The 67,459-nt window shown below is 50.3% G+C and overlaps 9 protein-coding genes and 1 pseudogene across 9 annotated transcripts in view; 3 read left to right on the top strand and 7 right to left on the bottom strand.

Annotated features, from left to right (window-relative positions):
• Positions 1-6,943, bottom strand: part of LOC34622921 (DNA repair and recombination protein RAD26) — a 9,750-nt gene extending 2,807 nt beyond the window's left edge. Inside the window, exons 1-11 of the mRNA XM_026336884.1 lie at positions 6,584-6,943; positions 5,686-6,522; positions 5,035-5,253; positions 4,821-4,910; positions 4,551-4,646; positions 3,713-3,859; positions 3,309-3,455; positions 2,511-2,896; positions 2,015-2,375; positions 1,285-1,398; positions 446-606 (exon numbers count right to left, since the gene is read on the bottom strand). Of these exons, the coding sequence (XP_026192669.1) occupies positions 446-606; positions 1,285-1,398; positions 2,015-2,375; positions 2,511-2,896; positions 3,309-3,455; positions 3,713-3,859; positions 4,551-4,646; positions 4,821-4,910; positions 5,035-5,253; positions 5,686-6,522; positions 6,584-6,943 (2,918 nt within the window). The remainder of the gene's footprint in view (positions 1-445; positions 607-1,284; positions 1,399-2,014; positions 2,376-2,510; positions 2,897-3,308; positions 3,456-3,712; positions 3,860-4,550; positions 4,647-4,820; positions 4,911-5,034; positions 5,254-5,685; positions 6,523-6,583) is intronic.
• A 7,614-nt stretch (positions 6,944-14,557) lies between these two features.
• Positions 14,558-17,030, top strand: LOC34622922 (transcription factor SPT20 homolog). The gene is made up of 4 exons (XM_026336883.1): positions 14,558-14,644; positions 15,018-16,049; positions 16,185-16,340; positions 16,614-17,030. Exons 2-4 carry the CDS (start codon positions 15,042-15,044, stop codon positions 17,028-17,030), a joined length of 1,581 nt encoding a protein of 526 aa, XP_026192668.1. The 5' UTR covers positions 14,558-14,644; positions 15,018-15,041.
• A 751-nt stretch (positions 17,031-17,781) lies between these two features.
• Positions 17,782-19,646, bottom strand: LOC34622923 (superoxide dismutase [Fe]). Its single transcript, XM_026336881.1, has 5 exons — positions 19,632-19,646; positions 19,246-19,360; positions 18,925-19,043; positions 18,616-18,784; positions 17,782-18,026 (listed from the first exon to the last, which is right to left on the bottom strand). The coding sequence occupies exons 1-5, from the start codon at positions 19,644-19,646 to the stop codon at positions 17,782-17,784; spliced, it is 663 nt and encodes a 220-aa protein (XP_026192666.1).
• A 3,084-nt stretch (positions 19,647-22,730) lies between these two features.
• LOC34622924 (serine/threonine-protein phosphatase Pgam5, mitochondrial) lies at positions 22,731-26,654 on the bottom strand. Its single transcript, XM_026336880.1, has 7 exons — positions 26,469-26,654; positions 25,454-25,791; positions 24,982-25,157; positions 24,686-24,792; positions 23,716-23,909; positions 23,228-23,485; positions 22,731-22,881 (listed from the first exon to the last, which is right to left on the bottom strand). Exons 1-7 carry the CDS (start codon positions 26,652-26,654, stop codon positions 22,731-22,733), a joined length of 1,410 nt encoding a protein of 469 aa, XP_026192665.1.
• Positions 26,655-26,892: 238 nt separating this feature from the next.
• LOC34622925 lies at positions 26,893-31,643 on the top strand. The gene is made up of 6 exons (XM_026336879.1): positions 26,893-27,311; positions 27,941-28,298; positions 29,264-29,351; positions 30,112-30,222; positions 30,394-30,475; positions 31,400-31,643. The coding sequence occupies exons 1-6, from the start codon at positions 26,893-26,895 to the stop codon at positions 31,641-31,643; spliced, it is 1,302 nt and encodes a 433-aa protein (XP_026192664.1).
• Positions 31,644-34,280: 2,637 nt separating this feature from the next.
• On the bottom strand, positions 34,281-37,220 carry LOC113147187 (spidroin-1-like). The gene is made up of 3 exons (XM_026336878.1): positions 37,158-37,220; positions 36,672-36,812; positions 34,281-36,359 (listed from the first exon to the last, which is right to left on the bottom strand). The coding sequence occupies exons 1-3, from the start codon at positions 37,218-37,220 to the stop codon at positions 34,281-34,283; spliced, it is 2,283 nt and encodes a 760-aa protein (XP_026192663.1).
• Positions 37,221-38,561: 1,341 nt separating this feature from the next.
• On the bottom strand, positions 38,562-43,286 carry LOC34620698. Its single transcript, XM_026336877.1, has 4 exons — positions 42,852-43,286; positions 40,776-42,751; positions 39,721-40,632; positions 38,562-39,342 (listed from the first exon to the last, which is right to left on the bottom strand). The coding sequence occupies exons 1-4, from the start codon at positions 43,284-43,286 to the stop codon at positions 38,562-38,564; spliced, it is 4,104 nt and encodes a 1,367-aa protein (XP_026192662.1).
• Positions 43,287-51,916: 8,630 nt separating this feature from the next.
• LOC34620697 lies at positions 51,917-52,419 on the bottom strand (annotated as a pseudogene).
• A 682-nt stretch (positions 52,420-53,101) lies between these two features.
• On the top strand, positions 53,102-54,742 carry LOC34620696 (casein kinase I). The gene is made up of 6 exons (XM_026336876.1): positions 53,102-53,177; positions 53,302-53,561; positions 53,677-53,863; positions 53,972-54,184; positions 54,334-54,473; positions 54,521-54,742. Exons 1-6 carry the CDS (start codon positions 53,102-53,104, stop codon positions 54,740-54,742), a joined length of 1,098 nt encoding a protein of 365 aa, XP_026192661.1.
• Positions 54,743-61,102: 6,360 nt separating this feature from the next.
• LOC34620695 lies at positions 61,103-62,574 on the bottom strand. The gene is made up of 5 exons (XM_026336875.1): positions 62,378-62,574; positions 61,932-62,024; positions 61,619-61,742; positions 61,424-61,512; positions 61,103-61,337 (listed from the first exon to the last, which is right to left on the bottom strand). The coding sequence occupies exons 1-5, from the start codon at positions 62,572-62,574 to the stop codon at positions 61,103-61,105; spliced, it is 738 nt and encodes a 245-aa protein (XP_026192660.1).
• Positions 62,575-67,459: the final 4,885 nt, after the last annotated feature.

Below are 67,459 nucleotides of genomic sequence, written 5' to 3'. Positions count from 1 at the left end.
CATATACACATGCATATATACATACATTCATACACACATACATATATATATACATACATATATACATACATATATACATATATACATACATACATACATACATATATACATACATACACACATACATACATACATACATATATACATACACATACATACAGAGATCTCTCTTGGGTACTTTAACATGAGAAATAAGCAACGAGTCCCCTTCCTCCCTCCCTCTCCTTCCTCCCTCTTCCCTTCCTCTCCCCCCTTTCTCGTGCAAGTCGGTAATCGGCTTCTCAGGTTCGCCCGCAGCAGATCAACGCTTCTGCTTTGTTTTTCTGACCCTTCTTTCGTGGCAGGGAACCTCAAACTAGCGTTTGTCTTTTCTCAAACATCAGGCTAAGGCTCCCAACAGCAGCCCTCAACATGAGCATCTCCGATTACATGGATGTCCTTCCACTTGAAGGTGCTTCTGCGCTTGTTGCTGTCGAGAACTCTCGAGGAAAGAAACATCTTGAAGAGCTGACGCTGGTATATCTTCGCCTCTAGAGTGCCCGCAGTGAGCAAGCGATACACAAACACTGGCCGCGACTGCCCCCAGCGCCACGATCGCTCACGAGCCTGAGACAAACCAACAGAACGTCACAGTAGGGAAGATCAGACACGCAAGAAGGCAGATCATCTGACACACATACCTACACACGTATATACACCTATACACATATATACCTGTACACGTTTACACGGGGTGGACCAAAATACAAATATACCTGTACACTTTAACACATATACGTGTGCACACACGTATCTATACACTTTTACACATATACGTGTACACATACATATCTATGCACTTTTACACATATACGTGTACACATACATATCTATGCACTTTTACACATATACGTATACACGTACATATCTATGCACTTTTACACATATACGTATACACATACATACCTATACACCTCTACAGGCCGTGGCAAGATATTACGGAGGGAAGACGGAAGGGACACATGGAACCGCGAAAAAGTGTGCAGGAGCAAGAGGCGCAACAGCGTACACACACGCGTGCAAGAGGCCATGACAGCCAGCACCAGAAAAAAACGAATGCAGATGTTGATCGCAGAAAAGACAGCGGGAAGACTACGAAAGCGCACAATACAGACAAAAACACCTTGGGAGCAAGGCCGCAAAGAGCCGCTGCCCTCTGAAACGCAGTGCTAACAGATTTAAAATGACTAGAGAGATCTGCATTGCCAAAGCAGGAGAGGAAGAAGAGGGCATATGTGAGCAGACCTGGGCATCAGTCATTGGATTCCAATCCGGTTCAAAGAGAACTACACGATCGGCAGAAGTCAAATTCAGACCAACACCCCCGACGCGTGTTGTCGCAAGCAAAACAGATATTCTCTGCAGAGGGAAACCGCAGACAGAGGGACGGAGACACATGCGTGGCAGACTGGAGGGAGGCAGACAGACAGACAGGCAGTTGTAGAGAAGAAAGGCAGGCACAGAGAGAGGCAGACAGACAGACAGATAACCAGAGAAACAGAGCAACGCGTCTGAAAGGAGGCTTTCCGCAGAGACGCAACGGGAGTCATAAAAACACATACACACAGAGATATATATATCAGATACATTACATCATGACAGAAGCGTACTGATCATGTTTTCAACATGAGCGTGGGTGCAATGCAAAGACTTTGACAGAGAAGCAGGTAGGTGAAGAAGGAAACCAAGAAACATACAAACATTCATCCATGTATACCTCCCTACATACGTAGATACAAACATACAAACATTCATGCATGCATTCCGACCTGCCTAGGCACATATCTACATACATACACACATTCGAACCTGCATACCTTCCTGCATGTATAGAAACATATATACATTCATACATGTATAGCTTCCTATATATCTAGAGCCATACATACATATACATATATATAGATATATATAAATTTAATACCTACATACATAGATAGAAGCATACATAATCAGACATACAGAGCCGCTTTACCGGGTTTGTTTGGAAAAGATTAATGATTCGATGGCGCTTCGCAATGGGAGTGCTGCCATCAAGTCTTAGGAACTGTAGGCGTTCTTTGCGTTGCTTCTCAAGAGGCCTCTTTGATCCTTCTGCAAACTTGCCCCCACCCCCTTTCCCTACGTTGCTTGTGTCGGTTGAAGCCGGAGCAGAAGAGGAGACGTTTCCTCCTTCGCTAGAAGCTGCTGCGCTGTCTGCACGGTCTAGGGCGATGCGTGAGAGAGCAGCAGCAATTAAATCAAGCGTCTGCAGCGTCTGTGCGAAAACAAGAGCCTTATGGCCTTCCACTGCCCATGTCTTCACCATTGCCAGCAGTACTCGCAGCTTCCCCGATCTGCATTTCCCACACCCCACACCACGCCATCGAGCCGCGGATGCCACACTCCTCCTTCATACTGCAGACAGATCCCAATGCGTGCATGCAGCAGATGCTAGAGAGAGAGCAGCCTGCATGTTTCTTCTTCCATACCTGCTTGGGGAGCCTAGATCACTGGGTAACGCATTCGGTGCCCACAAGGGGGGCACTGTGCCTTCTTCCTGCTGCTCGTGCTGCTTTTCTTGCTGCTGCTGCAGCAGCTCTTGCATGCGTTTCCGCTTTCGCGGCAGGCCAGTAGGACGTAGCAGCTGCTGCTGCTCTCGATGCTGCTGCTTCTCCTGTAGCAGCACCAAGTCGGGGTGATTGCACACCTTCCGCAACACCGCAAGGGCAGCAAACGCCTTGTGCCGCCTCTGCATGCGTCGCGAATGACGCCCCTCATGAGAATGATGATGCTGCTGCTGTGAAAAACCCCCCAACGAATCCAAAATATCTTTGTAGATCCGATATTGCACGGGAGTCAGCGCGCAAAAGAGAACCTAAACCGCCAAACGCATATAGATATACATGCATATACAATACATATATGTATACATATATATATATATACAATATATATATATGTACATATACAATGTGCATGTACATATATAGAATACATATATATGCAATATATATAGATATACACATACAATATGCGTATGCATATATATACAATACATATACACATATATACGCCCATATATGTATATAAAAGAGGTAACCCTCATTTGAGATCGCACGTCCCTTGAAGTGGACGTCTCGGTACAGAAATGCATAGCTGTATCAAGCGCGTTCCTGCAACCCACTCAACTATCCCCGTGAATTCCACCAGTTTGTGAAATCGGATCGAAGTTGTGCAGACAGCGAGGATTCTGTCCCCCCCTCCCCCTCCCTCAGAGCGCTCTGTACCTCTTCGCGTTTAGCCGGGAGGTTGAGGGTGTGGAGGCAGTCCGCTTTTTTCCTGCGAAGAAGGAGAGACGCGACGAGATGCTGCAGCAGCCGTGAGCACTGAGCTGCGCGTGTAGAAGCTGCAGTCTCGACACCGTAAAGAGATCCCTGCGTTCGCAGAGGCAAGCAAGCGTGGCAGAAGCTGTCAGCAGAGCTGCCGAGGATGAGAATAAGCACGGAGTGACACGCAAGACACGCCTCAGACAGCCGGGAAGAAAGGGAGGTGGGGAATAAAGAGAGATAGGGAAGAAAGGGAAGGAAAAGGCAGAAAAAAGGATGAAGTTCAAGAGGAGAGCCACGCCTGTGCGGCTGGACTGTATGTATGCATGTGTGTGTGTGTGTGCGTGTGTGTGTGTTTGTCTTGCCGCTCGAATAGGATCTGCCAGCTCCTTCTGAAAGACGGGGAGAGTGGCGAGCCTGCCTGGAGCTATGAAATCTACAAGGGACCAAAATTCGTCCAAATTGTTTTGAACGGGAGTTGCGGAGAGCAAGTAGCGGTGTGGTGTCTGGAACTGTTTTCGCAAGCAGAGTCGCAAGGGAGAGGAGGCTCAAGGGTGAACGTCCTTCCTCTCAGGTGCATGGCACGCGGCAAGTAGCATGCAGAATGAAAAATACAAGAGGCGAGAGCACCAGTAAAAAAGGCAGTAGCAGGGGAGGCGACAGGAGACGGGCAAATCATGGATGGATGCAAGGATGCATAACTGTTGCAAAAACGCACGCCTTCATTCAATAGTAGTCAAAAACCCAAAACAAATACGGGTGCAGGGGTGCAGTGTATGTGCACTGCATGTTCACTATGTGTCAATACGAGTAAATATATAGATATATATATGTGTGGGTGGACTTATATGTATATATATATATAAATATATGTATGGGTGGATTTATATGTATATATATAAATATATGTAGAATGCGTGTCGATGTATATGTGCGTGGATGTATATATGTATATATACATATATGTACTATGTGTTGATGATGTCTGTGTGCGGATGTATATTATGTGTCGGTGTCTGTATGTATGTATATATTTATGTGTAAATAAATGTGTGTATACATATATATACATATTTATGTGTAGATGTGTGTGTGGATGACTATGTGTATGTACATGCATGTATGTGTACGTATTTCCATATCTATAGAGATAGGTGCATGGGAGTTGAGACTAGAACGAGACGACAGGGCGTGTTGACGAACCCTTTTAACTGCAAGGGTGATTTCGGCATGCGGATTTTTGATTTTTTGGCCTTCGTCTAGAACCAGCATCTTCCACGTGAAGCTCTGCAACAAGCTCTGCGGGAGAAAGAAGAAGGCGCAGAGGCACAGCAGGAGAGTAAAAAGTGAAGACAGCACCATGTGCAATGCGGAAAACGGCAGCAGCAGCAGAAAAGGTAGTATGAGCAGAAAAGGTAGTATGAGCAGAGAAGGTAGTATGAGCAGCAGCAGCAAAAAGTGTGCGAGGAGTACATGGTGACGTCGGAGGGTTTCGTAAGTTGTCAGCAAAACGCCGTTGGAGTGGCTGGCTGCAGTTGCTGCAGCCTTAAGGCTTTTTAGTTCCTGACTCATACGCATGCAATACAGACACACGTAAGCGACCTCATCTCTGAGCAGCACACGCGCTCCACAACCAGCTCAAAAAGAAGCTGTGGCACGCTCGCGGGTGTCTCCTGCCAGAATTTACCTTATCGTGGAAAACACAGACCCTTACAGGGGGGCACCAGACATGAAGCTCTCGAAGCCACTGCCGCAACACAGTTGCAGGGCTAACCAAGAGAACTCCTCCTTCCCCCGCAGCATCCGTGCAGCTGGGATCGGTGGAAGGAGGGGTGTTGCCGCTGCTAGCACGGCTGCTGTCGCTGTTGAGGAGCTGTTGACGTCGCTCTTGGAAGGGCCAGACGGACTGCACAAACAACACGGCGGAGCGCCTGGCACTGCCAGCAGCTGCGCTTTACTTCTGCCCTCCAAAGCGGCTGCACAGACACAAGACTAAACCCCCGCGAAAAAGCGCAGCAGCGGCTTGCTCGCTTGCTCGCGTTTCCGCAGGAGGAGTAAATTCACCTCACACATCCACGCGAGAAGAGCAGCAGCAGCAGCAGTCGAGCTAGCCGCGTCATGTCACTCGCGTGGACGTGTTGTGCCTTTTCAGCTACACAGCGAACTTCCCCAGCCACCCCCCAAGCCTCCCCCCACCAGGCAACTAACAAAGGAGAAAAAGACACACACGAGCCTCTCGCTGCCTCAGAGCGAAGCACTCTTCTCGCTTCAGTGCAAGTTGAGAACTTGCTCGCTTCTATGCAGTGCACATATGCAGTGCAAACGACAAACAGCGCACCTGCAGAATGCCAGAACAATGCAGTGTGGCAATAAATGCCGCCATTTGCACTGTCTTGCCCAAACCCATATCATCCCCAAGTAGACCTCCACGTTGCTTTTCAAAAAGCTGCAACAGCCACAAGAGACCTTCCTGTTGGTGCGCTAACAGATTCTCGTGAACAGCCTTCGGCACTCTGAAGCCTCCAGGAAGAGAAACGCAAGCTCCCCCTTCCTGCGTTTGCTGCATCGTCGTTTCCTGTGCTTGCTCCCGCAAGCGGCGAGCAAACTGCTGGGTGTCTGTGTCGTCCGATTCGCCACAGTCCGCTAAGTGCTGCCCTTTCCGCTGCTGCTCCGAGGCAACGCCATCTCCCTCGCTCCATTTCTCGCTATCTGTTTCGCTATCTCCCTCGCAATCTTCCTCGCTGTCTTTCTCGCTGTCTTTCTCGCTGCTGCCTTCAACGTGATCCCTCCTCTCTGACGTCGCTGCTAATTCTGAGTGCTCTCTCGAAGCAGTGCCTCTTGGCCGCCTGCTTCTCGCCACAGTCCCCCAAGAGCTGTCGCTACAGCTGAGGCATTCTTCTTCCGCAGAAGCAACCGGGTAAGAAGCGTCTTCCGCTGCTCCTCCATCTGCACCCTTGTCTCGTCCAAGAGTCGCGTTCGACAGCCCGTCTGAATCTTCTGGCTGCCGTTTCGCTGCTGATCCCCCCTCGCCACGTGGCACTAGCTGCTCTCCTGCACTCCCTGCTGCCGCTTTCGTCCGAAGGCACTTCTCGACGGCCTCGAGAACACTCTGCAGCAACAGCATGCACACGAAAGGGCAGACGCGCGCCACGGCAGTCGTAGAGCAGTGATATCGCTTGCGCAGCCAGCGTGCGAGGCACACCGTGTCGCCAAGACGCAAGCAGCGTGCAGGATACCTTTTCAAAAGCGGACGCCGAGACGGCTGTCGCGCCGAGGGCCTCCCAGGCAGCAGCCGCTGAGTCTGCTGCGTCTTCGTCGCGAGGCTCGTCAGGAAAGGAGCAAGCTCCAAAGTCTAAGGGGTTCAGGGGGGGCCCCCCTTCCTCAAGCGGGGGGCACTCTGAGAGTCTCTCCCCTGGAGAGGCCCCTATGAAACTCAGGCCGTTCAGCCCAGCGAGGGCCCCTCCGTGAAACTTCCCCTCAGACTTCTCGAGAAGGTCAGTCGCTTCTGCAGATGCAGCCTCGGCCGAAGAACCAGTCCCTCCCTGCTGGTGCTGGTGCTGCAAGCCTCCCCGCCCTTCTGTCGCCTCCAGTGACATACTGAGACGGATGAAAAGTGCTTTTTGCTCGGCTGGTGAGGCTTGCAGGCTTCTGATGAGGAGCTACAGCGCGCGAGGCGAAGGGGCCCCCCTCCCCCCTCCCTCGCCGGGAAGGACAGAGCAGCACGCTGCTTCTGCAGGCCTGCCAGCGATTTCGTGAATATTTCCCAAGATTCTAGTTCGGCTGTGTTAATTAAAAGCGCATTTTGAGCATCGGTACGCGCATTTACTCAGAAAAGGCACTACGGGGGTACCTCGCCAGGGTTCTGCTGTGCTCGCTGGCCTTCCGAGGAGAGGGGCCCCTCCGCAGGCTCTTCCATTGCCATCCCGCATCTCGCCATGAACAAAATACCTCCCGCTTCGCCATGTGTGTACAGTGTGCGCTTTAATTTTGCATAAACTGCTCATTTTCATACCCAGACTCCAATTCCAAAAAACCCAGAGAGGCGCCTCATGAACCCCTGTAGCAAACCGTCGCTATGGTTGACAGGGAAATGGGTAAAGGCGTCAACTGGAGGCTTTTAGGAACGAGCCGCGGTTGCATGCGGTAACGCGTGTGTGTATCTACATGTGTGCGCATAATTTGTGTGTCTAGGTGTACACGTGTTCAACTACTGCACGCACAGAACATTGCGTCTTGTACCACGCTAACAGTACTCTGCAGTAAACAAGGGGTACAGACAGAAAAACCAACCAGCCGACTCCTGACTGAAGCTTGGTACATCTAAGCACTGCAGTAAAATGTCGTCAGGTGTCACTTAGCCCTATGCATCTTCCCTCCCCCGTTTAAAGGCACATGTCCTCGTGGTCTGTACCAGTCCTTCGAAACCAACTGCCTACAAGACAACGAAAAGGCGCCCTTCTAACGCCACTCGCCAGGCAGGCAAAAAACGAAAATAGAGCGAAAGAGAAATGCGCAGTGTGCAGCTGCCCAAAAATAGAAACAAAAGGAAGTAAATGTACATGCATGAGCCAACAACAAAGCGGGAGAAAAAAAAATCAGGACTGTAGCGCCGCGATGGCTGACTGTCGTTGGAGCCTTGGTGAGCCACATGTTGACAGGCCTGCCCACAACAGGTGTCTGGTTCCGATTAAACAGATGGTGTTTCAACTCTTCGATTTTCTTTGGCAATAGCCTGGATAGGAAATCTCTGACAGTGAAAGCAGACGGTGGCGCACCTCCTGTTGGGGTGGAAGAAGGTGGCCTGCAAGCCAATGTGAACACAGGAGCTCCTCAGTCATCAAAAGACATTAAGTGTCGGCCTAGAACCTGCTTGTGGATAGCCGATGAGTGTTTGCCGACCAGAAAAGCATGACGGCCCTAAGGATGGGCAAGTATTCACGCCGGTTGCCAGCTGAGTGATCTAAGCAGCACGTTTATTGGACAGAGAAGCACTTAAAGTGGCTCTACTCATATTGAGGAAGGTGCCTGGGTACACAAATTACTACAGCTCAAGCTTCCAGATACGCCCTGACTCATCGGTTTACGCCAAGACCAGCTGAACAGCAAGCTTTGGGAAAATTGAGAACACTAAAATAGGAATATCAAAAAATGTAGCTCATCGAAAAGTGTGAAATTTTGTTTTGCAAACGTCACAAAGTTGATGATGAGCTGTTCATAAAAAGTTAATTTAGGGTCTACCTGAAATGTCTCATCAGTAGCTCTCAACGTGAGCAGCGGCTCAGCGATTAAAGCAACCGGCCGGTGGAGCTCCGGCAGAGTGAGAACTGATTGTGGTCTGAGGGGCGAAAGGCCTCAACGCCTGCCTCTCTAGCTAAGGGAGAGCCAAGACGGGATCAAAAACTATGGATGCTGGAGCTCTGCTAACTGACCCTCGAATGTAGTCGCAGGTTAATGAAGAAACAAAGCCAGAGGGAACTTGCGCTCCTAGCAGCCCCAGAGAGCCCCTCAATAAGGCACCTGCTTCTATTACGAAAAATAGCGTCCACCTTTCACCGAACTGTTTCCGCACGCAAAAAGCCCAAAACAATTAGCAACAGGACTGCTTCCCCACTGGAAGCAGGCTGCTTAGAGGGCAGGGACGGCGCATCGAAGGACGTGGGAAGCCGCTTTCGCGGGCTCCAGCGCAGTGAGGCGGGCTACAGAGGATAGAGTCGCAGTCGAGGATACACCGGGAACAGCTTTGCGCTTATACAAGCTCAAACCAATGACCAAGAATTGATACCCCGTCTTGAAGCTGGATGTGTAGTGGACATGTTTTCTGAGGACGGAGTAGAAGAGCAATTTACCTGTTTACTCGTAAGCGCAATCCCCAAGACTCAGGTGTGCTGACACAAGGCAAAACGGATTAAAAATCGCAAGGCTATGGCACTTAAGTGCTACTTCCAAGCGGATTTTGGTACCCTCAGCATGGTCGTTGATTTCAATGCTTGCTTCGTGCATCACCACGCTACCTTAGGAATTACCATAGGAGAGCCAGGGGACGGCGTGCAATCGGCCACTGCTATGCGCTGTGGAGGTTGGTGGGCTGCGAAGCGGTGGGAGCGCACAACTGGATTATTCACTGCTGCTTCTTGTGACCTGCAATGCATCCCGGTTTGCGGACAGTGCACGCTCCTGCCAAAATTTCCTTCTATTGCAGCCAAAAAGTTCTCATAGGCCCTGCCGTTCTCAAAGCAGCCCGATCCCTGTAAAGCTCTGGGCTTATTTTCTCACGGATTTATTGCTGGACATCCGATGGTCTAAAGTCAGGCCCCCACCTGCACCGTGGTCACCAGACTCAGCAAATATACCCATTTCATCCCTCACTGCAGCTCTGTCACGGCTGAAACCTTTTCCTGACCCCATTTCTGAACGCTTTACAGATAGAATAGGTGCACTTCCACAGACAGGCATCTCAAAATCATTCTTGCGTCCTGGTGTTCCTTTGTGACCCACCTGCAAATGGATCATGACATGATCACTATGAACCAGCTCAAGGCAGATGGACACACAGAGGGCACCAATCCGAACGGATAGAATAGAAGCGAGGAATGTGCGTTTATGCGCTGGACGCTACGGCAAACTGAGTGTGAAACTTGGAGTGCTAAGGGCGTGCAGCTTAGCTTGTCCTAGCGGCCTCTCTTCTCTCACGCTGATACCCCTAAAGAACAGAAGCAGGGGAAGGAGAGAACTCTTCTGAAGCCCTCTTAAGAGCTTTCTATTAAGGTTGCATTAAGTCCAGTTCTAAGCGCCTTTCTTACGGAGACACCTTTTACAAAAAGCTTTTTGCGCGCAGGCAAACAACATTTATGCATATCCTGTTATGCTATCTCTAATCTTCCATGAATATGGAATACGAACAACCAAGCCAAGTGGTGAAGCTTCTGATAATTCTTAATTCTAAATGATCAGTGCAGTATAATGTGACCGCTACAACAGCTATAGCACACGCACCGTATGCAGGTTGGTGCATGGAAGACATATCTCTTGGCCCAACGGGCTGCAGCCTGTCCGGCGCTGATGGCGCAGCTCCCCACAGAGTAGCCACAACCCCCAAGAGGGAACTCCACCAAGGAACAAGCCCCAATCTTGGTGTATCAAATGCTAACTGAAGAGCAAAGAAGGGCTAAAGAGCAGTAGTGTAGCGGGCAAAGCTACGAGTGGGCACTATCTACATTCACTTTTAGTTAGGAACTGCTCAAGATTTCACTACATGGTTTGTCCGGCCGTGATTGGTATTTTATGCAAAGCAACTTTAATTCGACTTAGCAAGAGCAGCAGTGTTTTACCCATGTGCTGTGTGCTATGTACAGCTGCGCGTGAACACGGAGCTTTTAGATGGGCCAGCAACGCCCATGTACCCTAGTTCTGGAGTGCTTAATCCCCTCACGCCAGAAAGACTAGCAATGATTAGGGACGCGATAGGGAAAAGCTCTTGCGCAGGGGCATTCTCAAGCTTGTTGTTATGCTTTTTATTGGGTCTGGGGTTTAAAGGACTGCTTACAGAGACCCTCTACCAGGAGTTACAAACGAGTCCTCACCATTCTTTTACAAGGAAAGCGCCTCTACAGGGCATTTATCTACTCCAGCGACTAAACCGCTACGACATCGCAGTCTTCGGGTGTACTGGAGTTACGCGGAAGGCAGCACTGCTGCTTCTACTAAATTCTGAGCTCGATTGCAGCTTCGCCTCTAACTGCGGTTGATGCTGTTGCAGATGCTTTCGGATGGCAGTTCCAGGTGCTGCTCTGGGAGCTACGGGACCTGCACAATACTTTCTCTGATTTTGCGATACACATACTTCGACGCATTTCCAGTCCGTGTGCCGTGTTTTGTCTGCGACACAACCCCTCGGATGTTCATGCCTAGCATATCAATACGTGAGTGATTATGACCTTTGAGTGTACAAATCGCCCATAAAGTCCTATTCACCAGATCTAGGCCTTTGCTTATGGGCCTTCGTGCCTTTTGGGTCTCACAGACACACTGACTTTAGCATGGAAGGAAGCGGTAGGAACGCACAGCTTCACATGCCAGAAGAGGTCTAGAGGGGACCAGGTGAGTAAGCCTGACCAAATTGTGGCTAGAATCGACAATAATATTGGTTCTGAGGACCATAAATCGAACAGAAGGTCAAACAAGGCATTTGCTCTAGCTTCACCGGGTGTCGGACACAGAGGTAACTAGACAGCTGACGACGCACCGCATCGTGATCACTCGGAAGTCCCCGAGTTTTATCTCTCCTCAATGACATTTTAACTCCTTCAGTTTTTGGATATTAAAGTCTGTATAAGGTGGGCATATGGAAAGAAATAATGCTCAGAGGGGCGTGGACATTACGAGCTCGCTGCCAGCACCTCCGTGAACCTGTGGGCAACCAAATTCATGGAATACCACGTAATGGTTCTTTATATGCACTTACAGCGCCCCAGATCACCTTCTGTAAATTGTTTGTATAAATTTTCGAGCTGTATTTCCTTGTACTAGGGCACTTTGCCAGCAAACACTCAGTGGCAGCGGTCACGACACGGCAAGCAGAGCGCTCGGCTGAGCAGCCGCCACCTGCAGGGACTCGGTGAGCTGCTTCGTGTAGGACAGCTGAAATGTAGCTGGATCGGCATACTTTTCTCTGAGTTGTGATGTTTTACCAGCGTGTATTGTCTTTTTTCCTCTCGAGACACGCAGACTGATGGGCTTTTGCTGCAGTCAACCAACAGCGAAGCTCGACTACCACCGTCTTTGGACACAGCCGGTTCCCTCCGTTCCTCTGCTTCTTTTGCAATAAGCCCCCACCATACCTTACAGTAGGGTACAACTGTTTCTAAGGAGCAACTCGTTCAAATCTAGTTTTGTCTGTTGTAGGTACAGCCAACACATCGCCAGTTCCTCCTGCAGCTGAGGTGTATCGACACTCGGAACAGCAGCGGCAGCAGCATTATCGGCAGAAGCAACAACGCTCCTCGCAGCACAAAATTTCAGCTAGCTACCCATTTTTGAATCATTTTTGATCCTTCAAAGACTTTATTCTGCTGCCTCCACAAGTGTGTCTGCCTCTCGGACACACTGGCGTCTCCGACACGGGCGTCGTTACAGCAAGCAACGAACGGCAATCGACTTCCAAGGAGGCGCCCGCATTTTTCTTTGATGGTTCAGAAGCGCAACGCTCGCAAGAAGGCACGGTCTGTTGCTCCTTCCACCGGTGCACCCAGCAGCAAATCAAAACCTCTAAAGGCTAGTACCGAGAAGATGAGTGCTCAAGAGAAGGCACTGCAGCAGAAGCAGCAGCAACAGGCAAAGGCCGAAGCTGTTGATGCGTCCCCGATGAAGCACCAACAGCTGCAAGAACAGGCCGCTACAAGAGAAACAACTCCGGATGAAAAAGATGAACAGGTACTCCAGGAAGAGCAGCAGGTGCGACAGGTGCAGATGACGCAGAGCAAACTGCATGAGCAGCAGCAGCAACGGCAAGAAGCAGAGTGGCAGCGGCGTTCGGATGGAAAACAACAGCAACAGCGGGAACTCCAGGGGCAACAGCCACATGAGCAACGTCAACGTGCCTCAGAAAAGAGTCCTGTTCACTGGAAGCAAGATGTAGTAGACAAGCTCAGGCTACCAGGTAAAGGTCAAAAGGGAATGTGCTAGCGCTCCTGCCACTTTGGAGTGCAGTTGCGGGTGTCTTTTTCAATGAACGGGCTTAAGCGGAATGCATTTCTGCACTATAGATATATAAATTGCCTCTCTCTCTGCCCTTAGCCAGCGCACACTTGTGGGACCTGCACAAGAAAGTGCACGCGCATCTAGGTCTGTAGGTACATCAAGCAACATATTTTCTATCCTCGATATAAAGATATCAACGAATTCTAGTGGTGCTGCTGCAATGCCTTGCCGTGTATTTGCAGGTCCTGTACTTACCCGGGACCAGTTTCTCCGAGCTTTCGTGGATGGCTGCTCTGGCAGCACTGTCCAGTTGTGCAATGATGTTTTTGAGCAGCTGAAGAGTAGAGGCTTGGGGGGCCAGCCAGACACTATCGCAATGCCTACGCTGTTGCAGTTGCTGCAGCAATTCCACGAGCCTGATATCCGAATCCTCAGGGAAACGACACAAAGGCTTTCGATGAACTTTAAGAGTAAGCAAAAGCACTCAATCTAAGGCCTGATTTCTTGGTTTCCCCATAATGCCTTGTGGCTGCTACCTCTCGTTCTCCGATCGCTAGGCCTCTCTAGTTCTGCCTTCAGGGTGCCCTCACATCTCGAAGCGTGTCACCCTGTGCTCCTTTCCTTCCCTGGCATTCCTCCCTTTTTTCGCTATACTTTTCTTCTATTCTGTGAGGAACGGAGGCTTCTTTGGCTGCGCCTGCCTCGCTTCGCTCTGCTGGTTTGAGCTTCTATTGGGATTGGTTGCCGGGGTAGGAGAGGCCGTTTACAGATAATCTCTACACGCCCTCCTACAGGGCGCAGCCGTTCACGCAGTAATGGTCACTCCAACTTACTCTATGTGCATTTCTAGTCCCCGCTTGAATGGTACATGCGTGCGTGTTCAGCCTTAGACGAAACGCTTCAGCGATTACAGGGTCGCTCGTCTGCACACGAGTTCGCCGGCAAGTGGCTACTCAGGTGCGTGGCCCCAAATACGCGAGAAATTCAGCATCTTCAACGATCCATTGTTTCTGCTCCTCTTCTTTTCGTTCCTAAGACTTTATTTGGCAGCCTCGCAATGCTATACATCGAGCACTTCTTTCGTCCGTTTTTCTTTCTGCCCCTCCTTCTGGCTGTATGTATGTATGCCTGCTTGCCCCCTCCCTGCTCTTCCGGCGTCAGTGCGTAGGATGTCTCCGTCTTTATGCCCTTGATATACAGACGCTAGCGCTTGCCATATCACCCCCTTGCAGTCTAGCCTTAGTTTTTGAGCTTGCAGTTCTTACTGGGGAAACGGGCTAGCTAGTGCACAGCTCTAGAAATGTCTTTCTCCCTTATTTCCTTTCAAACGGATCACAAGAATCACCAGTTTACTCTGTGCAGAACCCGGAGCAAGGAGTTGTTCCGAGTTTCTCTCTGTTCCCCTGCATCCTTCTCCGATTGTATGCAGATATCTTCAGCGCCTGATGGAAGGCTGCACGTCAGAAGCAGAGCTTCTGCTGAACCGCAGATCCCCACAATATGCCGTGCAGACCTTTAACCATCAGCTCAAGGAGGCGCAGCCATACTGGGAGAGGGCTGTAGCTGTTGAGCACAAGCTTGCCTTGGAACAAGCGCGCGTGGTCAGTGGGTGTATATGTGTGTGCGTATGTGGACGCATGCGGCCTACGAACGGTGCACTCTGTGCCCGGTGCCTCGGGGCATGCAAGCTGCATCGCGTTTGTTGGTTGAAGTGCTCTCTTAGTTGGGCCGGTTGTCTCGGGTGTCTACCTCTCTAGCTTTGTATTTTCAACCTCGTTGTGTGGCTTCCGTCTGCATCTCTGCAATTTCTGGGGTTTTCTCTGCCTCTTTCAGCTGTGCTGTGCTGCTGCATGCCTCTATTCTATCATTACGTTGCACAGTAACGCAGGATGCCCACAGCAACTTCCCTGTCTTTCCGCTGTCATATTCATGCGACACCCGCCTCTCCTGTCATGCGCACGCTATGCGTTGCAGCTGGTAAGCAAGTGCCTCCAGAACATGCAGCTGGAACTAGAGTCGGATATCGAAGAGCTGCGGCGCCTTCAGCTGGCAGCAGAAAAGGCAGCGGCAGACCGCAAAGCCTCAGCAGCTGCCGCTGAGCGCCTGCAAAACATCACGCAAGATGAAGCAGACCGACTGGGACTTAATGCGGCTTCTAACGGCGTCGTAAATGTGCGCTATGTCTATGAAGATGGTACGGAAGTCACCAACCCAGCGCATCTCCCCGAAGGTGCACGGGTGGCGGAAGCAACAGCTACTGCAAATCTTCAGGCTACGGCTGCTGCAGCAAGCGCGGCAGCACGCGCAGCAGAGCAGCAGGCGCTCGCCGCTGCAGACAGCATGGCACAGGTCTCCAGACTTCAAGGGGCTTACGAGGCCACAGCAACAGAACAGAACACAAGGCAGAGCAGTATTCAGCAGCTGCAAGATTTCTACAAACAACAAACACTTCAACTCCAAATGCAACACGAACGCAATAGGCAAAATGGCAAAGCCCAAATGCCGGAGCAACAGCAACCGACGGAACAGCAAAAGCAGCAGATACAGCAGCAGAACCAGCAGATGCAGCAACAGCAGAGGCTGCAACATCAGCAGATGCAACAACAACAGATGCAACAACAGCAGAGGCTGCAACATCAGCAGATGCAACAACAACAGATGCAGCAACAGCACCCGCAACGGCACCAAAGTTTCGAATCTGTTGCTTCACTGCCGCGATTTCCCCAAGTATCTACAGCTCCAATGACAGCCGCACTACCCACGTGGCTAGCCGGAAACAAGGAAGCAATGCAACACTCAACGCTTTCTGCCACCAACTCTAACGTCGGTAAAAGCAACCTGCCAGGGAGCCGCATGGTCTCCATGCAGCCGCCAGTGCCTCATACCAACGGGCCCACCCCAGTGCGACCTGAAGTGGGCACATGGAAACGGACTATTAGCACCACAGAAAAGACGGAAATATACATGAGACGAGGCAGAAGCAAACAGCCTGGTAGCTCATCAGATGCTGAACAGGAGCAAAAGCAGCAGCAACAACCGCAGCGTAGCCTCAGCATTAGCAACCCTTTAAGAAGCGCTGGAAAGCTGCTAGAGGCACTGGGACTATGGCAATCCAGCGACGACGAACAGCAGCAGCAACAGCAGGCTGAGCAGCAGCAACAGCAGCAACAACAGCAGCAACAACAGCAGCAACAGCAGCAACAACAACAGCAGCAGCAGATGCAACAGCAGATGCACCAGCAATTGCAGCAGCAACAACAGATGCAACAACAGATGCAACAACAGATGCAACAACAGATGCAACAACAGATGCAACAGCACCAACCGCCAAGAACGATGATGACTTCTTCTCTGCCACCCGTATCGTCTGCAGTTCCCTTCGGTAGTATGCCGCCTCATATTGGCGGAGATGTCGATATGACGCGTGATATGTCGTTGCAGATGGAGCAGCAAGTTCAGCAAATGCAGCAACAGATACAACAGCAGCTGCATCAGCAGTTCCTACACCAAGTCAGAGCTATGCAAGGCGCCTCCGCGTCGTCCCCCATGGATATACCCTTCCCCATTGCCCAAGAACAGCAGCAGCATGCGATGCAGAAGCAAATGCAACAGCAGATTCAGCAACAGGCCGTAAAGCGCATTCCTGTTCGATCGCTCGCAGAGGTGCCAAACGTGCAGCTGGGGGCATCACATGTAGTGGGGGGCCTGCAGCAAATCGAAGCCCTAACCCCTGGCCAAATTGAGAAGTATGCGGAGCACTATGGCATCTATCCAACGCCGGAGGCGGCAGCGGCTGCATTAGGGGGCGTTCCGCTGCAGGGAGTCGGAGCAATGAAGACACACGACAACGGGGGAGCACATTTGATTCAGGTGCAACAACAGCAGCAACAGGCCCATGGACATCAGTTCAGCGGAACTATAGAGCAGGTCAATTCCATGAAGCAAAGACAGCTTATGCGGATGCAAACGCAGCGGCAGAACGCTTAGCCTGCTGCCCCTTGCAGCACAGACGTGCACCATCTGCTCCTCGGCAGAGAGCACCCCCTCTGGCTGGTCCTCATCTCGCCGCCACTGGTGCACATCCTAAGTAAGGAGCAATTTCTGAATAGTGACACCTTCTACGAATAAAAGGATCTCCACAATGCCGTCTACAGCAATTTCAGATCGTCGCACTGGCAGTTGCAATAGCAGCACTGGGCGAAGGATTGCCACTGTTTCTGGCGCTACCGGCCCAATGCCTTCAATAATTTAATGGATGGCATGCATCATATGCATGCGCGTACAGTCATTACTTCCACGCATTACTATGTTTTCGTGGCTTCCTGATGAACAGTGTCAGCTGTCGGTCAGTTGCCTCGGAGCCGCCTACACATTCCAATCGTGCTAGCTTCCCTTGTTTTAGGACTAATCGAAGTTTTACGAGGAACATTTGATGCTTCGCTGAATAATACTGGGTAGCTGTATTTCTTGTCGGACACCCGAAGCAGCAGCCAGCCGTGTTTCAAGCAAACAGCACCAGCAGTATACAAAACGGCACCCTAGAAGCGTAACGAGGTGTTCGTCTCATATGGAAGGGCCTTCCAGCATCTGAAAAAAACTGGTATTCCCCCCCTCAAATTTGTTCCTCATGCTGCTGTTTGGCAGCACATCATCCTGTGCCTCTGTGGCTGCAGGAGAAGTAAGCAGGCCCCTCACCGCGTTAAGAAGATGGGGGCACATATGCGGCATATGTTACAGACTAGTATGTTTCGAGCAGATTGTTCATGAACTGCTCATTGACGAAGTGCCAGTTGATGACACTCCAGAAGTTTTCGAAATATTTCGCTCTGTCGTGTTGGGTATCAAGGTAGTACGCGTGTTCCCACACGTCACAGCAGAGGAGGGGAGAACAACGGGGAGCGATGGAAAGCGGGCACTGCGCATCATGACCCTCCAGAAACTCCAGTTTGTCGTTCGACGTGTTGTACACTAGCCACACCCAACCTTCACACAGGCCGAAACAGCGAACAGATCAAAACCGCATAGGAGAATGTACAAGAATGCATAGGTATGTGTGCATTAAGCAAATAATCGACAAATTAGTGGGTACCAGGAAACAGACGAGCCCAAACAGCCAACGCACTGACGCTCAAGCAGACGGCGCTGGAGAGAGAGATGTCGATGCAGAGATAGTCATCTGTAGATACCGTGTTTCACGGAGCAACCTTGCACTACAGTGCAGTTAATGCACAGACCACCGACGGAGAAATAAAGTGTACAGGCGATAACACACAAGAGCGGAAGGAAGGCAGTAGATTCCGTCAGGACGGCGGCAATGAAGTAAAAGGTGGACCCTTCAACGGAGGCATTAGATAAAATAAATATTTTAAAGTATAGAGACCCTTAGTTGAAGTAAGTCGCTAGCCAGCTGCCCACTGTGTTTCGCCTACAGGGGTGCCGTGTGAGCTAACTGTACCTAGCTACTGCCTTTTGCTCTGCGCTACTTGATGTCCAGAATGCCATCAGCTATACAGCCCCGGTATACGCTTAAGTGTGCATACACCTGGATGTTGCCGTATGGGTTTATTCATACCTGATCCAAAGTGTCCCAAAACTTTCTCCTTAAACTCATTTTTGAAGTTCTCGAGCGACCCAAAGTCCCTTTCAATTCGTTTCAGCGTTGGACCTAACGGAGAGCTTGTGTCTTCGTCACGAGGGCCTAAGCAATTGAAGTAGAAACTGTGATTCCAGACTTGAGCTGCCTGTAGGCCCATCCGACGTGATAGCAGCACGCAAGAAGACTGACTAACAAGCTCAAGAGCAAGGGCGTGAGTCTCAGCAAACACGAAAGAACTGCACCAATGCAGCTGTACAGACAGGGACGACAGCATCAGCACCGTGCCTGATTATAGATAGGCCCCTTCTCGGTTTTGATGATGCTCTCAATCTTCATATGCGCGGGATTTTCGCTGTCTTTCACCAGCGCGTTGAGCTTGTTTACGTATGCCTGATGGTGCTTCCCTGAAAGCACACCAAAAGAATAGAAACGCACGTTAGACCCTCTGCAGCGCGCAGCATGGCTGCTTTAGAGTGCTCAGACAATCCCTCTGACAATCGATATGCGTGCCGCTGGCCGTAGGCCTGTAGCGCACCACTGGTATGAAAGGGGAACCTGAAAAGCAGACAGAGTGCTAGGGATACAGCGGATACAAAAGCACCTTACCATAGTGGTGTTCGAGGGTGCGTTTAGAGATGTGCGGTTCCAGGGCATCGAGCTTGTATGGCAAAGCCGGCAAAGAGAACCTCTCGCTCAGGCGAAGGGCTGTCCTAAAGAGCGCCTGAAGAAAACAATATCAAAAGGGAAGAAAGAATCACAGGGTACTCATGAACTAAGCAGAACACAAAATCAATAACGCAACATCGGGTTGGAAGCGTAAAGAGCGAGGATTTCCCAGGTGTTCGAGGCAGCATGGGCAGCGAAAAGTCAGAGGGGGAGTAGAACTGCACTGATATAGGCTCGAACTCGGCTTAAAATGTTGTTTTCAATAATTTTAACGGAGAAAAGGGCAGGAAGAATGACGAAGGTGGCCTGGCGGCTGCATAGTAAACCGGAATACACACCATGTTGAATCACCGCTCAACAAGAAGTTTGCAGAACTGGAGCTCTAGGATTTAGTTTTCTTTCTTCAGATAAGAAAGTATATTTGGGAAATATTGGGGAATCCCACGGCTATAGGCGCAGCCAGGCAGCTCGTGGCTTAGAGGGCTGAGAGAAAGACAGCATGGCAGTGGTTGGTAGACTAGCACTTGGACTACTCTATCCCCTTTCCAACAACCCCCGCAAAATATAAATTCCCGAAATTCTTATGCTTTATTTTGCTGCAGCAAGTACTGCACTAGTAAGGCATAAATACCCCGGCATGCATATTGTTCGCCCAGCCTGCCAAGGCATGGGCTACAAGACACTGCGGGCAGCATAGCTCTGTGCTATGCCTTCAGGAAAAGAGCGCCCCTCACTATCGAGTCTGTAGCATTTAATAGTGTTGTGAGATACCTAAGAGGCTGCAGGATCGTTTTCTGTGAGCACCAGTACCCTTCACGAAAACGCGCCCTAGCGACTGCCTAATTTAGGATTTTGCGAATAGATGCAGCACATATATCTTGCTTGAAGCGCTTAAGACGGGGCAGTCCTCTCGTATTATTCCCACCTGTGTGACTGCTTCCTGGCATATGGAGTACTTTCCTTGCGTGCCTAAGAACTGGATGTGTAACGGGGATTCGCCCCCACGCCGTGGAAGATGGAAAGAGGGCTACACCTCTTTGTATCACTATTCAGTTCTTTTGCAGACCCCCTTTCTGGTATTTTGTGATCTTTAGGTAGGGCATTGGGGCTTCTCACCGAGGTATTCGCTGGTGCCATCAAATCGGGTTGCCAGCCGCAGGCTTCCTTCCTAGCTGATGTATGGACTTCTACAATAAAGAGTCCTTTCTTGAGTCAGAGCTCCACAACCAATTCAGGTGGTGAATCAGCTACCACACCTGACTTTCAACCTGCGGTAGCCCAGGTATACCAATACATTTTACGGGTGATCCATGGGAGCCCAAACGATGGTGGCAAGGGGAGGGAATCTTGTTTTTGTACTGTGTATTAGTAAGGGCTTCCTGTAGTATTAAGAAAGATGGATCAGACAAGTAGAGGCTAGACGTAAAAGGTTTGTGCATTCTACCAACGTGGGTGCGTATGCCCCATATGCACTGAGGAGGATTCGTTGCAAGGCATTACCTAGCGACGTAATCAAATTGTAATTTAGCATATAGATGTTCCTATTGCAGCTAACTCCAAGAACAACGCTATCGATACAAACTCCATGAGGACTGTGTTGCTGAGTGATCTCCACAACCCCCATAGTTGTTCTCAGGGCCCAGGCAAGTGACGAGCACATCACAAAATTTTTGTAGCACTTCTGCAGCAGGGAGTAAGGGCCACAGGTGCTGAGAGTCTGCCTGCGGCTAAGATTCCCTGAACCCTTCTTGTAGCACGCCCACGTGTTCCTTTTTTGGACCGAAAAGTGGAAGCAGCATAGTTTGATCTCATAATTCCTCAACAGAAGCAGCTCTCATGGGCTAGGCATTGCTCATATAAACTGAAGGCTGATGGTACATGCCCCAACGTCCGTTGCACTTAGGTCTAAGCACCAAGTGCGCAATGTGCGACGGACACAGAAACCGACGAGGACAGTCAATGGCACTCACCACAAGCCAGATTGGGTTCTATTCTTTCTGCAATCTCTGTACTTTTCGTCAGTCGTGTTTTTATAGTGTGCTATATTCACTCTTTCTTTGCAGCTGCCTGCTGCTCTCTGCTGAGCGTCCCACTGCATGTAGCCTTGCCCGTTCAAAGGAGCAGCGCTGGAGGTTGCCATTTCAAAGTACCACAAGGGTTTGCGTAATCTGCCTCTGGCAAGGCGTGGCCAGCCACATCCATGCGTAGCCCATCACTGTGTCTGTATGTATGTAAAAATATGTGCATAGGTATGTATGTATGTGTGAATGCGAAGTAAGGGGCCGTGCATTTCCTCAGCAAAGACGAAATAAGCTAAGTTGAGGTGGTTCTTTGTAGTCTCCGTTTCTTCGTCATATTTTGTGCAAACCTTGTTGCCTGCCCCACCTTCCCTGCCTAATTGTCAATCGTAAACCCCTGTGCAAGGAGATTCGTGGGTACCCAGTTGTCATACGCCGTTAGAGAAGGCAGCCGAAAGAGTACTGGAGTTGTGGGTGGTATCACGGAGCGCTGTGGCTGTAGCGCATACTTGAGATAACCACGTAGCCCAAGCGTGCGCCAAAATCGCAGCCCCAATCGACGCGATGGTTGCAATACCAAGTTAAGTAAGGTACATTTCGAGTTTGCAGGGCACTGTAAAAATGCTAAAGTGAAATTTCATTTGGCTGCGCTACGAGGGTGGAATGCGCATACTGGGGGAAAACATCCGAACGCCTCCCGACACATGCGTACGTATGTATATTATGCATGTGAACAAGCCTGCAGTGCAGCCGCAGAAGAGCTTCCCTATGAATAGGACAAAAAGACACCGAGAAAGGATGGGAAAACTCCACTGCCCGCGCAAGAAGAGCAGCAGCAGTGCTCGCTGCTACTGCTGTTGTTGCTGCCGCTGCGAAGGCCGGGCACCCCGCGTGGCGTGTTATCTCAACGTGCACTGCTCTGCTTGTAGATATTATTCCCATGACTGCAACACTACGCATTTGAGCTGTAGGTGCTTGCCTGCAGCAGCAGCGGCGCTCGTTTTCGCTGCCCTTGCAAGCATGCCTTCTAGGCATCCAGTGCAACAACATTACAGATGAGGAGAGAAGGAGGCATCGTTGCGTGCATTTCTCTGGCGCTCCTCCGTGTTTCGACAGCAGTGTCCGTGTGGCTGCTGCCGGCAATAATGGTGCACTGGCGTGGAGAGGAATAGGGGGGCCGAAATGTGGCAGCACGTTTCGACGGATTTTATGAGATTCTACAGATCGTTGCAATCGCAAACGATCCAATACAGTACTCTCCTATGTGCGTGTCAGGCATTTTAGGCCTCCGCCAGCAGGGGCACCCATCTGCAGTCGTGCTGCAGCAAGCCTCTAGGCAATAGCTCAACACGCGTACCTATCCACCTATCGACTCACCCTTCATTCAAGGATTTAGAGAAGGGCAGCTCATCGGTAAGTGATGATTGAAGGATTGAGGTGGCCAGTGTCTCCGAACTGCCGCGCGGAAACGTAGCCTCTTCTGTCTATGCTAAGCCACGTGATGCCGCAGTTGAAGGTTGCCAAGCGCAGCCATGCGGATGCAGGCAACTGTAGGGCCCTGCGACACACAGGAACACCAAAGCAGGAAGGCGCGCCACATGTGAGGAACAAGTTTCGCGCGACTCAGCGGATGAACCTGCGAAAGCGCTGCGCCACGAAGGCCACTACTGCCTCCTGTAAAGGGAGACATATGCCACAGCAGCGACTGGAAGGATCCCACACACAGGTTGCAGAGAGCTGCATCCAAAGAATGTTATCAGCAGGTGGAATCCCTAAGCATTAGAAAGATGCATAAGAGATGCATGAGAGAGAGCCGCTCAAGCGGAGAGAACCCTTTTTAGTAAGTCCACAAGTACACCTTGAACACGGGAGCGAGAGGGGCATGGGTGGGGTGGTTGCCTAACCGGCAGAAAAAATAGCGAATAACATTTCCGTGGCACACAATAATGCTGTATTCCTCTGTTGGGAGGGGCTTGCTGTTTGCGGGAGTGCTGCTATTGGCAGTGGATTTGCTGTTAGCGGTAGCAGTCGCAGCCGCCTCTGGCTGCTGCTGCTGCTGCTGGCGACGGAGCAGTAACTGCTGCTGCTGCTGCTGTTGGAGATCCGGCCCGGTGCCTCTGTAGAAGTACCGCCTAAATGCTTCTTCGATGCGCTTGCTATCCCTGAAGACACAGAAGAGCGAGCAGTTCGCGCGTGCGCGGGGGGAGTGCGTGTGTATGGCCAGCAAAAACAAGAGGCCATCCCCCCCTCCCTGCGAAGGAGGCCGCCTCGAAAGCGTGAAAAAACGCATCCAGTAGCCAACCGCGCGGCACCAACAAGCACAACCAACAGCACCAGACACGCGAAAAAGCATCAGAAACGACAGAGACAGGATGAGAGACGAAATACTGACGCTTCCACAGTGGCAGGCGCTGGGTGAAACACAGTCGAAGGGGGTATAGGCATAGCAGGAACGCCTTCTGCCAAAAGGGGGTCTTGAACGGTTGTTATTCCTGGTGTTGTGTCCCCCAATTTAGAAGCAATAATCTCTGCCGTTTCTCGAGCTCTCCTCATGTTGCTGTGATAGATGGCGGAAACCCTCTTATCCTAAGAGACACACTTACGAATATACGTGTACATCCATGCATACAAATATATATATATATATATATATATAGAAATAGAGAGAGAAGTAGAAAGAGAGAAATAGAGGGAGAAATAGAAATAGAGAATAGAGAGAGAATAGAGAAAGAGAAATAGAGAAAGAGAAACAGGGAGAAAAATATATATATATATATATATATAGAGAGAGAGAGAGAGAGAAACGGCCGGAGCGAGCCAGAATGCGGCAGCGCCAAAGGTGCGCGTGCTTTGTACTACTGGCAAAGAGATGGCGTGTGGACAGACACCCTTAGGGTATTATGGTGCGTGTGCAAAGACGTCGATACGGAGATGCTCCGTGACAGCAGAGGAAGATGGAGGCAAGAGAGAGCGAGAGACTCATACAATCCAAAGGCACTCATGGTAACGGTAAGCCGTGTTCTAGAAGCCAGGGTTCGATGCCCATATGTTTTCAGTAGTCTGATGATCTAAAATACGCAGCATTTCTTGCCCCCCTTACTGCCTACTGCGGAACGCGTAGTAAGCTAACAAACTATCATAGTTTGTGTTTCTCGTTCTGTCAAGCTGCGTTGTGTGTAGCTGATTACTAAGTGCGCGCTCACGGCGATCTGCCAAAACACTCCCGTTCCTTGCCTCCGTCTCCCCCTTTGCAGCTGCAGGCGCAGCTAAAGCCCTGTGTGCCCCTCTTACTAGTAGCTAGTCAGGCAGCTAGAAGCTAGCCAGCCAGCTAGAAATCAGCCAGTCAATGCAAGCATGCGTACCTTGAGTACTGCCTTGAGCCGTTCGCCAGTGACTTCTGCTTGGAGGCGCCCTACTGACGTTAGTCCGAGGGCTTCGTCATCTGTGGCATCGACGCTGTCAAACTGAGCTGCAAAGGAAACACCACCTCACGCACGCTTGCTGGGGGTGAAGTTGAGGCTCCTGCTGGAGCGAGCGATGTGCGCTCAGTGGAGAGCTGTTGCAGCCGAGTTTGTGGCCCTCTGCTGCAGACGCTGCTGCTGCTGCCTCTGCCTGCGCACGCTGAAGAGACGCTTTGCCAAGTGACGAAAAGACGCACCGTGGCGCACAAGAATAATATGCCGCGTGTAGGGATTTTGTTGTGGCTCCTGCTCTGGTGAGCCTTTTGCGAACCTCCACGCATCCCACTCATAATTCCAGCTTCCCGGCTGCTGCCTGCCGGTCATGCGGCCAGCGAAAAATCTGTGCGCAGACAAGAAGCGAAGGGTGGAGAGACTGCACAAAATCTGGGAAGCACGAGACTGTTTGGAGACACACAGAGAGGGCAGGCAGCGCGCAGCGCACGAGTGACTGGACAGCGGGACGCCTTGACTATGATGCATGCGGATTTGGCTGCGATGCAATTATACGCCGGGAAAACACGCGCATACACCTTCCAGCCGCGTCACGCGTGGATCAAGGGGACGCAGAACGGGAAGGCAGGGGTTAAGGCGTCCAGAGGATCTGCTGGAAAGGCAAAGAGGCACTTCCAGCGGCCTCAAACGCGCGTGCAAGGCTGCCCTTCTCCCTACCCGGCGAAGCTCCCAGAGAGCACCACTGCAGCCAGAAGAGGCAAATGGACGCCCCAAGGGTTGCCTCCGTCCACGGCCTCGTTATCTCCATTCAAATCCTCATGATCTGAAGCACGTCCTTCATCGTCATCAGAGTTTTCTGTTGCATGGCACGCCGATCTCTCTGGCTCCGGATCGCTCGGCGGTACCGCTATTTTCTCTGCCGTTTCTGCTGCTGCCCTGTGGCTCGTCGTAGTGGAGTGCCTCTGCGGCAGTCGTCGACACCACAGGGGGACTGTGGAGCAGCCATCCTTCGCGAGGCTTGCGTAGGATGGACCTCTGAACACCTGCGAAGCTTCCTGCGAAGGGCCCCATGTGCACAATTTGCGAATGTGACGGCCCTCCAGTGCCCTACCGACGGCGGGCCGTAGCAAACGCATTCCTTTTGGCAGAGTCCGCGCTGCTGCACCCTGATCGACGAGGAACCGGCTGGCGCTGCACGAGGCAGGGGACGGGGTTGCTGGGATTCAGAGAAATCCAGGCATAGGATGCGTGCAACAAGAAGAATGGGACACCGAGGAGGAAAAAGGCGAAAGAGGGAGAAGAAAAAGAATGCAGTTGAGTCGGGCCGGGCGCAACAGCGGGTAAGCCAGGCGAAAAAGCGGAACGGAAAAGGCGTTATGAGAAGATTTCCCTGACGCATTAAATTACTAGGGTTCACGAGTCATTCCTGTCATAGGGTTGCTTCGAGACTTGTTGTCGGCGGTTGTGTGGCGCAATGCCGAAGACAGCCCCATGCGCGCAGAGGCGTGGACATCTCCCAATACACCCCAAAACCGACCGGGAAAGAGCGGGGATACGGCGTACAGGTAGAAGATCCTTGTTACTTGCATCATGCGGTAAATGGTACTGTGAAAAGCACGCCTTCCTGTCATTTCTTGACAGCATGTTGCTCATCAAGAGCCCCTGCGCCTTGCGACTGTTTGCCGCCGCTGCGCTGCCGACGCTGGACACGTGTACACGCACATCCGAGCACTGGAATACCGGCGTTCCCAGGAGTATTACGACCAACTGTGCACTCCTGCTTCCACAAATGGACACAGGGGGCCCTTCGAGATTGCGAAGATTTTCGAGAAGATCCCTTGAAAGCAGCCTTTACAAACCAGCGACCTCCTCTCCTGGCACGCAACAGTCCGTGCAGCGGATGTCTGATTCCGACCATTAGCGTCACGGCAGAAGCACCCAACAGCCCGAAACAGCAGCAACAACGCAGAAGCCTCAGCGCAGGAGTGCCGCAGGACCGAACTTTGCATTCCGAACGCTTGCGTGTTTCGCATGCTTCGCGATTCTTCTCGTGGAGAAAGCGCAAGCGCAGAGCGGACGAGGGCGCACAGGGCCAGAAAGCCCCTAGGAGTACAGAATTGGGGCCTGAGGAGTCAGCGGCCTCGCGAATTCGCAACATGGCGGGGGCACGAGCGATCCTGCCTCCCAACAGAAGCGGCAGTCTCTCCCTGCGTGTCTGCGCACGCTTCTCGTGCGACGCGAGCACAGCAGCAGCGGCGAGGGCAAGAGAACAACCTTTTTCAACAGCGCACCCCGGTGCAGGTGTCAAATGGCATTCCCAGAAAGTCCTCTCCGCAGCGAATCCTGATGGTGGCAGTATCCGTGCATCCCGCGAAGGAAGAAGGTTCCCGGCAGCAGCAGCACAGGAGGGAGGGTTGGCGGGAAAGCAGGCAGCAAGTACGTCTCAAAAAGAGTCGGAGGGAGGTCACTTGCTGCGTGAGGAGGCTTTGCGCATGCTGCAGCGGACTGCAGAAGTGGAACCTCACGATCTCTCTTCGTGGGTAAGGAGCGTGCACCTGCTCTTTGGCTTGAAGGAGTAAGCCTTTCGTGCTCGATTTTGCACATTTGTGCGCGAACGCTTTGAGGTTCCTTCAGATGGCTGGCTGGCCCGAAGAGTTGGCCACCACTGTGCCTCTACGCGCTGCGTGGCGGGTGTGCCTCTTGTGCGTTTTTTGCGACGCCATCGCGTTTTTAATGCCATTTCACCCCGCCTTCTCCATGCGAGAAACCTTTTAAGCCCCCCTCTCAGCTCCCCGTCCCCTCCCTTGCCTTTCCCCCCGCTTGCTTCCCCCCTCCACTTAGGGGGATACATTGATAGACAGATACATATATATATATATATGTATATGTACATGTATACATGCTTCCTCTCGCTGGCCTGCGCTGCTGCTGCCTCCTGCTCTGTGCTGTGCACACGGCTTGCTTCGTCTCCCGCGTGTAGCATTCTGTATTGTGGTATTGTGGCGGCATAGTCCGACGTTTCAGCTTCCTAAGCACTTGGCTGTGTGTGCCTTTTTCCCTACCTTCAATCGCCGACCTTCCTCTCCCCCCCTCCCACCCGTCTGCGGCGAGCAGGGCAGCAACAACCACAGCACCCCTCCCTTCCCCCCTGCCTTGCCTTCATGAGCACCTTGCTGTCACTAAGCCTCCTTCTGCGTCCTTCAGATACGAGAGGCTTCGCGCTGCAGCTCCTGAAATGCTGCGCCTCGTCCGCTTCCTCCGGCCTGCAGAAGCGGCAATGCTAGCACACCACGCTTCACACTTCTTCGCTGCCCGCAAAAAGAGGGACAGAGAGGACAGACGCGAGAGAAGTCTTGCAGTGGGTGTAGCGGGCAAAGGGCTGCCTCATCATGCACAGCAAAGGCGTGTGCCACAGCCGTCTCCAAGTCGAGAAGACGCGACGGCGGAAAGGTCCTTCCAGAACGCATGGTGGAACGCTTTCTGCAAAGCAGCGCTTGGAATTCTGCAGGATGCAGACGGCCGGGAGACGGCCGTCATTCTCGCCGCCATTGCTGCCTCACAGGTGTGCATTGTGTACAGTGTGTGCATTGTGTACAGTGTGTGCATTGTGTACAGTGTACAGTGCGTACAGTGTGTACAGTGTATGCAGTGTACAGTGTGCATTGTGTACAGCGTGTACAGTGTGTGCATTGTACAGTGTACATTGTGTACAGTGTGTACAGTGTGTGCATTGTACAGTGTGCAGTGCGTACAGTGTGTACAGTGTATGCAGTGTACAGTGTGTACAGTGTGTGCATTGTACAGTGTACATTGTGTGTACAGTGTACATTGTGTACATTGTGTACAGTGTGTGCATTGTACAGTGTGCATTGTGTACAGTGTGAGCATTGTACTGTGTACAGTGCGTACAGTGTGTACAGTGTATGCAGTGTACAGTGTGTGCATTGTACAGTGTACATTGTGTGTACAGTGTACATTGTGTACAGTGTGTGCATTGTACAGTGTGCATTGTGTACAGTGTGAGCATTGTACAGTGTACATTGTGTGTACAGTGTGTACAGTGTACAGTGTGTGCATTGTACAGTGCACAGTGTATGCAGTGTACAGTGTACAGTGTGTGCATTGTACAGTGCACAGTGTATGCAGTGTACAGTGTACAGTGTGTGCATTGTACAGTGCGCATTGTGTACAGTGTGTGCATTGTACAGTGTGTACAATGTGTGCATTGTACAGTGTGTACAGTGTGTGCATTGTACAGTGTGCATTGTGTGTACAGTGTATGCATTGTACAGTGTACATTGTGTACAGTGTGTACAGTGTGCATTGTGTACAGTGTACAGTGTGTACAACGCTCGGGACAGAGGCGGCTTCGTGCTAGGCGGAGACAGCGATATGCAGAGAGACGTGGATAATACAGAAGCAACACGTTTTTGAGCCGCACAGGGGCCGCTGGTGAGAGCTCAGCAGCAGCCAGAGGACGTGAAATTTCCCCTCGTAATATGCCATTTGCGTTTCATTCTGCTGCAGACGTCGCAAACCGAGTTGGTATCGCTGCTGCTTGCAGAAGCGGAGGCCTGGGCAGCCGAAAATTCCCCTCGAAATAATGCGCTCATCCGTAAGCGGCTGCACTTGCTGCTACTGCTCTTGGTGTTGCCACTACTATTGCTTGTTGCACATGCTACACGTGCTGCACATGCTACACTTGCTGCACATGCTACACTTGCTGCACATGCTGCTACTCTTTCACGCACTGCTGGTATTGCTGCTCCTGCTGATATTGCTGCTCCTGCTGATATTGCTGCTCCTGCTGGTATTGCTGCACTTGCTGGTATTGCTGCTCCTGCTGGTATTGCTGCACTTGCTGCTCTTGCTTTTGCCAGTAGGGCTGTTGCATCTGCACTTGCTGCTGCTGGTGCTACCGCCAGTGCATTCCATTTGACTGGTTTTCCTCCGGGCCTTTTCAGTCACATCACATGCATGCATGCATGCATGTGATGTGACGGTGAGGGGGGGAGTGTGTTTGTCCATCCGTGAAGTGTGGCGGTTTGTCTGCGTGGGGGGTTGCTGCTGCAGTTCATTCTTTAGGTCGCATCGGCTCGACGGGCTGCTGCGAGGCAGCGACGGCTGCCATCTGCAAGTCTCTTCGGGAGAAGCAGGAGCAGCTGAACGCCATCGACTGCTGCATGAGCAGTACGTCTCCCCCGTCATAGGAGGCTGTAGGCCTCCAGAGCTGCCATTATGGCGTGCGGCTGGATACGGAGACGCTATCGACAGAGGCGGAAGCCTAAAAAAAAGGATTCGTTGCTGGGAGTGCAAAGAATCAGGATCTAGCGTCGAGAGAGCTTGGAAGTCAGCGTTTGTCTGCATGCGTACAGTTCACGGTGCGGCACGCCTTGGCCTCAAAGATCCGGCGTTCTACGAGGATCTTCTTACCAGGGCAGAGGCGTTGTTGCCGCAGATGAATGAGCACAACCTCTCCATGATAGGTGCGCTAATGGCGCAGATCCTAGCCGTATTTTGCAGAGCTTTCGAGACTTGCAGCCGCAGGCCGTTCGTGCGTGCTGCTCTCCTCCTGTTGGTGAGACCTCCTGCCTCCCAGCTTCGCAGTGTATGCGTCTTCGGGGCATTGCATGCGTTGCGGCGCTTCTTTGCTGCAGTTTGGGGAATGGGGGAGGTTGGCGTCCGACAGCTCCGCTTCCTCGCTTCTGCTGCCGAGCATCTCTTGCGAATATGTGACGCGTAAGGCTCATGGTCTCATCCGCGGCATCCTTCCTCCTTTCTTCGCGTTTTCCGGAGCTTTTTAAACCCCCTCTCTGTGACTTTTTGGAGCTGCTGCTGGAGGCGCTGTTGCGCCTGTACGCACGGTCTCCGTTGCTTGCCTTGCCTATTATCTGCCTCGCGAACTGTCGAAATACGCCTTAGCACCCCGCCTCTCCGTCTGCGAAAGGCTGCCTCGTGCCCCTGCAGCGCAGCTTGCATGCGGTCCAAGGACGCTGCTGTGTGCAGGCGGGGAGTCGCTCCCCATTATGCGGCTCCGATACTTTGGGGCTTTAGCCGCCTGTCTTTTGCATCGCCATCGGTCCTGCGCTTTGTCGATGGCGCGCTGCGCAAAGTTGACCGCATGCAAGCGCTCGACGTGTGCATCACGTGCACCGGTATGCGAACCGCAAATGGCAGATCCTCGAACCTCGGCGCTGCTGTGGATTGCAGACGGGGAAAGACGAAGGGAAGTAGTGAGGAAGAGGGAGGGGGAGAGCGAGGGAGGAAGCGCGACCGCAGCAGCTGCGCTCCTCCGCGTGGCTCGTGCTTGCGTTCTCCCCTGCAAGAGAGTCTCTTTGCTGTGGGGTGGCTGCTGCTGCCGCAGCAACTGCGAAATTGGGGCTGTCTGTACACACGCAGCCGCAGCTGCAGCCTCTGCTGCGCTACGCTGGACAGCTTCTCCAGCAGGGAACTCTCAGGGAGCCGAAGCACCTAACAAACTTGGCGGTTGTAAGGAGGAGGGCATCTGGGAAAGCGATCCTGCATGCAACGTGGCTCGCACTGCTGCTGCTGCCACTCCCACTCTTCCTTTCCCCCTTCTCCCTTTCTGCTGTGTGTCTCTCTTAGCTCGCGTCCGTGTGAGTAAAGGCTTCCGCACACCTTTGTATTGAGGCAGTTTTATAGAAACAACAGCTTGCCCTACTTCCTTGGCCGCTCAGACGCAGTCAAGAGGCTTGTCCTCCTCCTTTCGCGCGTTCTTCCTCTTGCTGTCTTTGCGGTAGGGGTCGTATACCGCCGTGTCTCCTCGCAGCGATGCCGCGCTGTTTTTGCGCCTCCTGCTGCTGTGCAGGCAGGGAGCACGCTGGATAGCAGCCTCTCAGTCTCGGCGTTCTGGACGCCTCTAGGGAGACTCTTGGCAGCGGGGTAGGAGGCACTGGGAAGGGAACGGGGGCACCCCAGGCTGCCGTCTGCTCCAGATGCCAAGTGTCTACGCCTTCGCCCAGGCACTTGAGACTGAGCCACGCACAGCGAGGCTCACGCGAACGCAGTGGTGCACACGCGCTGCTGCCTTCCTGTGTGTACTGCTGCAGCGCCTCACGACTCGTCCCTAGAGACGCAGCGAACGTCGCTCTCTGTTTCCAACGGCTGCATCACCGGCAGCGCAGTCGGCAGCAAGGCCTATCTCTGCGCGCCGAATCGGTTTGGATTGCGGAGTTCTTCAAAAGGCTGAATGACGTGAGGAAGCCTGCGTTCAAAACTCTTTCTATGAGGCCCCAACCAAGAGCAAGGCGCCGTGCGTGTGTCTCGCACAGACCAAGGGCGAAAAGGCGGCGCGATGCCACGCTGAAAAAGACTTAAAAAAAAGCAAATGCCTGTCTCCTGCATGCACATACACGCACACTGGCCGCCTTTGGAGTCCGCCATTCTGCAATCCCACTTGGGAGACGCTAGCAGCTCTTGTTGGCTGGCGCTGGTTTCTGCGCCGTCTTTGCCTGCTCTCTGTATTGCAAAGGTTCATGATGCGTCTCTCAGTCGTGGCTGCTGTCTCTCTGGGTGTCTGGGTGTGTGCTCCGTCTGCGCAACAGGCAGTCACTGAGGGCCTGTGGGATTCGGCTGCACTGCGCGATGCTGCAAACGCCGCATTCGCCGCTGCCTCCGTTGATGCCGCTGCCGCCACATCGGCAAACCGCTTCGATGCAGAGACACCAACAGAAGCAGCATCTTTGAACTCCCCAGCAGCAGCCTTGACTCCCCTTCTGAAACTTGCGCTGGCTCTCTTCTACCGGGAGGTCTGTCTTCGCCCCGACTCCTGGGTGTCACCTCCCTTTATGGTCGACTCTGCCTCCTTCGCTGCTGCTCTGTGTGCTGCGTGGCCGCACGCTTCGCTTCTCTCTCTGTAGCCTCCCCATGCTCCACTTCGCCGGGGGGGTGTTTGGGGGGGTCGTCAAATCTGCTTTCGGTGATTCCAGTTGCTCCCACCTCCTCCGCACGGTCGCTACGCCTTCTTGCGTGTGCTCTATGCGCCGCCCTCTATCTCCCTTCCCTTCCTTGGCAGAGGGGGCTCTGGCCTAACTGTATGTGGCGTATTGCTTCATGTACGGCGTGGACGTGTGCGTCTGCCTTGCGGCGTGGCTTGCTGCGAGAAGCAGCTAGCTATACATGTCTCGGTGCTCGCTAGCGCCTCGACGTCCTACGGCCTGCGAGAGCGGATGTGGTGCTCATGATTTGTCGTTGGTGCTTTTGCAGCAGAAGGAAGGAGGCACCGCTTCTCCGCAGGATGTAACACGCCTCCTTGGCGGCCTTGCTCTTTCAACTCCACCGGCAGTCCCTTGTACGGCAGCAGCAGTTGCGGCAGCCGCAGACATAGCTGAGAGCGCAGCAGCGAACAAGCATTTGTATTCAAGAAAGCAGCAGCACGCAGTTGCGGAGGCTCTCATGAAGGTGAGATGTCCGTACACCTCACAGGGGACGGAGGATACTGAAAGGAGCCCCATTAGTGCAGCTGCGGTCGGGGCTTCGCGCTTTGCAATTGTTGCGTGTGCCGATGGTCTTAATGAACTTTTCGTTGCAGCTTGGTCTACAGCCGGACGGCCTGCGCGACTGGCTGGAGAGCTTTTCTCCCAAGTGCCGACGCAGAGAGGCGCAAGAGCTGGTGGCCGCAGACGGAGAGGCTGAGGTGTATGTACAGCTGGATGAGGAAAATCCCATACTAAAGGAGACTGGCACCAGACACACCGACACTGACGTCGCGCACTGATAGCAATTTTGCGTCCATCCCGCCACCTACTGTTTCGCTTTGCAGCCAAATAGATTAAGCGTGCAGCGAGGCCAACGGGCGCGCTCCGTACGAAGGCCTGTCGAAGGTCTCGTCAGGTACATTACTAGCACGTGCGCCAACTGTTGTGTTTGGCACGCGAGTAAAACGTAGTTTCAAAGCAAAGGTGTACATGCTGGTGCATGGTATAGCGGTATGCTCATGTGTTGTGTTACAAGTGGCGGTAGCACGTATCTCCGCACAGGAGCTCCCAAATACTGACGCAGCAGTTTGGCTCTAAGTCCATCATGAGTGTAACCTAGGGATATGCCAACTATTCCTGTGAGAGATATTGGCAAGGTCAGACGGCAGAGGCGCCGCTTGGCTAGTGTTTGAGATAGGGGATCACCGCACAATCGCTCGATCATCCCTCCCCGGGTGCACCCTCCCAGACGTTGCTAGGCACACACGCGGGAAAGACCTCGATAATAGTACTTTGTTGCGTCTTTCATCTTTCAGTATACAACGCAAGGGCCCCCTAGCTGGGAGATTCAGGAGAGCAGCATAGCGGTACCCTGAGGGCTGCGCAAAACAGAGCTCTACCCGACACAGAAAACCAGATACCCAGTCCACTCGCGCATGCGGTATTCTTTCTGCATTCGCGGGTTGCAGTGGAGGGCGCGCGCTGAGAGGGTGACTGCGAGTGGGCACCCGCAGGCAGGCATCCACACCCTCGCGCTTGGTCTCATCATGCTCCGGTGTACAGACACACGCAGGTCCGGAAACTGGGTGTCCGTACACACCACCAGCTTAGCCAAACACGGAATGCAACATGGTTCTGGATAGATTTCTGTGCGCTTTCCATGAAGCATACCTGTTGGTTTGCTTCCAAAGGTAATAAAAATCCACGACTTCTTTGGTTGTTTTCGTCTCGATGAGTCGTTGCAACATATTGAAGTCCTTGCCGTATTTGCAGATGCCGGCTTCAAACAGAGCCACCTCCTTAGGACCCCAGAGGTCCAGCACGTTGCGATGTCTCAGGGGAGATGTCAGAAGCTCTATGGGGGTCAAACGAATGCACGGCCCCCGACCACGACGTTGCTGTTGCTGATTCGACTCCTGCTGCTGCTGGTCCTTGCTGCTGCTGCGGTAGCCGGAGCCGCCCCCCCCCCCCGCTGCGGCTGTAGCGCCCCGCTCCCTTTGCGTATTGTTGCACACAATAAGGCGATGGATAACGGCACCGACTTGACTCTCGTTGCCCCCATCCCCCAAGGCATCGCCTTCTGGAGGGGCCCCCAATGCCGCCATCTGGGCACCGCCCCCCCCCCGAATCACCTCGATGTCGCCTACCACTCTGCTGCCCACGCTGCCGGAACCCCCACTGCTGCTGTTGCTGCTGCCGCCTCCCGTGCGACCCCCCCAAAAACCGAAATACAACTGCTCACACAACTGCAAATAACGCTCCACCCCCCGAATGCGCCGCTGAGACACCAGAAATCGCTGCCTCACTGCAGCATCCTGCGCCACCCCCGAGGTCGTCACTCCAGATCTCCGCGAAACGGAAGCGCAAGGACCGCCTCCAGCAGGAACGCCAGAACCACCCCCTCCCAGCCCTGCTTGCGAGGGGGTTACCGCGGCATAGGCTGCGTCGTCGCAAGTATATACAAGTTGAGACAAGCCTCCGGGAGAGCCACTCATCAGAGATCCCCCCCCCGGATAGCCCCCTTCGCACGAGGGAGAGACACCCCCCCCCCCTAAAGCAACCCCACGTGGCTCTGGACGCTGTCGTAAACGGGCAGAAAAGCGGCCTCCCGATTCCCCTGCAGCTGAAGCAGCTGCAACTGAAGCAGCTGCAACTGAAGCAGCTGCAGCTGCTGCTTCAGACTCCTCCTTTTTTGCTGTCGAAGCCACCGCAGCAGCGACCCCTTCCTCTGCAGGGCCCCCCTCCACAATAAACACGTAGCCCACAGCCCGCCGCTTACGTCCACTCTGAGGAACGGCCATTTCTCCTTGCTTGTGCTGCTGCTGCTGCTGCTGCTGCTGCTGGGAGTCAAATGGCGAGGGGGGGGGGGCAGCCGCGTCTAAGGGGTCACCCTCTTCTGGCACTCCGTTGTCATCTCTGCCTCGCCAACAAGTCCGTCCCCTGGAGCCCCCTGCCCGTCGAGGCCGCTTCTTAGATCCTTCCTGCATCATCAGCATCAGCTGTTGCTGCTGCTGTTGCTGCTGCTGATCTGCGGGGGAAGGCGACACTGGGAGAGATGAGGCAGTGACACTGGGCGTTCTAGATGCCGCTGCCTCTCCCGCGGCTGCTGCTGCTGATAAGGCGCCCGACTTCTTTTCGGGAGTCGAATTGCCCCCCGAGCTGCCAGCACCTATAGAGGCCTCAAGAAGCTCCTCTCTGGATTTGCTGCTGCTGTTGCTGCTGCTGTTGCTGCCCTCGTCACTGCGCCTCAGCTTTGGCCTACTCGGAGTGCCGCCAGCAGCTGCTGTCGTAGCCTCTGCTGTCTCATCTTCACCCTGTCTCCTCAAATGACGGCGTCCTCGACCCCCACTATTAGCCAAGGAACCGCGGCTTCCAGGAGAATCAAAGGCGAGACGCCCTCCTCCTGCTGCTCGTTCTGCTGCTGCTCGTTCTGCTGCTGCTCGTTCTGCTGCTGCAGCTGCTGCTGCATTTGCCGTATCGATTGCCCGCAACGCTGCAGCAGCGCCGCTGGGGAGGCCGTCATCGGAAGGACCCTCCGAAGATTCCCTCTGACCCCTATCCGTATCATGTTGCTGACTGGATTCTTGAAGAGTCTCCCGAAGATGAGACGGGGTAGCAGGCAGCTCCTGCTCTTCTTCCTCCTGTGCCTGAAATTCTTGTTGCTGGACGTGAGGAGGATGCCACAACTGCTGAGCACCTGAGAGGTCTGCTGCAGTCGCATCAGCGACCTGCTGCTTTTGTGGCTGCACATGTTGCTCGCTCTGCTGCACATGTTGCTCGTTCTGCTGCACATGCTGCTCGTTCTGCTGCTGCTGCTGCTGCGCCTCCTCCTCTTCCTCCTCCTGCCGCTGCAACTGCTGCTGGTGCTGTTGCTGAGCCAGAGCTTCGTGTGCCTCCGTTAGGCACGCAAGAAGGGAAACCCCCTGTGGTGACGAAAGCGAGTCTGGGGCCGTGCTGTTGGTGGTGTCGTTGGCGTTGTTGTTGCTGCTGCTGCTCGCAGCAGCAGCAGCAGCAACAGATTCCGGCTGCTCCATTTCAAGAAGGCGCTGGGGCCTACCCAGGCCTTCTGCTGGTGCAGCTGCTGCTGCGCCTGTTGGGGCAAATCCCCCGCTGCCACAGCTACGCCACTGCCCCTGCTCCTACGCGTTACGAGCAGCACAGCTCCCGTGTATTTGAGCCTCCAGCGGTCCGCTGCTGCGCAGTATACGGCGCCAGGGAGTGCCACAGAATAGGAGGGATGCAGACAGATAGACCCCCTTCTTTCCCCCCTCCGGACAGTAGCTGCAGCAAGAGGCCTGGGGCTGGCTCTCACTCGCGGGTTTCCCCTGGGTAATAATCCCTTGATAAGGTCAAACGAACGGTACTCAAAATTTACATGTGCGAATATTCAAAATGATGTATGTATGTACTTTGGGAATGCAGATAGCAGAAAGTGCCACTGGGCACTACACATGCCCCCCTGCTGCAGGGGGGCATGCGGATACCACTGTGATGAGGAGTCTCCCTTTCTGTATTATGCTGCGTAATTTTAACCTAGCGGCATCCATTGTGCAGTGTTTAGCTGACCACTGTCTCTCGGGAGGCGCTGTCATGGATGATGCAGCAGAGATGTGTCTAGGAGAATCAACGCGCCGCTATGTCCCCCACGCGAAGGCCTGTGTAACAGGCTAACCGACAGTCTAACACTTTCTATTGCAGTAGGTGCAGTTAGCTGAATATAGAAAGAATTGACTGCCTTGCTTGGTTGTTTGCGTACTTCACATGCTGCACGAGACTTTTACCTCGAAACAAGAAGATACAGCGACGCTGTGTGGGGGTGTGGTACGTGCCCTGTTTAACTAGCCGTGAATGCTCGGAGTGCTAAGAGGGTGCAGTTACATACATCCTAGCTTACCCCTTGTCCTCGTGGGACTTCTGAGAGCTGGGAGAAGGTAAAGCAAGAAATCCTTTGAAAGACAACGAATAATTTTCTATTGAGCTTAATTAAATCTCAAGTGAAGTGTCACCAAGTGGAGTTCTTAGATGAAACGCAGAGGCTAGCTTGCCGTGGAACTCCCACAAGACTGCGACAGCTTGAGTCAGCATTAGATTTACTGCAGTTTGCTCGCTGGCGTTGCAATATCTTAGCATCGCTGCAGTGATGTGTCGAGTGCCTGGTCATCAGCCGCACAGCAGAATACCTCAAATACGACAGAACCCAAAAACTAAATATTGCGGATAGGAGACTCTAAAAATGTCAAAGCTTTTCCCTAACAAGCTCGAGGGACAGTTTTAGACGTGAATCCATGTATGTAGGCGAATGGTTCCATCTAGAGGGGACCGAGGGAGTAAGAAGGGCGGAAGGCCGTTACGCCGATCGCGAGACCCTTGTTTGTTTCTCAAGCGGAATCACCCAGCCAACCACAGTTTCGCTTCCCTGCTGAACGAGTGGGACTATCAGTGAGTAAGCGCTTTAAAGACTGGGGTTCCAAGGACAACAGGGAACCCCTCATATCTCCTACATCACTCTTATGAATTTATTTGCTGGTGCATTTGGGCATTGCGTTTGGCCGGCAAGTCCTATTCGCACAGGGGACCACGAACTCTTGTTTTCCTGGGTTTGAAAACAGCCCTTTCAGCTTTCTCATGCTACATAAATCTCTTTCACTATGCACACTGATGACATGTTTCCGTCCTGCTAAATTTATAAGCATATGGGCTGGTCCGTACAACGTTGAGGATGCAGCGCGCTTCGACGTCAGAGCCTGCATGCACCGTGTGAGCTCAGGGCCAGGCGTGAAATAGCCTCATAGGATCGAGACACCAGAACGTGTCCACACACATTTTTCTGGTTGGTTGGTTGACCAGTCTCGGTTTAGTCATCCGTGTTCTTGTGCGCCAAGTCTCCCCTACGTGGGGTTCACAGCATCACTTTCTTCACCAATATCAAGCTCGCCTCTGCTAGCCTCTGAAGTTGAAGGGCTGGTTACTTCAGCTTCTGAATCTGTAAGTTCAGCCGGTATTGACTCGTCCTCGTTTACTACAGTGGCGACGGCGTGCTGAAACAGAGCAGATTCCAGTTGCCCGAGCTCAGCAGCTTCGCTCTGCACTTCCGCTCTCTGCTCCTCTTCGAGTTTTTGTTTGTACGCTTCAATCATTCGCTTGTACTCGCGCATTTGCTCGCGTGCTGCGACTAAATCTTTTTGGCGCTGCAGGTTCATGACTTCTCGATAGGCAGCCATAGATGTGCCCCAACGCCCCCAAATTTCGAGGGCCGCTAAAAGCAGAAGAATGCATGCTACAGCTATTATTAGGAAAATACCACCAACAGGGCGCATGAGGTCATTCTCTGTAGAATCGGGGTCTTCGACAACTGGCTGGTCCGGAGGCTCCGGGAAGCTAACCGGACTCACATCACAGCCCTCAGCAGTCTTGCACGAGCGCGTTTCGAATAGATTAGAGGGGCATGCCTTGCCTCCTGCTGCAGCGGCACGGAGAATATGCCAAACACGCATCTGCCGACACCCTATACACTCCGACCAGCGAGAAGCAGAAGGATAGCAGTCTTCGTCTCTTAAAAGGCTTGCGCCGAAAACAACGTTACACAGTCCGTCTGTGCCAAGCAGAAGCAGGCACACAGTGGAAAGACACTGAAGCCCCAATAAAACGAGATCATTTACATCGGGCCCACTGTGCGAGACACCTGTGCAGTAGCAGAGGTAATATACTCGCTTCGCGAGGTGTTCGGGAAGATGGACCAACATCAAGCCCTTGCCCCACAAAAGGCTGCACTGCGCCTGCTACACGGTAGTTGCTGTTACTATAGATCAAACAGTTTTAGCAATATGGACGAAAAGAAAGGTAGTTCTCAAAAGTTCTTTGAGCTTTCTCCGACCCGTGCATGGTTCATGTTGGAAGAACTCGCAAGGGACGCCACCTTCTTTTTCTGTTTGGTAAACGTGGAGAAACCTGCACAGATAGCAAACTCTACTATGTCAATCTCCTAATTCCAAGTTTATTGGCCGGGCTCTGTTCTAGTCACCGGCGTATTTTATGCTAGGGGGTCACAGAAAGAATATCATGCACGCAGCTTGCCTCTTTCGTCTACAATCGGCTTGGCATGCAGTCCACTCGCTCCAAGCTCCTTGGCAGTCGAGACTGCTATGCGAACGGAGTCTCTGCACCGTTGGCACACTGCAGCTAGTATTACCCAGGAAACCCCCTTTTGGGCATAGCTCTAAAGGCATGCCGAAGATTTGGAACTCCGCGATTCTAAATGGTTGGGCCGCCCTAATAGTAATATACTTTGCCCGGTAGAGACGCAAATCCATTGCTTCCCATACACTCTGTGCAGCTGGAGATGGAGGTGCGCTTGTTTCCCATGTGTGTATTTCCTCATCACTATCGTCTAAAACAGACAGTGAGAACTCGAAGGAGGCTGTTTTTGCAGATCCGGAATTTGCCTGCCCCGCCGTAGAGGCGAATGCTATACGCAGATGCCACAGATCTACAGGAGCTTCCAACTCGATTTTGGCTGAAGCAACTCCATCCGCACCAAGGTGTACCGGAGCCGATGTGTCCAGCAAGTTATCCTGCCAAAAACGTAGCTCGTTTGAAGCCGCTGGATCATCCTCTCCTGTGTGGATGCTTGTACGGGGGTGGTAAGGCCTTTGGACCTCTTCATAAGTCGACCTAAAAGTGTATGAGCTAACCGAAGTGGTCCCATGTTGGTCATCCCCTTCCCTTTTAGCCGAACCATCGACAAGTAAAGATTCCACACCATCCCCGTTTCCTGAATCATTAACTGTAAGGCTGTGAATTGCCACACGGCTGCAAGGAGCTTCAAAACAATGCCTCGCCAGTTCAGTTCCGGCTTGAAAGGCGCATGCAGCGCCACCACGAGCAGCAGTTCTCACTTGGTAAGCATGCAGCGATACGCAAAACTCCGAGCAGGTCGCTGAGGACAACGAAGGGTACCACCTGGGTCGCACGAGCATCACATACGTACTGCGATGACCCATGAAAAAGCGCGTTCGGAGAGAAGAACAACAGATACTTAGCAGGAAACGCCCATGGTGTGGTGTGTCAGCACAATTGGCTTCTGTGTAATGTGACAGGCGGACTCTCCAAGGCAGTCCCCATCGGCATAGAACCCGGTGGCCCTTTGTACTGAACCAATCTTCCCCGGAAGCTCTGCAGGAACGTAATAATAACTCTCATCCACGGAAAACCTTTTGGTACTTAACAGGTTAATCCATAAAACGGAGTCTGGTCCTTTTTGGAGAGATGCCACTGTCCTCGATGGCAGGAGAGATTCATGCAAAACACGCCGAATTTCTATTTGAAAGTCTGCTCTGAGCGACCCATCCCTAAACCGTTCCTCCATATGCAGGATGTGGTTCACTGCATCGTGGTGTAGCAGCAGCACGGAAGCGCTACCAGCAGGAGAACAGTGGAATGAACGGAATGTGTCTGCATTGAACACTTGCAAGGTAACTTCATTGTATGAACGGGTTCCAGAAATGGGCACTTGCATATACAACAGTTGCCCACGCCGCGCCGAGGAATACTCCGGTAGAGGCTCGTTACTCCACCAAGGTAATGGAGCCGTTTCCCAAGCATTTGTAGTAACGCGCTGGGGAGACCGTGACGACTCTCGCTGCTGATCTGCTCGACCTACCGGCTCTTCGAGAGCCAGGAACACTGCCCACTGATCGTAGAACAGCGGCGCAACACAGAAGCCCTTGATCGCCGCCAAGCTTACAAACTTGCTTGCCGGTAGTTGAAATCCTCCCCCGGCAACAAATCTGTTCTCGTTGCCTATCGGATTGCTGTAGAAATAGGTCATGTCGTTGGCAATAGGATGCTCGGCAAATATGGCATCGGGGATTTTCGTGTTCGCCACCTGTGGTGTCTTAAGGCTTGAGATAAACTCAGTTCCCTTGTTTTCTTGTGCGTTTGCCAGCGAGTCGTAATAGAACAGGACCTCCTGAAGCCTTTGGCGACTCTCGTCCGCAGTGGTATACTCAGCACCCCGTACAATGTAGTAGCTCCTCATGGCTTCGGGTGGATTGAAGTTTTCGTGATAGGCGCCTGCACGGGAGAGCCATAAATTGTTGGGGTACTGCACTGACACCTGGGTCATTTTTGCAAATTGCCTGATTTGAAGAGTGTTACTGAGGGAGCCGATGGCATAATGTTTATGGACACGGCTGCCATCTTTCCCTGGCCCCAGGAACACAAAAGAGTCTCCATAAGTGTGTGGCTTCAGGTTGGGACACTCATCAGACAGTTGGTCGTCTTCAATTGAAGTAAAGTAACTCAAAGGCACACCGTCTTCTCCTCCATTGTGAAGGCATAGGGGGCATTCACGGCTCAGGGTGACAGATGAAGAGCCAACAACGTGCTCAAACTGTGACAAAATCTTGGGGTTTCGCACGTCGTAGAAGACAATCTCGCATGGCATGTTGGAGTTTGCAATGCAACACTTCAGGTATACGCAGATGCTGGGTAGCATGCGAGTGAATGCAACAAAATATGCAATATAGCCTTGCTCGTCTACTCGATAGCCAAAGAATCGAGGCTCTTGTTGATCACCGGCGTTTAAAGTAAGCTCTGATCCTTCTTGCTCCCCATCAGATCGCATTTCTACCCGCCTGGCGACACACATTTTTTGTCGTCGCTGAAGAAGGAGAGGTGTTTCACCAGGCTCCGCAGTAATGAACTGATTGCCATGAAACTTCCATCCCCGCAGCATCGCATCTGTATATGGACAATGATGGTAAACAATATGTATTGAACCAGAATCTGATGCATCAATCAGTAAAGGCTCAGAGTACGGCTCTCCTGATTCCATATACATGCCGTACGGCTCATATGAGGCTCCATAGTCGCTGGCTAGACTATGATTGCCAGCAAAGACAACCTCAAGCAGCTCCACTTTAGGCAGGGCCTCCGCAGGCAACGCAAAGCCGCTTGGTATAGAAGTCAGCACATCCACAAGTTGCCAAAGACTTGCACCTTCTCCGCATTCATAACTTCCTTGCACTGTGCTGATAAAGCATATGCCCTGCTCCTGCTGGCCCCTTCTCTGGGAGCGCTGACACCTTGTTGACCATACGCTTTCGCGATTATGACGAACGCAAGTTAACGCTAACAGAACAAAGAATGCGTGGCTAACATGAAAAAGGCTTTTAAACCACATTCTCCGCCGTGCTTGATAGGGCTCTAAGCTTCCAAGCATTTTGCTTTTTCGGGTGATCTCGTACCTTTTCCAAGCCTGTTCGCATCCATGGAAATGCCGCTGAAATTTTTAACAGTACAGCCACAAAGCAGTATACGGAAGAGCCAAGCCATTCAATAGGAAAGCGGGGTAGAGTGCTCCTTCGGCAAGAGTCGATATACGCGAAACAATTCCCACACACGTCACTCTGAATGGATGGACACAGCTGACAGGCTCCAGAATTTCCCACAAGAAGGATGGCCAAAAACCCGCTTAGAGTTTTTGTAACTCTGCTATCGTTACTGCCAAAAGAAGCGGCTAAGGTGAGACACGCGAGTGGCGGAACAGGCTCCCTGTCGCCCATCATGAGCACCATACGGCTTTCTGATTGAGCAGTTAGCTTGATATGCATTTAAAAAATATTAATTTATCTTTCTGGTCGTCTGGTATTTCCCATGTAGGCAGCGACTTCATATTACAAGAAGGGCTGACACTTCAATTGTAAGGCTGCGGAGTGCACATCCTCATGCGCCTGAATGATTCTGGCCGACCTATATACAATAATATAGGCTTATTCACGTCATGGATTCACAGGACCCATTTTCTGTTTGCAAAATCCTAATTTGAGCTTGGTAGGATAGAGGACGGCGTCTTGCGCACACGTTTTGGCTCCCGTTGGCCGTAGACTGCTGATTCAGTTTGTGTTGCTAGTTTATTTGCCAATATTTACCAATTTTTCGCAAACGCAAGAAGTGCAAACTACAAAAGGCCGCTTAAATATCCATCCATTCAACATACCAACAATCCCGGCTACAGAATCTGCTGCACTGTCACGATTACTTGTGCACAGTGAAATGTAAGGAGTCGTGGATCAGTGATCTGTATTTTTTTCAGCGGTGGGGTGAAGCAAAAAGAAATCAACTGTGGGAGCGCTTCCAGTAGTACCCTTCGTCGTTTAGCAGCGCCCCCACCAGCGCCGAATGCGGCTTGTCTCAGGCATACAAATTAGAGGCGAGCTTCATTCCAAATCTCCATTTTAATGAAATCCATTGTATGCATTTGAGAAGCTCGCACTGTTTTTTTAGTTACGATATTGCTGTGGGGGATTTAGTAGTGAACATGCCTTTTTACCTTGGATGTGCCGGTGCTACCAGAACAAGTATACCCCACCTGTATGTGTACAATCGTCTGATTTAAGGTCTATAGTAAAACATCAACAAGGGATTTAGCATAAGAAGCCTGAGTTTTGATTAGGAATCATAGTTCTTCCAGGGTATGCTCAAGCGGACCACGGGGCTGCCCATCAGATTCATGCATGCGTGCGCGTACCATCAGGGTGGCCTCCATTCACTTGTGCATAGATGTTACGGCAAAAGATTCGTATTTTAATCCACATATTGGATACTCTATTTGCCACAGATGATGAGGAGGGAGAAGAATCTCTCGAGATACAGGGTATAGAGCCTTAACTCTCGTTTCTGCTTCTGGCTTAGTGTAGTAGTGCGATTGCGGCAATCGTGCCAACGTTACTCTAGAAAAGAAATCGCCGAACCCTTGAACATTGTGACCGTAACACTGTAAAATTCAAAACGTCGAGTTATTGTTCCAGCTACAGCCAGCTCATAAACACAACACTGGGGTTTTGCGAGAGCTGTAAGTTTCTGAGCCTACTATTCGAGGAAAAGAGGGAATAATTGCGTCGAGTTACTGAGGCACCAATTTTTCTTCCCCGATGAGCTTGTAGATTATGTGTTGCATATAGAGGCACGCATCTAGCAGGTGCATCGCGAAAAAGCAATCCTGTGGCTCTGCCCCCGAAGCCTAGCCATGCCAAATAGAAATTCGAGTGGCCAATTTTAAAAACACCTTCCTCTTCTCAGCCTTCGACCAAGTGGGTTTGTAAATGAGAGAGGAGAAGGCAACTGGTGAGCAAGCTACTGCACCCTGTGGGAACTCAAGCAATTTTAGAGTTTATAGTAAGGCAAGCTGTACTTGACCATTTTCTACTACAATAGGTATATTAAACTAAGAGTAAAAACAACAATTGACTAATTTGTTTGTTTGTTTGCATAGTTCATGTGCTGCAGTAGACTTTCATCTCAACACAACAAGATACAACAAGATTGTGTGAAGGTGTGCTATATGCCATGTGTAACTAGCCGTGAAAGCTCCGAGTTCTCAAGGGGTGCAGCTACACGCAGCCTGCCTATCTGCTCTTCCTTCTTATAAGCGCTTAAGGGAAGCGGACAGAGAAAGCAGGAATTCTTCTGTAAAACACTCACTTCCCCTTAATTGAGCGTGTCTTGACTCTGGAGTTGTTCTCCTACAGAGACCTTTGATTGGGCATAACAGTTAGTGACACCCCCTAAATTTAATGCAACTGCTCTCCAGATATATGAATTAGTGTGTGACAGTGAATTTCCAGGTCGACCTACAGCACTTGTAGGGTTTTGCTTAAGTTTTTCTGTATTGAATAATTTTATGTTCATTGGCAAAATGGTGAATAGAAAAGCCTCTAGCAAATGAATTTGACGGTGGCACACTGCCTGTTTAGACGGCAGAGGCTGGTTCGCAAGCTTACTTAGATGCACAACCTCCACAGTTGGTAGGAAGGCATGAATTGTCCGCCGGCAAAATGCTTGTGAAAGCGTCGATGATTGTCTTCTGGCAAGAAAAGTATGATGGGCGTAAAGACGGGCAGATGAACAGACATCAGGCACTTGAAGATGCGCCTTGCTTCGCACCCTTCAGATGAAGAGCAACGAGTGCTCCGTGCTGCACGTATATTGGACGGAGAACGAACTTAATGGTGATTCTATTCATGTAGAGTAGGTCATCTGCCTACAGGAATTACTAAAGTTTTGCGCCTTTAAGCAAATTTCGACCCACCGGTTGATGCCGAAATCAGCTTGACAACAGGCTTTGGGGAAATTCAGAAAGCGTAAGCAGGAGAATCTATCAGTCGTCGATGTATCGAGGAATATGAAACTTTGGTTTGCAAATGCGAAAAAGTTGACAAAAAGCTACTTTTTAGTGGCTTACCTCCGATCTACCCGAGATGCCACCTCATGTGGTCGCAAGTAAGCATCGATGCAGCGATAAAACAACTGACCGATGGAGCTTCTGCAAGAGATGGACTGGTTGAGGTTCGTACTAAAAATGGGTACAACTCCTGCGTCGTTATCTAAATTGGAAGCATCACATAAAAGTTATGTATGGCGGGGCTCTGCCAACTGGCCCAAGCGTGCGGCCTAAGGTGGACGAAAAACGGCAGCCAGAGGGAACCTGCGCTCGTAAACAGCCCCAGACAGCCCCCAAGACACTTGCTTCCTTCTTTATTTTTCGGTTAAATGACTAAGAATTGCAAGCGAGTACAAGAAATCAAAGCACGACCGACGGGACCAGGCCCAGTGGAAACACGCGTCTTTGCGAGGAAAGGAGGCGCATCATGAAACGGGAAAGTCTCCCATGAAGGGTGCACTGAAGTGAGGGAAGCTGAAGAGGATAGAATTGCACTGGAAGATCCACCATGGGTCATTTTGAGCTGCTACTGGGCTTATCTGTATGGTGAAAAAATTGCTAGCGTTACTTGACCCGAGATTATGAATTGTACTTATTGTCCCAGGGGACGCCGCAGAAGTGCAATCTGCCTATCCTCCTGTTAGCGCATTTCTAGAGACTCTGGTTTGCTCAAGGGCGGCAGACCGCATACATTGACAAGAGTACGGCATTCAAACACTATGTCAAAGCAGAATCGGGTTCAATCAGCATGGTTCATGACTTTTACAGTGGATTCGTGCACCACCACGTAATCCAAGGTATGTCATGGGTGGCTCGGTAGAAGGCGCACTTCCGACCACAGCTGCGCGCTCTAGAGGTCAGCGTGCAAGCGGGCGCTAGAAACGAGCAACTGCTGCTCTCCTGAACGACGCAAATTTTACCTATGATGAGCGTGGTGGACCTAGTGCCTCGACAAGATGAGACAGAGTCTCCTCATGGTCTGTCTTGCGTTGCAGTAAGGGAAGAGGCTTCTGAGCATGCATCCTGTTTCAAAGGATCCGCAACGGGTTTCTTTATTAGATAATTCGACTGAATGTTTGGCAGGGGAACAGCAGAAATTGGTAAATACCAAGGAGGAGTTCACGGAGGTGCTGTATAATGGCGAGCTGCCATCAGGCTGGTCACCTAATCGTCGTCCAGCACAGTATTAAGCTAATTCCTGAGTCAGCCCTAGGCTATGTCCCGCGGCATAGAAACGCCCCCAGCAAAGCGTTTAGCGGCATGCTGATTATTTGGTGGAGAAAAGCAAGGCGCAGAAATCGATCAGCACTTTTTGGTGTAACCGTGTGATGGTGCCGCAAAGGGCAAGAGGGTGGTGCGTGTACATTAAACCCACGAAAAGGATCACTGTGAAGCAGAAGTTCCCCATACATTATTGCCGAATTACTTTATAATCTCCACCAGTCAGCAGTCTACTCGACATGTGACTTCACAGATGGTTTCTTACAAATCCCCATTCGCCCGGAGGACAGGCAGAAAGCGGGGTTCCAAGCTCGCTCTCGCAGCCTCGAGTATACCTGCGCCCCATTTGGACTCATTAATGCCCCGGTTGAAGTGCAGCAACAAGTCAAATTGCATTTATTTGGACGTATTAAGATGGCGTGGGTGGGGATCTACGTAACGAAGTCTTAGTATTCGGCCCGAGCCGTTTGAGAGCACGTAGAGGACATACAGCGTGCGCGTCAACTGTTGCGGGAAAAGCGGTGTATCTGAATGCAAACAAATGTATATTTTATATGAAAACCAGATGGGTTTCTGGGACTCCGCGTGTCGGATTCAGGAGTTGAGCCAAATTCAACAAATTTTGGAGCCGTCATGCGTAGCCTAAACCATTGTCCCCCCAACATGCTGAGAATCCTTGTAAGCTTGTAACTTATTTTCGCAATTTCAGTTCTGGATCGTTTCAGATCTCTGCTTCCCTGGCTAATATAATTGATAATGGCTAGTCTATGAACTGGAAAGTGGAGGTTATGCAGCAGCAAGGGCTCTTGTTAGCCGCCTTACAACTCCCCCAGTACTTGCGCTGCCTGATAATAAATTCCATTTCTTCTTAACAACCGATCTAAATGACGCCGCGGCGGGTACTCTTCGCTAACAACATATTTCGAGCTCTTCATAACATTAAGTATAGTCTGGTATTCTCATTGACATAACGAAAACGAGCAGCTGTGGACAATACGGGAGGTGGAACTCCATGTGGTGTAGGACAGCGTAAAACATACCCGAACCATGTACACTGGCGTCGCTGCACTGTCCAAACCGACACCAGTCTTTGATGTAACCTACGGAAAATCTTAGAGCACTGATAATCCTAGAATTGTTCGCTGGCTTTGGCCCATTCTTCAATGCGGCTTTTTAATAAAGTGTGAATATTGTGTCACCTATAGGATCAACTTGTTCTCTCAGGACGTCCCGATCAGTTCACTTTAGGGCAATGCAGCTCCCTTGTCTCTGACGATTCATAACTTCTATCAACTTTGTGTCAATCCTGAGCTTCTGAGACCCATGCATCAACTAATATCCGCAAAATCCAGAATTTCACCAGACAAAGCATGACCACGTTGAGGAAGGCCTACTGTGTTTCATTATTATCTCTGATTCCATCGCTTGTACCCTGCCACTTCTCTCTGCAGTGCCGTTTAACGCAAAGTACATGATCATGGTTTTGGGGTACATGATACGATTCATACTAGAGAACACTCACAGTCCTTGTGGTGGTCCTTGATGCATTCTATAACAGAAGAGCTTGCACGATCCTGCTCAGATTGTCAGCAGCTGAAGCCGCGTGATTCTCTGTTTATGATGCAATAGTGCATTCGTCTTAGCGTTTCACTCCCACATCTGAAATATGCTGATAATCGTCTTCGATCCGGGCCTAGACCTGGTGCTCGGCAGTTGGCAGGCACCCTTAGGTGCAGACGGATTCAGAGGGCGAGCTGATGGCTAGTGCAAGAGGGTGCATGGGCAAAGCTCAGGACAGACAAGTACGCAATTACTGTTAGCAGCGGTTACGTGTGTGGTTTGACCTTGGAGATCTGGCCTTGGTGGATCAACAGGCATCATTGTGAGGTGCACCGGAAAGTGACCAGACGAAGAGGTGCGCGGCCAGATGGATGTAATCATTTGAGATTCTCGCACTAATCGATGCTCTTTCTTGCTCTGTCAATTGCCCACAAAGCTAGAGGTAATACAGAGCCAAAAACACTTACTTCCACAGGAAGTTTCGAATTCCCCCCATTTATTCGCACCCCACACCGCGCAGGCAGGTGACCTGTGTGAAGGTGGAGAATTCATAGGGAGCCGTAGAAGTGCTGTATTCTAGGATTATTGAGCGCCGAGGACATACCAAAATGTAGCTCCTAGTAAAATGGGGTGAGATCGCAAACCTTAGTGACTTACGGAGGAACAATTGTCGGCTTCGTTGCCTGCGGGATAATTCGTAGCTCTGTTTGCCCGAGTAGCTAGTGGCCACGAACAATATTTCTGGCTGTTTTTGGTAATTGTCCTGTTCCAGTGCATGTTCTCTGCCGGATTTACCTACCTTCAACTATTATTACTGCTTAAAAGGTTGAGTTTCTCATTGAATGTTTTGTCAAAGCAGATTTTTGCACAGGCACTTTTAATGTTTTTGTTCCTTGATCCAGTGCATGCGTCAAATAGGGTTTTGGAGTGGAGTATGCTGCACGCACCGTCTGAATTTGCATGCAATACTACTTGATCAGGCGCGGACACACTGCTAAACTAGAATGCATTAAGATTCCAGCGATTCGACGACAGCAAGCCACTGCGGCGTCACGTTCGTATTGCTTGAATCCCTCGTTCGTTGTCAGCTAGTGTGTATCTTACGTTTTGTCGAATTCACTCTAGCCATCGACACACACTTTGCTTGTCTTATTTGTACCGTTTTCCACGATTCTGCCCGCATGAAGAGTAGCGGTAGGGAGGGGACTATATCGCCATCCTGCACGCACTAGCGATGGACAGGTATGCAATACGAGGGCGTGCGCTTTGCAAAGAAGGGGTGAAGGCGTAGCGAGCTAAGCCACACTGAAATAGTTTCTACTATGCCAGTGATACTTGATATTTGATTAAGAATCACAAAGCAATTGAAGCATTAGTGTTTCGGCCAGTATATCATATTTATTAAATAGTGCTGTTAGCTCGATACGAGACGATACGACGCTGCGGGAATGTGCGCCAGATGCTAGGTGCGATTAGCTGCGAATGCTCAGAGTGCCTGCATGGTGCAACAACACGCACAGTACTTCTCACTCTCCGCTACGATCGTTTTCGCACACGGGTGAGGGACGGAAAAGATATGAAAGACGACCTCGTAAAGCATTCAGGGGAACTGCTACGAACTTTTGAATTGAGTCACTAGGCAAACCTATCCTTAAGGAGAACTTTGATAAGGGGATACGGTAGTTGCAGAGAAAAATGCTACAGCAGTGCATTCACAACCAATAAATGAGCCGTATGGAAGATGCATCAAGTCGTGCTACCCAGTTCGATGCTCCATCTATGGCCTGTTTGGGAGATACTCAGAGTCAAATCCCCTACAAAAAGTTAGAAGAAAGTTATGCGGTGTCCTTCCAAAAAAGCTCCCCCTCTTCCTGCTCACTCCCTTCATTATCCCGGTATGAGAAGAAAGGGTATGCTGTGACGCGTACTATGCACGCCAGCTAAACTTCAAACCTTCACATATAGTGGCAGTAGAAACAAAGGCACAGGCACAAAAAGTTGATCCATACCAAGTGCCGCTAACCACACGTTGCAGCATGTATGGATACGAGCAGCCAAAGCAGTTAGTCGATTGGCTCCAAACTGTAAGAAATCATAACCACTGTAGTAAAAACTGCTAAAAATTAACCCTCCCCATAAAGGTCTTCGCAGGCAGACATTCAACTCCACACTCAGTATAAACCGAATACAACGAAACTGAGTGTTTTCGTTGGAGCTCTCTACCTTCCCCTGCCTGTGTCCCTCGGATTATTTCAAGTTAGAGGAGAGGGGCAGCTACAATTCGCGTGCTGCACCCTTTAAGCACTGCAAGCATTCAGAACTACTTGCACTTGGCATCCAGCACACACACGCATCTTCGTCTTTCTCATTTCCTGCAGAACACTGCTTGCTCAACATACAAAGACTAACAGACAGTTTAACTAGTCAATGCTTTCTAGGTTTTGCTTAATTATAACAACTGCAGCAGAGAGCGTCTAAATATACCTTAGCTCGTCAAACTTTAGGAAACTCTTGTCTGTGCATCTCTACAAACAAAGCTGTTCAGTGTCCACCCACGGATAGCGAAATAGAAGTGATACAGATGCCACGAACACAAAATGGGTGCCAAGCAGAACTTGCAATTGGAGTCTCTACTTCAGGTGGAGAGACAAAAGATAGTGGCTCCTCCCCTTAGGGGCCGTCAAGCACAAAACGCAAGAAGTATTTTGGGAGGCCAACATATTTTGCAGCTGCTGTATGAGGTAGAGCTTTGATACGAACACGAGAATCATATTGTTTAACCCAATAGGACAATAATAGAGTAGCTTCTGAATGCAGCAGCTACCATGTGAATACGCGTTACCGCTTGTGTGCTTTATACTCCCAGGGCGCCCATTTGCCAAGACGCAGAAGTAGCAACGATAGCTCGGGTTACATTTTCGCGTAATTCTTTTCGTTTGGTGATAGCATTAAGGGAATCCCTGCTGTGATTGATGAAGGAGCTTCTGCAGCACGCCAACAGGCGAGGGCGGTGCTGCTCCTGGGGCAGCTGCATCGTGCGGCTGCCGCAATGCTCTCAGTCACCGTTTCCCCCATATTCGTCTTGACTGTACTCTAGTGCCTGAAAATATGTACGTGCGTGCGTACGCTTCCACCCCATAGAGGATCGCTACCGCCAGAGCAAAGTGCTGGCTTCTGCGCCAGCTGCTGCCGCCGCTGCTGCCGCCATGGCCGCAGTAGCCGCCGCACCGGATGTCTCGGCTACCTAATAGCTTCAGCTTCCTCGCAGTTCATTGTTGTGCCATTTAACGTCTTTGCTGCCACATAGGGAGCAGCAGCAGCAGCCGACCCGATCCCTAGGGAGCCCACCAAGCGCTCCGCTCGCTTAGCAGCTGCCGGAGCTGCCGCGGGGTTGCTCCCTGAGGCACCGTGCATGTATGATCCAACAGCTTGTTTGGTGGCACAGTCGTCCGTCTTGGAAGTGGAGGAGAGTGTGGGCGAACTCGAAACACTCAAGCCTTCCCGGGGGGAGCCTGAGGACCTCAGCAGCGTCGGGAGGGCTGCCGGCCAGCATCTGCAGGAACAAACGCGTTCGTATTCTTCTGTGACAACTAAGGGCAGTTTGTCTTAAAGCTGGAGTAACTCTTTCTTTCCTGGCAGGTTTTTTGCTGCGTCTTTTCTTCACAGCCGCAACTACGCCCATCGCGCATGTCCCCCTGACGTGGTGCAGCTGTTGCGTTAAGGGCGTCGATAGTATCGACCATCCGTGGTGGCACTAGGTGTTGCTCGCCTGCAGTCTTTGCAGCTTGGGGTGCAGCGCTTGGTAGGGGGTCATCCATCTGCCATCCCCAGGAAGCCTACCCGGCGCCCGACTTTTTTCGGCAGCCGGGCAGTTGAGAGAGAAGCCGGCTGCCCGGTTGCCTCCCTATTGCGGAGAAAATCATAGCTCCGCAGTCGCCCTCTTCCCCCACCCGAAGCAGCTGAGGAGGTCTTTGAAGGCCGTCACTGGCAGCTGCTGGCTCGGCTTGAACCGGCTGGGAGGCTGCCAGTTTAGTCAGGAGCAACCTGAAGAGTGACACTTGCTTTACAGTAAGATGAACGATTAGCGCCCACCCTTCACTGTCTTTTTCTGCGACCACCTTCTAGGATCTAGTTTTACAAGCACACTCTTCTTCGCTGCAAGGGAGGCAAGGGACCGTGGAGTGTCGGGTGGGAGAGAATGTGATAGAGCTCATGCAATTCATGACCTACACACAGGGGAATACGTAGGCATACACCATGCGGGGATTCCAATACTACCACCAGAAAGGGACGCATCTTTTCTGGTCAATTTGTTCAAGTAACGCTTTGCATGTGGGCGCAGTTGTCGGAGCCCTGCAACGGAATATCCCAGCACTCAGAGGAGCGTCGCTGCCTGTTAGGCGGTCCTCGTGAATATTGCTGATAATGGATGTCCGCGTGGGGGGAAAATTTCGTTTGGGGAGGAAGATTGGTAGCGGCTCCTTCGGAGACATCTACTTGGGTGAGTATTTTGTTGAACATGACTTCTCTTTCATAGGTAGTATTTTCAGGACTTGCTCTATGCTTTGGAATATGTAGCAGCGTGCGACGCAATGCATACCACACACTGAATTGGCGTTATGCAGGTACAAATGTTACGAATGGAGATGAAGTTGCTATTAAACTAGAGAGCGTGCGGTCGAAGCATCCGCAGCTAATGTATGAAAGCAAGCTTTATAAAATTCTCTTGGGGGGCATCGGCATCCCAACTCTTTACTGGTATGGAATCGAGGGTGATTACAATGTGATGATTATCGAGCTCTTGGGCCCGTCTCTCGAGGACCTCTTCAGTATTTGCAACAGGAAGCTCTCACTAAAAACTGTTTTGATGCTTGCCGATCAAATGGTAGGTAACTTGGCAGACTTAGCGTCTCTTGGTTTTCAAACGGCAGTGATGTCGTTAAGTAAACTATTTCTGTTCAATTTTGATCAGATGTATTTTTGCTTGTGGCAATTCGCAGCTGAACCGTATCGAGTTTGTCCACAGCAGGCATTTCATCCATCGTGATATTAAGCCCGACAATTTCTTGATCGGTAGAGGCAAGAAGATGTCCATTGTTTTCGCTATTGACTTCGGGCTTGCAAAGAAGTACAGGGACCCGAAGACACAATCACATATTCCTTATCGGGAAGGCAAAAACCTGACAGGTCAGCTGTGTGTGGGTGAATCCATGTGCCCACGCCTTCACTTGAATCACTGTTACAGCTGAAGGACTGTAAATATCCAAACATACTCTCTATGACATTGCGTTGCAGGTACCGCGAGATATGCCTCAGTTAACACTCATCTGGGAATTGAACAAAGCAGGCGCGATGACCTAGAAGCTCTCGGCTATGTCCTCATGTACTTTAATAGAGGCTCACTCCCATGGCAGGGGCTCAAGGCCACTACCAAGAAGGACAAATATGATAAGATTATGGAGAAGAAGATGTCGACTCCCATTGAAGTCCTGTGCAAGCACTTTCCATGTACGAACAGGCTGAATAGGATCTTTGCTATAATTGCACCATTCGTATTGTTTAGATCATTTAGGGTGTTGGTACGGATGAGCAGACGTTGCGAGAGCTGGGCCCCCTGAGCCTTAAGAACTGAATATTTGTGATTACGTGCGCCACAGTTGAGTTTATCACATACTTGAACTACTGCCGGTCCCTGAGGTTCGAAGATCGGCCGGATTACTCATATTTACGGCGGCTGTTCAAGGATCTTTTCTTCCGCGAAGGGTATCAGTATGACTTCATCTTCGACTGGACATTCGTGAGCCCAGCACGCGTATCCTGCGTATTCAGTTAATAGTATTGCAGTGTAATCTGTCCCCCGGCAGTCCACTGGAACTCTGTGGCGTTGGGATGCATGCGAGTTTGCTTGTTGTTCTACAGCTACACGCTGAGAGAGAACGAGAGCTTAGACGACGCACAATGGTGAACCAGGGTGTTGGGGCTGGGAATCCTTGGGTCGATGAAGACTGGAGGCGAGATGCGTCGGGCAGAGATCCGCTTGGTCGGTTGCCTCAGCTCGAACGTTAGTCTTTTTCCCGCTGTGAGGCCCCCCACCCCGCACCCCCACCCCCGAGTACTCGCTCGTTCAGTGGCAGTGCCACCGCAGTGCAAACGGATTCTGTGGCTATAGGACATCGTGGCCGGTAACTGTGGTCAAGTGCCCTTGAAACGACAGCCTTTGCAGGAACAGCACAGTGAGCTGCAATGTTATACGTAGTGTGAGAATTATCGGCGCCTTTCTACATCACGCGTGAGGCGGAACGTTCTGGGCGCAGAACTACACTAGGATTGCTCACTGCGCGAGGTTGTGAATCAGTCAGTATCTCTGGGGAAAGTGTTGACAATATGCCAGAATCGATGGTGTTGAGGCATGCAGGCGCATTGGAGGCTGCGCCAGTGGTGCCAGCCTACAGGAAAGGCGTCAAATTTACTTTTTTTGTTGCTGGGGATCTCGTTTAGCAACAACATGGGCCTAGATGTTACTGATAGCCCTGAATTACGGACGGGATGATTGCGGAAAATGCACTGATGGGTTGAAAGTGAAAACTGACTTGCAGGACACGCCATACTGTCTTCCGACGATGGCCGAGTGATGACATTCGTGATTTTCTTATATGGAGTGAATGTCACTTACGGCTTGCCGTGTCAATGGCATGTCTGCATCTGGCCCCAGCTCTTGAGGTTGTGATGCAGCGCATGGCCCTGATGGGTTGTAGCGGTAACGGCACTTCTGTTTATCGCTCTTAAGCTGCATATCTTTCTTACACCAAGCAAGGCATGAGAAGCTCCATTGTTTCTTCTGGGGTATAGTCATGTTCTTAAAGTCGGCCACTCCACCACATGGCCCATGGTAGTCTTAGGGGGGGAGAGCTGAGGTTTTAGCCCTTCTATTGTAGTGTAGGTCGCACCTCTTGTACTCGAACATTTATGGGCGGATTCTGATGAGGGCTTAGAGATAGTTTTTAGGTCGTAATTATTTGGCGGGTAGCCTACTAGGCACTGGGGTCCAGTTCTGTGGGCATTGCACCCCAAAATCCCTTCTGCACATCTTGCACGGCCAGTCAGCTTGGCACCGTCTGGCCCATGAGGATCGTGCTAGTTCTCCAGCACTGGGGCGAGTAAGTTTGCTTCGGTTTATGCGGTAAATATATTCTTACACGTAGGAAGGGATGAACAAGTCGCCCGAGCAGGGACCTGAAGAGTGCCTATGGGCTGAAGTGTTGCACGAACCCGAAGCTGTTTTCTACCTTCATATTCAGTCGTTGGCGCGCACGCTGGTGCGCCGTCGCCTGTGGCCGTGCTGACAAACATGATGTGAAAGAGCACATCCTGTATCTTCTTGCCTCTAGGGTGTCCGATAAGAAGATAATTCTGTGAATGGTGCTGCAAAACAAATATGCAAATTTATTACTCAAAGGACGCACCGCAGGACACCTGGTTTCTCAATTAGTTGAGGCCAGACCCCACTCATTGATGAGATATGCTCGAGCTTACGGTTGGGTGTAATCTTTTTCACAAATAGCCGGTATATCTCGTCTAATAAATTCCCCTGTGTGACAAAATTAGCTGTGCAACTGAGCAGCTCCAGTATGGACTCGTCTCACGCCGATATGTTGGCTTTGGAATATCCTTCAAGCCTTCAACGAGCTGTTATAGTAATTGCAGTCATGCTACTTTTGTTTACAACAGGAAAGATATAATTACTGCTCCAGCAATATTGTTGTCAGGGGTAGACGCTTCTTCGGCGTTCATCGAGTCAATACTTGCATTGATGATGCTGGCTGAGAGGCAAGTCGAAACGTGTTGCAAGTGTGGTTTCCGCCAAAACCGCCTACCTGATTCTTTCCCTATTACTTCCAAATCATCATTAGAAAATTCTGTCGAAGTATTGTGCTGAAGCAAGAGTTGTTCCCCTCCAATAACTCAGCTAACGAAACATGCTTACATTTCTGCATTCACTCGCTGCCCAAAGAAGACAAAAGCAACATTGGAAAAGAAGGAATATCTGCCGATGTGCCAAGCTCTGCATATTTACGTATTAAAATATGAGCTTTTAATCTCAACAAAACAAGAAAAATGTGCCGATGTGACTTACATCCAAGTGATTGCAGCTCTGCGTACACCGTTTGCCGTAAGTGGCAGCTGCCCGGACAGGCACATTACTCATGATGCATTGTCTACTCAGCTAAGGGAAGAAAGAAGCTCTCACCCTTTGATTTTCATGAAATATTTACGCTGTTTCATTCGAAAGGCCATTACAAACCTATCCCGAATATTTTTATCCAATGTAATTACCTGCCATTCACTTCAACATCGCCAGCATGTAGAACTCTGCATACAATATAGAACAGTAAATATAGCAATGTTGCGGAAAAGTCACATGAGACTATCGTAAGGTGCTTCGGTGACAAGATCCACATCATTTAACCGACTGCCTCGCCTTCCAGTTCACGCCACAAGATAATACCCATGATATAGGTGTGGCCTACATATTGTATGAGGTCATTACCTTCAGCTGCCTAGCTTATTTTTCAATCAGCTCATTCTTGCTAGATGATGGATTATGATTCTTTTTTAAAAGCGGCTTCTCTGCTGAGGCTTTCAACCCACTTGCTGGGTTCAAGAGAAATTGTGCAATGAATAGCATGCATCGCATGCAAAGCGTAGGTTCCTCAGATTATGAAACCCGTAACCGTGGCCTGTGTGCTGGTGGCCCCATCTTCTACATCGAAATGTCCTACGGGGAAGTGAGCCACCCAGCTCTGAATTCTGCATGAATAACTGGAGTTTAGATGCTGGTTAAACTTTATTAGTCAGACTTGGGACCATTCCATCGGCGAAAATGCTTAATCCCTTCAGCTTAGTGGAAAACGGCCCTAACTGGCCCCGCATTTATCCAGTTTTCATAGACATTTGGCCTAGAGGAAGGCTGTCTTTCCGCAACAGCGAATAGTGGTAGCATTACATGCAAGTCTAGTCATTAGGGTTCTGAAAATGAGACTATAACGACTAAACAAAGGGTTAAGCCATATCCACCAGAAAAAAATAGTAAGCGCACGTTTTCCGTTACCATTCAATAATTCTGCGTATTTCTTGCCCAATAAACGTATGCCGAAACTATACATCTTGGCTCTTTTAGAGGCTCCTCTAGAAGGGACTAATTCATTAGCGTACATGAATAAAGCTGCAGGAAGAATATCAAGAATGACAACATTGTTTTCCAAACGGAGATAGCTTTAGAACTGGAGTTGGAGGGCCCCATACACCCAAACTCGACCACAGGATATACGTGCGTAGAAGAGCGAAAATACTACGGGAGATTTACGATTTGGTCACAGTATGGCTGAGGCAGTCCATACCTTGATTTTGCAAGCCACGAATGAATCTTTTGGTTTTGGCCTAGAAACCAATGTGAATTACACGGGACAAGCGAGTGCTATTCTGCTGTCTTGTATATGTAATGATTAGCATCTGCTGACACCAAATAAGCTAAAAATTTAGATCCACTGAGCACCTTGAAACCACTTGTGTGCGTGCGGATAAGGGGAATAGTGTGCATTACTCTTTGGAATAGCACCTTATTTTGTTGGCCACTGATTCCACGGATGAACTGGAGAAATTCTAGGTAGGGGTTTCATGTAGAAAGCATAGGTGTATGCAAAAAACACAGACAGAGTAAGGGTTATTTTGCGTACATGTATTTTAGCTTGCGCTTTGCTGGGGAGGGCGTTCTACATCGAGCGCTCCTGGGCTCATGATACACAAGCGGGCAAAGAGTAAAGTCGTGTAGCTACTGCCAGTTTCCCAGTGAAATTTGTTGGCACTGCAACGCTGTCACAATGCTACCATGTGTGACCCCCACTAATTGGTCGCTTGGAGAGACGACAACGGCGTCTACTAGGTGCAGTGTTGAGTAACTGCCTCAACCACGCAAACTTTGTATTCGCAAGTCACCCGCCACGACGTATCGGCTGCAGCAGAGGAGTCGGCCAAAGCAAAGATGCAGAGCTGATACACGAGCTGGTGCACACGCGTCTGTGAAAGGAACAATTTGCCTGTGGAGCGAAACAACACGCAAGAGCTCATGCTTGTTTTCAAAAGTGAATGAAGGACGATAGTGTATTCGTAAAACTTCACAGCATCCATACTCGCTCTAGCAGTCCGAAAGCTCTGACAATGACAAGTCACCCTTGACAGTTGTACGGAGCCTTCTCTGTGTGGCAACTGATATCATTTATTCAAATACAGTGGCTGTACGTGGCTAGGTACTGTACATGCTTTTTGTTGACAGAATTGACAGATCTCTGCAAAGTCATTGAAAATGTCCCGTACCATAATAGTGGCAGAATGCTAGTTGCTTGAAAGACATTTAACCCTTGATTCAAGCGTAGCCATTGAACTCGCTGCTCAACTCATTGGGGAATTAGGGAGAGAACCTTTAAAAAGCAAGGCCGTGGTAGAAATTGCAGCTTTGTGCAAGCCCAATAATTCTAGCTGCTCAAAAAAGTGCAGTTCGATTAGCCTATAGCCCAATTTATTGTAGTCGGCCAATCTACTATGCAAGCTAAGGGGTCACCTAATGAAGGCGAATTTTAGCACCCTTGTCTAACCTGGACTGTAGGAGCCACTAGTCGTTTTTGCAAGCTCACGTATTGGGTATTATTACAAAGCACCGAGCCAACAGCCTGCAGCGCTGCGATTTTCTTTCAGCATCTCGATGCATTGTACAAATGAGCATATGACATTGACACCATCTCCTTAAGGTCGTTTTTTGTTGGTAGCAATGTGAGTAGATTCAGCTTTGTTGCGCCTTGAGGTCCGGGCACGGCAGCCCTTCCTGTTTGCTTCCTCTATCTATTTATCATTAAGACAGTAAATGCACCTACCTTTCTCACAGCGCCTGGGGTCAGGCTTTACTGCATCAAAAGATGGTATACAACACTTGAGGAACACACTCTCGTGCAACTGTAGGTTGAGAACCCGCAGCTCAGCAGGTTCCCCTTTGTTTGCTGCCATTTCATTTTCCCCGAAATAACGGGGGAGTTGAAAGGAGAGAATTTGTGGAGAGGCGGGCTATGGTGGAAACATATTGTGGTGGTCACACACTTGGCAAATCCTGGATGTTGTGTTACTTAATGAGATATATTGAAGTAAATTAGCAACCAAAGCTAAAAATAAAGCTGCTTGAGGAGAGGACTGCGGTAATACCAACTTTGGATTTTGGGCGCGCTGCGCGAGATACCGCAAGCTAGCGAATAGTATACCTTAAGGTACTGAGTCCCTGTTCTTCATGCCATTGCGGCAGTTCTTTCTAAATCCGATGAGCAAAGAATATGTATGTGACGATACTGTGGCTGCAGGTGTTACCGCACCCTTGACTCTGGCTGTCTCCGTCACCTTGCACTGCATCTCCTCTTTGTGCACATAGTTGCATGGTAAACCACCCTCGGTCAGAAACCTCGTGGGTTGGGGGAAATGGTAAATGTAGTTTCACGAAATAGGGCACGGTTTCGCAGTTTTGGCAGATATGGTGCCCGGGTACGCATGTTCGGCTATCTGGAGGAATTCTCCGCAAAGAGTGGTGTGTAGGCCAAACGTATCACAAACATCAGTAAGGTTCGCTACTTTTAGAAGTACATCTGCTTATACAACAAAAAGACTGAGCTCTTCAGCACGTTGATAGGACTGCAGACTCCTCCAAAATGCCCAGGATGGTTGTGGACTCACGCTGGTACTCTGCATTGTGGGCAAAAAGGTCGCTTGCAGCTCTGCTGATTGAAGGAAAACAGCGTTATATGTGGATCAGGATCGAAAGAGATTTCGGTCGTAGGTATCCGAATTTACATGTGCGTTTACGGCAAGCAAGCATACACTTTACAAGACTCATCAATGCGCTCACTCGCACCTACAGCAATAGATTGCACTGCCTAAATATCTATTCAAAAGGCGCGGACAGTGGAACTATGATGGCTAAATACTTTAGGTTTGTTGGGAAGCCCTGTCAGGACAATGAGCTGCTAGTTCTAATTATATCAAGTGGTAATATTCGATGATTTAAGATCTAATTAAATGCTAAGAGCATTTTAACCCTATTTTGTGCAAGGATAGCGTAAAAGTGGCGTGCATCTCAAAAGCAAACTGGAGCTCCCTGATGACAAAGCAAGAAAGTCATGGTACAGGCAGATGATTCAAGTACTAGTGATCCGGGTAATTAAGTATAGCGAGAGCCGAAACGGGGCTATCAGACATAGAACACTTCTTCACATGCATCAAGGTATCGATTTGATGTTCAAGACTTGCAGATAGCCGGCTAAGCCGCCACAGTTATCAGCACAGATATATGCGCATAGTAGGCATTTTGAGCAGAAGGGTGGATTGTAAGCTTTTCTACCTAGCATAAGGTGCGTGAAATGCGGTATCGCAAACTGCCATCGTCTCCTGAAAGATAATATTTGCCCTCTGATTTACAACTGTGGACCACCGACGGTCATCGAGAAGCTCATCCAGCTCTTCACATGTTAATACTGGGATAAGGTACAATTTACTGAGTTCTCTTACTAAACCTCCCAATTTTGGATTATTCAGATCCTGATGTTGCACCACGACAGCTGCCACGTCCTTCCTGATATAAACCCCGCACATGCACGAGAAGCATAATAAACAAAAAATGCCCCCGGTTTGCAGGCGTCTGTAGTCTGTGACACTTACCTCATATCTAACATTCCGTGTATCTGGATCTCAGAATATTTACTGTCTTTTGAGACAGTTGCTTTGGCTCTCCTCCCTGTTGCCACGGCCTATAGCAGATGATAACCACAATGTCGAAGGTTTGTTTACATGACACTACGCTAGCTCTGTTTCAGCAAGTATAGCCTCGTTACATGTTGTGTTAAGCAGACTAACGTGTATCCTAGTGGCTTCGTGAGACGAAACTGTCTCTAAAACATGCCACAAATGATCGAGTGTTCCCACTCGACGGATGTTGGGACCAAGGTTCTCCTTGCTAGTTGCCACAGTTGTCCTGGCGCTGTTTCACATGTACACGCAGGGTGACATGGTTTAAAAACCATGGATGAAGGTTCGGAAAACCAGCGTGATTAGGGGGATTTCTGTGTATGAAATGACTCCAATTTAAACAGTTAGGCTCGCCTACTCAGTTTGCTGAACGGCAGCTTTTCAGTTGCCAGCAGTGGCTTCAGCGATGAATAGCGCTCACCGGAGTGAATCTTTCAAGAGAAGATATGCACTTCCAAAGAGAGAAACTCGAGAATCCGAGAAGGGATTGCATACCATGTTCAGCACTCCATACCTGACAACTTCGCATGAAGTACGGCAATTTGTCATCCGATGCCCGTGGGCCTTGTTTATACAAACGTGTGCTTTTGTAGACGTACTTTGGCCGATCTTTTGGCAAAACTGAAGGATCATCATAGAGCTTGTTGAATAGTATCCCCTCCCATTCTCGCCGACTGTTCAAGTAGTGTGCACCTCTAATATTTGTCTCGAAAGCAGTTCTGAGCAAAAGGATTGAGCATCTGCATGAAAGAGTCTGACAAAGCTATGAGCGTTCGCATCGTTCAACAGGCACTTCATCTTCGTTTGCAGATTGACTTTGCCGATCTGCTCCGACAGCTTAGACACAGCGGCTTTCTTTCATCTTACCTGTAAAAAGGATCCTTGAGAAGGAAAGGGAAAAGTTCTTGTATGTCAACACGAATCGTTAGGGGCACTTTCTTCGCCATATATACTTCAATTGCGGAAAAGTCTGCCTCAGGAATATCGAAGACACCCCAACCCCTCTTGAGTCTAGCCTTTGCGGCAGTGCTTTCAACCTCAGCAATCCTTGCTACGTGTTCCATCACCTGCTGCTGAATAGGAGTTAAGCTCTGAAACTCCAACGCCCATACTGGGAGTTCGTGCCAGATGCGACGGGAATATGATCTGCTCAATCGTCTTGACCCGTAACATCTACTTCTGTTTGAGCTTGTGCATGTTGCCCCTACGCTTTCTTGGGAGCTCGTTCGTGTGCTGAGCATCGCAGGTGAGCATTTCACTTTTGTCGAATTTAGTATCTCAGTTCTGCTCTGCAAGCTGCGGATTGAATTGCTGCTCAGGTGATTATTTGTTTCCCCCAAGTGTTTGGAACAGCCTTTGCCGCTATTTGGTGGATCCTGCTGCGGTCTAACCCCATTCTCAAGGAACGCCATTTCCATCTATGACTGTGAGAATCTAATGTTCAAAATTACAGTCGATGACGAAGCAACAAGTGGTAGAGAGGTGTGACTCGGCATGTCTTTTACCAAATCCCATCTATCTGCTCAGTCCGCAGGCAAAGCGCAAAGCAGCAGCCGATGGTCCAAACGTACTGGCTTCCACATGCACTCAAGCCCGTTGTTGTACTGAAAATATAAATACCATTCTTACCCTTTAAAATAGGGGGTAGCATACAGTTTAGGCTATGCCAAGAGATTGTAGATACTAACGGATACACACAGCGCTTTTCCATCCCTTTGCAGGGCTCAAGTGGTTTTCAGGTACACGTTCGAGTGAAACAGTTTACTGGTTGGTTTATGCGGCTTAAAACGATTGAATTGAACCTCTTTCCTCTTTTCTAGCGTCGTTTGCAACGAAAGCATTTTCGGTAATTTTGGGGTGGTGGCTTCCCAGGGGCCATAACATTCGCAAACGCGTAGTAGCTATTGAAACAAGGTCCCTCAATAGCTCCTTCACAGACTAGTAATGTTTTTTGCATAGTATGAAGTGAGAGAGCTTAATTAAATACTGCATTGAAGGCTAACTGCCTCTGGCTTGTAAAAGAGAATACGGGCGGTGACCTTACCGGTTCTGCAGTGCCCATGGGGACTTCTGATGCTCACTAGTGGTACCTGCACATCACTTATTAAAAGGGCGCCCTAAGCAAAAGCTATTCCTATACTATTAAAGCTCTGATGGACACTAAAGCGCCGGAAAATAATCTGAATGAATCCGAGGCATGCAGGACTTGTTTAGGACTGACGGTTGCTGGCGCTTCCCCGGCGTGTGCCAATGCGAGCACTACACATGTCCTGCCAGGAACCGAAGCCACGGAATAAGGTAAAGCTACTGATTACATACTAAGACCTATATGAGAGGCATTTCACTTGCTTCGCAATGCACACAGCGCAGCAGTAACTCGAGGACACCAGTGTTGGTGTACCGATGCATGATTGGCAGCAAACTTCTAGTCCCAACGTTCCATAGTTTGAGAATTATCTCTTACAGGCTACTTTATCAAGAGCACCTGACAAAAAAGTAGGTCTCCTTTCTTAGGCTGCAATGTTTCATTGTAACTGCATCTCAGATGGATTAATAATGACGAATTTTGATGTGAACAACTGCCAAGTTCATAGAAATGTTCAGTACCATTTAAATATACGTGAACCGCCTTGTGCAGAACTGGAAGGGCAAGCCTAGCCAACGGATTTGGTGGGGAAAATGCACTATCAGAGCGAGAAATCGGGGTATCATGATGCAAGTTAGGCACAGTCCAGCAAGCCTAGAGTGGCCCTGTACTTCGAAGATGCATCTAAAATAGGTGAAAAGCAAACATGTAGGACCTTTGTTAATGTCTGCACATGAGCCACGAAGGCAGTCAGCTAGAATACGTTTCGGGTGCTAGCTGAGTCGAGATATTAGTACAGTTGCAAAAGCCTCGAGGGTATCATCTGACCCTAGAAGGTCCACCGATTTACGATCTTTCGGTTGCTGTAGGCTCGGCAGTAGCACGTTTACCTTGCCCAAAAATGTACATCAGGCGACGATCCTGAAAGACAATCCTCATACCAGGATCTTGTTGTCTTCAGGCATATTTTCTTGCCCGCTCCAGAGGGTTGACTTTTGGAATGAAAGGGGGACTTCTGAAATGGTGGCCTGATGGCTAGATTTTCTACATGGTGTGCACCGCCTTCAGCCGTTCCGACCTGAAATCATGCCCATTTCAAATAGTATAGACCGGCTAAAATTTAAATGAATAGTAATAACATTAGGGCCATCGGAGTTTGATATGTCTGCTTACACACCACGCCTATTTCAAACTTTCCAACAGGTGACTGGTTTAGGAAAGTATTTATTACTTACTAACAGTCTTACTAATTGTGCGAACTTCCTTCGTTTCCGCAAAGCGCTTCATGTTAAAAATATATTTATGCTCTCCGAAACCTGGAACAGATACAGGTGGCAAGTAGACGGTTCATCGCTAAGTCAATACATTCCGGAGTTTCGCGGTATGGCAGCCTCATACAAATTTTTAGCTCTTTGCTAGCCCATAAAGAATTTTATTCATTGGTGTTACATTGAAGAAGCCTAAATAAGAAGGTCTGTTTTAAACATATTTTGATATTCTACCAATATTCTAGTTCAAGTGTCCCAGACTGTGTACCTCGGTTAGAATGATACCATTAATTTATTATTTTCCAACTCGTGTAGAGTATTACCGTTTCCCGCTCTGCCGCCTAGTAAGCCTTTCAAGGGAGTCTGCCGAAGTTTCTGAATTTATTTACGTGCACAGGGATTTTCAAGCCGAGCAAGCAGCCAGTGATGAGCTTGTATCTAATTTAAACCAGCGGGGTATTTCACTGACACAGTAGGTTTGGCCTTCAACGTGATATAGCGATTCTTCGAATGCAGGCAATGTACCTTGAAAAGTCTTACTCTTCGAGGCATGGGGCATCCTTTTTCCCTAAATATGTTTCAGAAACCCATTTTATGGCTGTGCATGCCGAACTGCGTGAAACATAGCTCAAGAACATGCGAGAAACTCCCAACTAATGCTCCTATACAGGTCCTTAAATCGAACCCATGCTTATTGTAACGCCTCATCCAGGACTCCCTTGGACGAACAGAAATTCAGTGTTTTCCTAAAGAACTCTTTTCTTCCTCTGCGTGAATCACATACTTTTTGACACAAGCGGAGAGGGACCGCTACGGTGCACGTAGTTGCATCCTCGGAGTATTCCCAGCCTTCATGCCTAGCTGAACAAAGCATATAGCGCACACGTACAAAGCGTTCCGTCTGCTTGAATCGCGCTAACTGTATAGTGAGCGCAATGAATAAATCACGCAAGCAAACAAACCAGTCTATCAGTTCTTTTAAGTGAAAAACTCTAGTGTACTAAAAGGTGTCCAACTGCATCTTAGCTCACTGCATCTCCCAATATCAAACACGTATTCTCGTCTTCTAAAGCTGATGTCGAGACCAACTGGGTGCACGACAGCGGCAGACTTCCAGCCCTCTTGCCGCTCACTGGCAGGCATGAACGCGAAAATGTGCAACCGAGGAAATAAAATGTGTGCGTCAACCTCTGAAGTTTGATCTTTAGAAACATCGCATACACATTAGCAAACAACAAACGAGGGACCAAACCACCACGACCGCGGCGACGCTGTAGCTTGCCGTCGTCACGTTGAAATCTGTTAGCCTCCTGCCAAGGGAAGCAGATAAAAGATAAAATGTGTGGGAGAAATCCAGCTTCCACTAGTTTGGTAATGCCTCCACCTCACATTTGACCGCTATCTGCATGCAAACCAGCTGGTGCACCCACCATTGTGGACTTGACAAGCCCAAAGCAGTCAAAGGCGAAAATGTAGTGAAGACAAGTTTAAGAATGCCTGATCGCAAACCTGAGTTTAGAAAGCACCTGAAAGATAGGAAGCGCTACGATTTAAGCAATAGTCATAGATGAAGATGGCTATTTCAGGCAGAGTATACGCGGGGGAGCAACAGTTTTGAAGAATCGCAAGCAATATTGCCATGGCGACTAAACAGCAAGTTCTTTCGCAGAAAACAATATCCAAAACTGCTCCTCGGTCAGCCACTTCAGTTTGCGTCTCCATCTCATTCCACTAGTGGCTCCCGCATAGTAGGCGCTTGGCGCTCAATAGTGCTGGACTTCAGCATATCTACGACTCCATGTGAAACCTCCACCTCCACATAGTTCCCTAGCGTGCGTAGCACGGTCAATGAAGAAATTGAATAATTTCGAAACTCCTTTACCTGTGACACGTTGGGATGGTTAGGAAATCGACATACTAAGAAAAGGCGATGAATTGCAAGTGGTTCAAGGTTCCTGGTTGCATATTAATTGACTTGATATACTTCTGGTGCAACTAGTACAGCTTGCTGATCCAGCAGCATCAGACCTCCAGGCTTAAAAAGAACAGCCTACCTCCACTGGTCTTACTGCTGGCTTATAATTCCTTAGCTCTGTGCACACCTTGAAAAGCTCTAGCCACCGATTTTTTGAATCCCGCCTACTGCAGTATCTTTGGTTCTGGGTCCACACATATCCAATTATGTGACTTGCTTTTCTTCCCTATCCTCTGCTCTCCCGGAACCCTGATGTACACCGAGGAGCTTCAATCTAGGCCTGGACCTGGCACTCAGAGGGGCAGCAGGCACCGTTAGTAGCATAGGGAGTGGTTTGCCTAGGCCATACAACGGTCAATGTGCACGCGGTTACCAAGGCACACCGAAACGAACTGAGAAAATCGAGATTTTACTTTTGACGATAATCTCGGAGAATTTACAAAATTCTAAAGCTTAAGCATAAGGTCAACAACTGAGCGGCGGTTCGCGCTGAGGGAGCTGGAGCAATGGATAAAATATACCTATTTGCTGTCTATACAATGGCGTAGATGCTACCCTAATTTCAACCTCGGGCAGTTCAAAACGAACGTCCACATTTAGAAGAAATTCAGAATTTTTCG

This window comes from Cyclospora cayetanensis, unplaced genomic scaffold, assembly GCF_002999335.1.
Source record: "Cyclospora cayetanensis isolate NF1_C8 unplaced genomic scaffold, CcayRef3 CcayRef3_contig_151, whole genome shotgun sequence".
NCBI lineage: Eukaryota > Apicomplexa > Conoidasida > Eucoccidiorida > Eimeriidae > Cyclospora > Cyclospora cayetanensis.
Note: the sequence above shows the minus strand (reverse complement) of the source record. Positions and strands in the feature narration are given on the sequence as shown.

Bases quoted from the DNA above. Each gene is read 5' to 3' on its own strand.
- LOC34622923 (XM_026336881.1), bottom strand. The intron at 19,044-19,245 runs GTAAGGTGCTTT...GTGTGCTTTCAG, and splicing joins CACCCTCGAACACCACTATG to GGAAGCACCATCAGGCATAC. The intron at 18,027-18,615 runs GTATGAATAAAC...GCCTGTGTGAAG, and splicing joins TTTGGGACACTTTGGATCAG to GTTGGGTGTGGCTAGTGTAC.
- LOC34622924 (XM_026336880.1), bottom strand. From the start codon at position 26,654: ATGGTCGGAATCAGACATCCGCTGCACGGACTGTTGCGTGCCAGGAGA. The intron at 24,793-24,981 runs GTGCGTCTTTTC...TTTCCTTTGCAG, and splicing joins TATTATTCTTGTGCGCCACG to CTCAGTTTGACAGCGTCGAT. The intron at 23,486-23,715 runs GTCAGTATTTCG...CTGTGTCTTCAG, and splicing joins GCGCCTGCCACTGTGGAAGC to GGATAGCAAGCGCATCGAAG.
- LOC113147187 (XM_026336878.1), bottom strand. From the start codon at position 37,220: ATGGATGCCGCTAGGTTAAAATTACGCAGCATAATACAGAAAGGGAGA. The intron at 36,813-37,157 runs GTATCCGCATGC...CGTAACGCGTAG, and splicing joins GGAGACTCCTCATCACAGTG to GAGCAGGGGCAGTGGCGTAG. The intron at 36,360-36,671 runs GCGAGCAGCAGC...GGTGCTCAGCAG, and splicing joins CTGTTGCTGCTGCTGCTGCT to TTGTGGCATCCTCCTCACGT.
- LOC34620695 (XM_026336875.1), bottom strand. From the start codon at position 62,574: ATGGAACACGTAGCAAGGATTGCTGAGGTTGAAAGCACTGCCGCAAAG. The intron at 61,743-61,931 runs GTGAGCGCTATT...CATGTGAAACAG, and splicing joins CTCTTGAAAGATTCACTCCG to CGCCAGGACAACTGTGGCAA. The intron at 61,513-61,618 runs GTTAGTCTGCTT...CATCTGCTATAG, and splicing joins ACGAAGCCACTAGGATACAC to GCCGTGGCAACAGGGAGGAG.
- LOC34622922 (XM_026336883.1), top strand. From the start codon at position 15,042: ATGCAGCTGGAACTAGAGTCGGATATCGAAGAGCTGCGGCGCCTTCAG. The intron at 16,050-16,184 runs GCTGAACAGGAG...CAGCAGCAACAG, and splicing joins AGCCTGGTAGCTCATCAGAT to CAGGCTGAGCAGCAGCAACA. The intron at 16,341-16,613 runs ATGCAACAACAG...TTCCCCATTGCC, and splicing joins AACAACAGATGCAACAACAG to CAAGAACAGCAGCAGCATGC.
- LOC34620698 (XM_026336877.1), bottom strand. From the start codon at position 43,286: ATGCATATCAAGCTAACTGCTCAATCAGAAAGCCGTATGGTGCTCATG. The intron at 40,633-40,775 runs GTCCGCCTGTCA...CGTGCGACCCAG, and splicing joins GATGGGGACTGCCTTGGAGA to GTGGTACCCTTCGTTGTCCT. The intron at 39,343-39,720 runs GTGACCCCCTAG...TGTCTCGCACAG, and splicing joins GCGTGCATGATATTCTTTCT to TGGGCCCGATGTAAATGATC.
- LOC34622925 (XM_026336879.1), top strand. From the start codon at position 26,893: ATGGCGGGGGCACGAGCGATCCTGCCTCCCAACAGAAGCGGCAGTCTC. The intron at 30,223-30,393 runs GTGCGCTAATGG...TCTTTGCTGCAG, and splicing joins GCACAACCTCTCCATGATAG to TTTGGGGAATGGGGGAGGTT. The intron at 30,476-31,399 runs GTAAGGCTCATG...GCAGTTTTATAG, and splicing joins CTCTTGCGAATATGTGACGC to AAACAACAGCTTGCCCTACT.
- LOC34620696 (XM_026336876.1), top strand. From the start codon at position 53,102: ATGGATGTCCGCGTGGGGGGAAAATTTCGTTTGGGGAGGAAGATTGGT. The intron at 53,178-53,301 runs GTGAGTATTTTG...GGCGTTATGCAG, and splicing joins CTTCGGAGACATCTACTTGG to GTACAAATGTTACGAATGGA. The intron at 53,864-53,971 runs GTCAGCTGTGTG...ATTGCGTTGCAG, and splicing joins GGAAGGCAAAAACCTGACAG to GTACCGCGAGATATGCCTCA.